This window comes from Pleurodeles waltl, chromosome 5 (genome assembly GCF_031143425.1).
Source record: "Pleurodeles waltl isolate 20211129_DDA chromosome 5, aPleWal1.hap1.20221129, whole genome shotgun sequence".
NCBI classification, from domain to species: Eukaryota; Metazoa; Chordata; class Amphibia; order Caudata; family Salamandridae; genus Pleurodeles; species Pleurodeles waltl.
The window spans coordinates 740064317-740136405 of NC_090444.1; positions in this window are offsets into that span (position 1 = coordinate 740064317).

The window sequence follows — 72089 nt, forward strand, 5'->3', positions numbered from 1 at the left end:
AGTAGGCATTGTATGGGTGCCGCTTGGGCATTCCCAGGCATCCACCTATGTATTTTGACACAAACCCACATTTACGAAGACTTGTAAGCATAGATGTGTGCCAGAATGCTGGCCTACCTGCGGCTGGTGTAGCAAGGAGAATTATCTATATTCCTCCTTGTTATTTCCTCTTTGCATGTATGCAGGCCATATACAGAGAGGAACTAGCCTCAACGGATAGGATATCTTGACCATAAGTAAGGCAACCATGCGCCATGACACAAGTGTGCCTGTGTTGGAGCTAGGCAGTCACAAGTGCGCCAACGCTAGGAGAGAGCAGAACCGCGCCATATCTTTGTAAATATGGTGCTATTCTGCTTTCGCTGTCTTTTACTCAACACAGCGAACCAACTTCACTTGCTGCGCCTCATTGTGTGAAATGTTCGTAAATATGCCTCTTTGTTTTGTGTGTTGTGTCATCTTTCATTGTGTTTACAACATTTGAGTTATTCAACAGTTTGATATCTTCAATAAAGTCTGTGATGTTTTGGAAGTTGATGGAACTCTCCAGCCATGGAAAGTCCCATGCACTGATCTGAAGTGCTTTTTGCTTTTCTGCACTTGGGAATTACATTCTTCCAATTGATTCTTTGTGCTCAGTGGTCATGTGAGGAACTGTAACCGCATCATTTCAGATCAACTGAATGTTGCACTTGAAGTATTATTGTTTAAAGTTGTTCTCTTTTATTTCTCTATACATTTCCTATAGTGCATTCTACATTGCTTCTGGGTGCTAGCAGGAGATCGAGAGGTTAAGGCATACTATTGGAGGGGAGGCTAATTAATTAGAACAGAATGGGTTTCAGTTGATTTCTAAATACAAGGAGGTTGTTGAAGTTGTGTACATGTTGAGACAGGTTATTCTGCAGGCTATGTCCAGCCACATAAAACCACCTGTCTTTATGGGACATGCAGTTCATTTTTTTGCAATGCAAGGAAGTTATGGTTGCTGAGAAGAGGAGCCTGATCCATGAAGTTCATTGTATTCAGAACCATGATTGGAAGTTTGAAGATACCGTACATTATACACGTCATATTGTATGTTGCACTCACAGCAGTGCAGTAAAGCAAACTAGTCCAGTCCCTTGCAGAATGTGGTGCGAGATTCTTTAGACACCAGAGTCGCAAAAATATATACACTGTCTCTACTGAGAGAGCAAGCCGCCATGAAACGGTGGAGGTGCCTAACACCTCAGGGACTGCAGGGACCCATGTTGCTCCTCTGAGGGAGTGTGTCATTGTGTAGCCTCATATTGCTGACGTTAGTAAGATTTACAAAAAACAACCACTGTATAGAGGGAGCCTGAGCCTCAAGGCTGTGTTGTCTTTTACATGAAATGTACATTAATCTTATTATGGAAACTACATATTACGTTTCACATAAAAAATACAACAATTGCATCCTCTAGGATGGCTTGCCTCTTGCGAGTTACAAATGTTGGACAAAAATGTCTTGAATTGCTTATGTTGGTTCGATAGAAAGTACCGTAGATGGATCATTGCGAATGTGAATGATGTGTCCCCGATAAAGTGTCTACGGGTAAATTTTTGAGGAAATCCATTTTGATGACTGAATATTGTTGAAAAATTAAATTCTTTTTGAATTGATGGCTAGACACCCTGCAAGTTCTATAATGTCCATAGCAGCTGGTCTTATCTCTTTTTGCCTCTCTTTCTCTTCAACCTTTTAAGGAAACACCAAATGCCCCTTTTTGACAGTCTCCAACATCAGTGGTTTTTTTTTACTGAGTGATCTGTGCAATAAGCCCCTTTTCTCTTTTCTTTTTGTTATGTTAGGAAAACGTATAGAGATTAAGTACACTCAAGTGTTTCTTGGCGCTGTGCCAACCAGGAGTGAGAGAAGAGAGGGCTCGGGCTAATCAAAAGCTTGCTTAAACAGCTAAGCTTTCAAAAGTTTCCTGAACGCCAGGAAGTTAGTGTCCAGCCTGATCGAGGAGGGAGAGAGTGCCAAAAGATGCGGGCCAGGACTGAGAAGTTCCTGCCCCCCTGGTTTTTGTTGCTTGATATTTAAATGCAAGTTACTGTTTATTGTGCAGCGTGAAAGACATTGGTTTTGGCGGATGCAGTTCTGTGTTTCTAGTGTCTGTAGCTTGTTCTGCTTTTTCTTACTTTTAGTGTGTGTTTCCATACCGCTTGTTATAGGTCTTAGCATGACTCTCTTTGTTCAGTATTGCATTCCTCTTACATTATTTTGTCTAGGAAGGAAGTCTTTGCTTACACTGGATTTTCTTCATAAAGAAACACAAAGTAAAACAAGACCAAGAGAATTGGCACTAAAATATACTATTCTTAACTCCACATCCATGTGGCTTGGAGATATAGCTATCTTCGAGCTACCTAGACGTAGAGGTAGGTATAGAAAATCTATTCATAGTTAACTATTGATATTTTGTCCTTTGTTATTTTATTCACAATATTAGTGTCCCACATTATCCTAGACTCGAAATTCAGGAGACACGCCAGTGGGAGAGCACGAGGAATTGGGAGAAAAGGTGATGAGATATATTGTGTGTATCCGGATACAGTCACTCTAAGAACAAGTTAACTTATGCTGTATTAAACATATTAATACAGTTACAAATATGAATTCCAAATTACATTACACTTGTGTAGAAAAGTGCCCCTTTTGGATATTGTCACCCCCCACTTTTTGCTTCCTGGTACTGAGTTTTTTTTTACTAGGTGCAATGGGTCCCTGGTAACCAGGTCCCCAGTGCCAGTGTTCTTTCCCTAAAACAGGTTAAATGTGTACAATTGGCACACACTCCGTCACCTCTGTAAGTCCCTAGTAAATGTTACCCCTCGTACCTAGGGCCTGGGTACTGGAGAGGGTCCCTAAGGGCTGAAGCATGTATTGTGCCACCCACAAGGACCCACTTAAAAAAAATTGCACACAGCTGTCAATGCAGTCTGCATGTCCTGGTACAAGCCAGGCAAAAACATAACATGGCACAACCATTGTGTGCCATGTTCCACTCACTGCATCTACCTATATGTAATTAACCCATACAGAAGGCCTTGGAACCCTAAGGCAGGGTGCACTATACTTGATGTGAGACATACCTGCATAAGCAGAAATGTCCCTGTGATGTCTAGTTAGATTGCTGGTCAATATAAGTGAACAAAGAAGCCATCTTAAGGTATGTACTGGACACTTGTCATTACGAGTTCCCATGCTACATAATGGCTTCATTGAAACCTATGATGTTTGGTAACAAACACCTTATCTTAATGAAATCCAGGCTGATGCCAGCCTTAGATTTATTATATTGTGACATCACCCAGAGGGCACCTTAGAGGTGCCCCTGAAGCCTACAAATCTCTTAGGACCATATTTATACGGCCCTAGCGCCACAGGAGCGTCACAAAAAGTGTGGCACTAAGCACAGCGCCGTATTTACAAGGTGGTGTTAAGCTACTTTTGTGGCTTAACGCCACCCTGTAAATCCGGCTCCTTCCCATGCAGCACTGTGCGTGGAAGGGGCGTGCAATGGGTGTTGCTGTGGGCGTGATTGCATTTTGACACTGCGTCAGATTTATGAAATCACGTAAACCTTGAGGCAGCTCTAAAATGTGGCATTAGCAGGGTGCAACAAATACTTTTATTCCTCCTTGTTTTTTGCTTTTTCTATGCATGCTGCATTCTGCTGCACGCATAGAAAAAGCAAAATGCCAGAAATGATTGCTTATGAGTGGGAAGATGTCCCTTCCTACACATAAACGATGATTTGGACATGACGCTTTGGCACTTCTGTGTGTGCTGCATTGTGCAGCACACACAGAAGTTCCAAAGCGCCATTGGTGATTGTTTATGTGCAAGAAGGGACACCTTCTCACACATAAACAATCACACCCCTCAACACAGACATCCTTGCACGATGGTGCAAGGATGCCTGCGTTGGCGATGGCAGCTAAATTTAGCGCCAGCGGAATGGGAAACGTAGGGGTGCGCCACATTCACTTAAATACAGTGCATCCCTGCATTTCTTAAGTGACGCAGCGCTGCCAATTTTGGCGAAGCACCGCGCTGCGCCACTTTTCAATAAATCTGGCACTTAGTGTGCTGGCTGACTAGTTCTGACCATCCTACTGCCACATTAGCAACACAAAAGGATGATGGACTGGGTGCTGAACAATGGAAACACACCCCCAGTCACACATCTGGGTTTAATCCATCGTTCTTTTGCTCACCATGCCACCCCAGTTTGAACCTCGCCATTTGCAAATCAGTCTTGACCCTATACCTCATGGGAACAGTCTAGCCCGAACTGCCAGGCCAGGTCCTCCCTGGACCAGAAACAAGCATCCCGGGACCGGTTTCAGGGTATCACCCTTCATCAGCCTGGCTAGCTTGAATCCAGTGGCACGGTGAGCAAGGGACCCACGTCTGGGCATACCCTTCCCACTTAGGGCAACTTTAGCAACACAAAAGAATGATGGAGGGAGTGCTGAACAATGCAAACACTCACCCCCAGTCACAGATCTGGGTTTAATCAATCGTTCTTTTGCTCACCATGCCACCCCTGTTTGGACCTCGCCATTTGCAAATCAGTCTTGACCCTATTCCTCATGGGAACAGTCTAGCCCGATCTGCCAGGCCAGGTCCTCCCTGGACCGGAAACAAGCATCCTGGGACCGGTTTCAGGGTATCACCCTTCATCAGCCAGGCTAGCTTGAATCCAGTGGCACAGTGAGCAAGGGACCCACGTCTGGGCATACCCTTCCCACTTAGGGCAACTTTAGCAACACAAAAGGATGATGGACGGAGTGCTGAACAATGCAAACACTCACCCCCAGTCACAGATCTGGGTTTAATCCATCGTTCTTTTGCTCACCATGCCACCCCAGTTTGGACCTAGCCATTTGCAAATCAGTCTTGACCCTATTCCTCATGGGAACAGTCTAGCCCGAACTGCCAGGCCTGGCTAGTCACACCCCTATGGTGGGTTACCTGAAGTGGACACTTGAAGTAGGGTTCCACCATCTTGATTTTGGTGGAACTAGGAACCCTGGGAGAGGGTTATGCCCACTCCCCACAGGAAATGGTCATGTAAGGGGTGTAGTCACCCCAAGGGTAACTAGCCCATTTGCTACTATTCTACACTCCCTAAACACCCCTAAATTGAGCTTTTAGTGGTCTCCTGACACCAGATGAACAGATTTGACTGACCCAAAAAGAAGAGGACAAAGAAGAGCCAAAGCAGCGAGAACTGTGGACAACTGGTGGTCACTTGGCTCCAGACCCTGCCTGCCTAGCTGCTTCTGTTGTGACAAACACAACATCCTGACTCGCCCTGCAGAAATGGGGACTCCAAAAGCCTCATAGTTTCTCCAGGACTTCACCAGCCCATCAGCATCTCCCTTGGAGTGGAGGAGCCACTTTGCTGCTCCCTGCAGGCACCAACCACAATGTCCTGCTCATCGTTCTGCTGACCACCTGGTCCACTGACACAGCAACCACTCAGAAGGTGCTCACCACTATCCAAGAGGCCAGTCCCATCACCCCTCCAAGTGAGTAGATGTCAGGATCAACCAGAGCTGAGCTGCATCAATACCTGGAGTCCCGGAACCCTTGCAACTACCAAGGCTTGTTGAAGTCCAACACGGATTCCAATGACGTATCGGAAGACCAGCTATTTAGGGGCATCAACATTGCAGAGAACATCTTCCAGAGCCGTCCAGCTGCAATGTTTTCTCTTCTTACAGGTCCACCAAAGACCATCGGGCGCTTTGACGCAGGAGCACCAATAACAAAGACCTGGTGTACCCGAGCTCCCAGGCCTGGATCCAAAGATGCTCTACTGCTCATAGACCTGTTCTCAAGTCCCCCCTTGCATTCTCTTTGTAGGTAGCCCCCCTCACCGCCAACTGTGCAGTGCGCAAGACACCCAACTTGACTTGCACCACTGCACCCTCACGCCACAGGGCAGGTAAAGCTGTATCACTGGTCTTGTTTGTGACTCTTCACCCCTAAGATCCTGCAATCCACAGGGGATCCTCGAGAACTGTTCGCAAGGACCCCTTTGCAGTAAAAGTACTTTGGTCCCTTTACCGCATAAAAGCGCATTTGAGTACAGGTGTTACTTACTTGCTAACACAATACAAATTGCGACAGTACTAATCTTTTTGAACATGTATTCTGGTGTTGAAACATAATATAAGCGAAGTAACTATTTTCTAAACATTAGTCTCGGCTTTCTTCTTGAGTGTGTGTCTCACTCATTGACTCGCTGGGTTGAATAAATGCTTAGCACTACCCTCTGATAAGCCTAACTGCTCGTCTACACTACCACAAAAGAGAGTTTTGGGGATTATTACTTTTACCCCTGAAAACTAAGAAGGGTCACCTGTACGTTCTGCAGCCAGCTTCCTACAACATGACCCCCTATATCTCAACAAGGATTTCTCTAAACAAACTAGCTTAAGTTTTAGATCTAATCTTTGACATACATGCAGTACTAATTCCCTATTCTTAACATCTCTCTTTGAGCTACCAGCATACTCTTGTCAATATTCTATGAGTTACCCTGTAATTCTAATGGGGTTAATAACAAGAATTAATCACACTGTCGGAAAAATGTGCTTGTTGAATTTTATTTTGAATGGTAAATTTTACCTGGGGATTACGGCTGCAGAGGGGAAATGAAGATAAGAAAGGGGGAAATGACAAGTTACCAGGGAAGTCGGACTGGGTTTTACTAAATTCCCCCGTAAGTCATTATTTCTCAGGGGGACCTCAAGGTTCAGCCTGTAAACCCTCGTAATTCTTCACCACAGAAGGCACCGTTACCCTAAGTTTTGTTAACTCTATCCACAACCCACTCTGATATACTTGTAATAGGGACCTTGGTATTTCCGTGAAATTGGATTAATTAACTTTTCAACCTGCAGCAGGGTAACTATGTTTTTATTTTCAATTGTTTGGTCAGTTATCAACTAAATTATGTTGAAAACCTCAGATCAAACTGATGATACTCACAGTTCAAAAACAAACTTCACCAAAATATGTATTTTTAAGTTGTGAGTTCTGAGACCCTAAACTTCATTTCTCTATCTGCTCCCAATTGGAAATTGCAGATAAAAGATATTTCAATTCAATCCCAATGTTACCTTAAAGGAGAGATAGGTCTTGCAATAGTGAAAACTGAGTTTAGCAGTATTTTACTATCAGAATGTGTAAAGCACACAGTACATGTCCTACCTTTTAAATACACTGTACCCTGCCCATGGGGCTGTCTTGGGCCTTCTTTAGGGGTGACCTACATGTAGTAAAAGGGAAGGTTTGGGCATGGCAATTGGGTTCACTTCCCAGGTCGAAATGGCAGTTTACAACTGCACACACAGACAATGCAGTGGCAGGTCTGAGACATGTTTAGATGGCTACTCATGTGGGTGGCACAATCAGAGCTGCAGGTCTAATAGTAGCATTTGATTTACAGGCCCTGTACACACATAGTGCACTTTACTGGGCACTTACTAGTAAATCAGATATGCCAATCCTGGATAAACCAATCACCAATACAATTTTGACAAGGAGCACTTGCACTTCGGCACTGGTCAGCAGAGGTAAGGTGCAAGTGCTCCCTGTCCCAGAGTCCTAAAGCCAACAAAACAGATCTGAAAAAAATAGGAGGAAGAAGGTAAATAGTTTGGAGATCACCATGCAAAAGGGGCATTCCCAACAATAAGACAATAATAAAACAACAAAACATAGTAGATATTAAAAACAACAATTGAAAAGTATAAAACCTCCAGTCTGATACATACATCATTACAGAACAACATTAACGCTGTCCTTTATAAAGTGGCACTATACATAGCACCAAATAGAATGCAATTCTAAGTGTGCAGCCTCTTTGAGGATATCATCAAGCATAGTGCTTTAAAAATGTAAAAGCATCACATAACTATTTACAAATCCCCCAAAAGCACTCTAAATACCAGGCCACCTTAAGCAACTCACTTATTCCCATCTTCACAAAAAGAGGTAATAAACACCAAGGGAAATATGGAAAACGAAAATTACATATAAAGAGCTTATTCAATATCTTCCTTTTCAGGTCTATAAAAAGTGCAAGGTGTTTGGTGCAAAATGTAAAATGCAAATAATGGATAATACAATCTTCTGGATATAACCTTAAATAATAAAAATCTATAAATAATGCCTAACACATTCCTATAAGTGCAACCTTAAAGAATAGCAGCATATATACATACATGAAGTTGGAATATATCAGTACTACATGTCCAAAAACACATAACCAAAGAATGCACCCTCCAGCACATTCCAAAAAAGCATTCTAAATGATCAATGACATTAATTATATTGATCGTGTTGCTAATCATCATTTGGGGGAGACATTACATTGATTTTACACACCCACCAATGATACACCAGGGCCCTAATAGATGCTCTATGAGGATATGAATAAACATATAATATGCCCACCAGTCTTACCCCATAGCCCTAATATATAATCAGAAAGGATCTAAAAAATTGGTAAACCTTATTATATATCATTTAATTCATGGGAGATAATATTAATTGATGGCCCTCCATGGCAGAATGAATATTACATTTCATAAACAGTGGCCTTAAAAAGCTGTAAAGAACATTCTGTATCACAGGATATACAAATAATTCATGGTTAAAGTCCTGAATGTATAGCTGGCACAACTCACATCTTCTATCCTTTTTTGGGATTTTGTCCCAAACGCCAGTAATCACACGTAAAGGGAGCAAATCCAATTTCAGCAATAGGGCCAGCCTTCTGATCCCATGGGGCAAATTATAAATTAACTGAGGCTGATTCCCCCTAAGGTTTATTCCCCAGATTGCTCTCCTGCACCACCCGATTAAATGGATTTGACTGGCATTGGGCAATATGTCTGGCCAAACTCATTTGGGAATCAGAGTCCTTAATTAAGCTCTTCAGAGCAGACGTGGGCATAAAACAACCTAGGTTCAGATCAAGCCCAAAAACGTTATTAGCCCACTTGAATTACTTATAAAACATGCTCCATTCTTTCAAAAGGGAAAATATTTCAACCTTCAAGGCTGCCCGTAATGTTCTATCCTCTCCTCTGAGGAGTGAGTTTCCCCGCCTCAAAACAGCAGCCAACGAGAGCGAAAAGAAAGATACTAAAATAAACTCCAGACGCAATTTGTGGGGGGGCTGCAAGAGTGTTCAAATTGCACACCGAATCAGAACTTCACCCTTCTATCAAATCCAAAAAGTGTCAATAGCCCAAATCTAACACTTCACAGCATAACACAGGGAAGTGAAGATTTTGGCCCTATAAACAGACAAAAAAAGCCCAAAATGATGGCTCCCACAGGTTTTGTAAAATCTTTGCGAAGCGTTGGTCTGAGATAGGGCCCTGCTCACATAAAGCTTGATATGATCAATGTGCCGTTCATTTTTGGAGAAGATCTTCCCAAAATAAAGATACAAGTCTACAATTTCAAGTGTATCAGTAATCAAGTAAGAGTTGAAATTCCTCTTTAGTCTTGACTCATTTTTACAAAAGATCAGGACTTTGTTCTTGGAAATATTAATCTTCAGAAAGTGGACTTCTGCATACTTTGACAGTGATACAAGACGGTGCTCCAAGCCCAATGGAGTTAGGTCCATAATGGCTACATCGTCAGCATATAGTAAGGAGCCAATGGACATTGACCCAATTCTGGGAGGATCACCCCTTACTTGATTTAAGGTGCCTGGAATATGAAAAGTATATAATGGAAGCAGTGGGGGAGCCAACAAGAAGCCTTGTTTGAGACCATTATGCATTTGAACCTTGCAGATAAACCCTGCATCCCTCCCATCAAAATGTCGCACCAGGTATCTGTGTGTAGCTCCATAATAAGACCCAAGAGATGGTGCAGAACACCCTAGCGAAGACGCTTCCTCCACAGTGTTTGACGATCAACTATATCGAATGTTGTGGAGAAATAAATAAATGCCGTATTTACTGGCATACCACTAGAAAAGGTGTATTTTTCCACTACTGTTTGGAGGACCGCAATATTATCCAGTGTACTGTGATTCCTCCTAAAACCGGCTTGTTCTGAGGAAATAATATTCTGATCTTGAGCCCACTGCTGTAAATAGCAAAGTACACTTTTAGCCAATAGTTTACCAGAGGAATCCAGCAATGCTATCTGTCTGAAGCTTGCCAGGGAGGATTTGGGGCCCTTCTTATACAGTGGTACAATAACCCTACCCTTCCATGATTGTAGGATTTTCCCAGAACGGAAGCAGTAACTAAATAACAGGGCAAGAAAAGATCGTGGAGACTGAGGGCCACATATCTGCCAAATAAACTGTGGTCACTCATAGTAGTTGGAAAAACAGTGAGTTTCTCGCAAACCCCAAACATTTGAAAAGTGACAACCACATAATCAAGGAGACTCTGAGTAAAAGGACTGTGAAAGGTACACAAAGCGGTTTTACCCCCAGGAGATTGACCATTTAAAATAATCAAGTTGAATTTCCTAAGAGTCTTGAGTAGTAAAATCCCATGCTTATCGTTCTAATTTTATCGGGGAACAGAATCTCTGGAATAGACTTTATTATAGCCTTAGAATCTGCCGTAGCTGGCTCTACCGGCCATTAAAGGCCCGCTCCCGCGTTAAAGGCCCGAGCCGAAGGCGAGGGCCTTTAACAAGGGAGAGGGCCTTTAATGGCCAGTAGAGCCCGCTACAGCAGGCTCTATGGCTATTAGAACATTCTGCCACTCAGGGCAGAATGTTCTATTAAATAAAACAAATTCCTCACGTAGCCCGAGGGGACTAAAATCCCCTCGGGCTCCGTGAGGCTTTGTTCACTGCTCTTGCTGTGAACAAAGAGAACATTGGAATGTTGGCGCTCCGGGCTTTTACCGGCCAGTAAAAGCATGGAGCACTCCATTGTTTTCAATGGAGCTGCCAACATTCCAATGTTCTAAATCTTCTTGGTCAACGTTGGCAAAGAATGCAGACGCAGAATAGACACCTTAGCATTTAGGTCTCCCATGATTGTAACCCAGGGGTAATCTTCCATGATACAAATATCGTGAATGAAAGAAAAGAAAGAACTCACCAGAAAGTCAAATTATTTCCTAGAAGGAATTAAAAGATGAGCCACTATTGTCACTAGGAGAGCCACATTCAAGCATAAACACAAGTTTGAGGCGTGTATTTACACTACATGGTTCCAATTATCTGTGTTGTTAAGCAAAATTGCCACCTCTACGCTAGCATTACCCTTTACGAAATGCCTTGCATTACAGGAGAATACAACGAAACCACTACAGTCTAACTCAGTACAAGACAATATTTCTTGTAGACAAATTATTAAATGATTAAAAGATTTCACCAAATGTAATTGTCCCTCATCTAGCCCCAAGCCAGACACATTCCATGGCAGAAGTAGTCCACCCAGGCTACCTCCATGGCTCATTAGTCCTGGGTAAGTACCCAGTTGTATTCAGTTCACCTGCCACCAAACTCCACTGGACTAGATCATCTTTCAAATTCATAACCTAGGGAAGAATTACAGGACCCTCCACCACATTAATTTCCCTTGCTCTAATGAGGTAACTCTATCTTTTGGATTCCTGTGTATGAAATCAGAATCAGGCTCCACTGAATTGATCATCATTGACTTCAATACATTTGGACTATTCGATTGTTGAATAGAGGGTTCCCAATACTTGGTGACAGGGATAACATCAATCCCCCACTTTAGGAAGTACTCACAATTCTGAACAACAAAATTTGCAATAACCAGGGAGCCAAAAGTGACTCTGGAATAAGGAGACGGACCAGGCAAATGAATAAACACATTTGTTTTATCACCACTTTTCACCAGCTTTAAGGTATCAGTCTCCATGAATGAATATAAGATAGAGCTTCTATTTACTGTGGAAAACTTGTTGTCAAATAATAAAATAAAGTCCAAAATCGATGGCATAGCTCTCTGCTCCACATATGTCCTTCATGAAGGGCCTATCGGAAGATTCCCTAACCCTCAGACAAAAAGATTTTGCCCCATAGTTAAACGTGGTATGAGGTTGCGAGTTAGATGCTAATGAGGTGCCATAACCTGCCATAATCTGCATTTCTCATACTAGATGGAATAGATGTCTGATATCCTTCATTTGTCCCTCCTTCATGGGGAGTCCATCCAATCGGGTTACTAACATCCATAGAACCTGACACCGGTGTGGGAGAGGAGCCTCATGTTCCATTCGCCCTCCTACACCTGGAGGCACAAACATAACACTAGTAATGGGAAGCAGGGCCCCCTGAGGGGCGAGCGAAGGCGGAGCGGAGCGGAAATAGCCAACACCACTATGGTTCTCACTACTATCTCAATGAGATCATCATATGGGAAATTCTAAATAGTAAGTACATCAGAAGCACTGTCTTCTAAAATTAGATCGTCAAGCCCCCACACCCAAAATATATGTATCAATAACTGTAGGGAAATTACGTTTTTTACTTTTCCGTTTAGGAAATCTTAATTTTTTCTTTTTGTTTTTATTAGTCATACATTCTGACTCCTCGTAGATATCTCCATCTTACCCTACATCAGAGCCCTGCTTGGCCTAACACTTGACTTGGGCACAGTGTGAAACAATGCAATCAATATGCTAGCAGATGCTGGCACCCATTCCAGCCCCACATCCAAATGCAATGCTGATCCATTTACTTGCTATGCGTTTTTAGAGCCCTTTTTTAACCCTTTGTAAACAATGGGAAGATCTCAATCTTAGGTTTACCCAAAGGAGAACACTGCTTCTGGTCCCCAAATAACATATTTAAACATAGCTCTTTGTTTTCAAGATTACAATCATTTTTAGGGAACAGCATATAATGCAAAGGTACACCAGCTGGCACAGAAGCATCTCTTAACCGTGCTAAGGGTGCAACCATTTTAGACTTTTGTTTCATTTTATTATCCTTAGAGTAATTTACTGCTGACTTTGACTTGGAAAAAAACAAGCTTAGTTACTTTCTGCACTTCAAACAGAATTGCAGACATCATTTCCAGTACATGATTGAAACTTAACACAGTTTTTTTCAATAAAGACCAGATAGAACATAAGATCTTTTCAATGCAAAACAAAATATCAGATGGGGTGCCTCCCTACCATAATCAGTGTGTCAATTGAGTATTCGGGAGGAAGACATCATGATCTAACTCAGAAAATGAACCCTGAAAAGGAGAGGAACTACGGTATAGTGAAGGTAAGGATGGTTGCAGACATGGACGTCATTTAGGGGTCACCAGGGGTCGCAGCTGCGACCTCCAGCTTGTCCCTTGCAACCCCTGGCACTGTCTTTGTGACCCCTGGCCCTAGAGGTGCACAGGGACAGCTCCTCCTAATGGACGTTGCTTGGGGCTACATTATCCTGTTTTCAATCAGTTTTTTTATTACACTAATAGTGTGCAGCATTTATTCACTATGAGTGTAATAAAAAATTAAGTACAGTTAGTTGGAATGTGACCATCCTTGGTAGCTGAGATAAGTGAAAAATACTTTTAAATGTATGTTCTGTGCATGCTTGTGGGTGAGCGTGTGCTTATGTAAAAGAGAGTGTATGTATGAGTGAATGTGTGTTTGTGTAAGCATGTGCATGTGAGTAAAAATAAAGATGAAATGGCGGGTGATGTCACTTCCACTACCTGTGGCATTTTGGTGAATTGACATCCCTAGGCACAGAGAACAAGAGGAGGCAATTGAGTGTGACAGGCCCACTTCATCCAACGTTTTCGAGGAGGGACTCCAAACGGCTGAACCCCCCCCCCCCCAACCCTCCATATGCAGATCAATGGCAATGTCTGGGAGAGAAAATTCTTCACCAATCACCTCCTCTTTGCTGGCAACCATAGCTGCTCTATCACCAGTTTCACTTTTCAAGGATACTTCTGGGGCTGCCCAAAGCCAGGACGTTAACTGGGCAGCTGCGGGCAACCCCTTAGGACTCTAAAGGGCCAGCTGGAGGCAGCTGGACCTGACTCTCCTGTGCACCAACCGTCATTGAAGACCCACAGTCAACACTAACCCTGTTATGACAGCCATGTGCCAGCAAAGAGAACATAATAGAAAGAGGAGGAACAGCAGGACGACAACTAGAGTCTTCCGGCACTGCCTCAAAAGCAACTTAGGACATTTTCTGGATGAAACCTTTAATAGTAGGATGGGATTTGAGGAAATGTTGCTGGTAGATTTCCTTACTTTTCGATTTTGGCTTGGGGAGGAAGAAATTACTCAGCCAGAGTGCAATTTCTTCAAAGTCATCGTATTCTCATAAATATTCGAAGCCCACACCTACATGCGCATTGACTGCTAAACAGGCCAAAAAGGTTGGCTCAACCATACTGGTCCAAGACACAGGAAACATTCAGCAATAGCAATACCAATAAACCTGCACCAGCTATACCACTGTGAAAAAGCATCAACGACCATGCTGAGCAGCTTTTGTAGATGTGTGGCCACTTACAGATAGAACAATACTAAAACAAGCGAACAGTGGTGTGAGTGATAGTGTGCGGACAAAATAGCAAGCAGCAGATAGAAGTCAGGACCAGATGTTCGATGGCAAAATATGGAAATGTGTGCAGAAGGCAGGCCCCCTCCAGGAAGCACAAGCTGCACCGGCCTATTGGCAGCCACCTCCGCGTAAGCAGGGGAATATCATGGCCTAGGCTTCTCCCTGCACGCAGGGATGACCACTAAAGCATAAAGTTGCAGTGCTCAACTTACCTCACTGTTGTCTGCTGGCTCACTTCTGCCTCCTTCCTCTCACTTCCTAGAAAAACAACCAGCATTCAAAGACCCTCAGAAGCCCAAGAGCCCAAGCTGGACCAAATGGCTCACAGGCCTGTGTCGATTGAACAATGTGCAGCAATGGACACGGGTGATGGGCACCCCGCTACTATATTCTGTTGATGCCTTCTGGCATTGATGCTCTCATGCCTTCCAGACCAGATGTGTAAATGCCCTTTCTGGCACCTAACAACACAAGCATGGGCAACAGGACGAATCCCACAAATTGCCTGGTCGCAAGTCACATCCCAAGCCTGGTCCCAAACTGCCTGATCCTCACCTGACTCTCGGAGCAGCTGAGGGCAGTAGTGAGTGGGTATCCACGTCTTGGGAGCAGCAGGCGGGTATCCGTGCCCGTGACCAATTGCCTAAATATGGCCCCAGAGGGAGCAAGCAGAATGTCCTAAACTGCTGGCCACCAAGCAGGTGCCAAACGGCTACGGCAGCAGCCGACGGGGCAGACGCCAGACCACATCACCCTCAAGCGGTCCCAGTCGATGGTCTACAGTGGGCTACAGCGGTCTATGGCAGAAAAGGTGACTTTCTTAATCTTTCCGCGATCGCTCCTCCTCCACCTCACACCCTATGCATGACTTGCAGACGTAGCCAAGTGTGCCAAAGGCTGAAACCATAAGCACATATGATAAAGGCTCAATTGTGACTAAAATAATAGAGTGAAAAGATGAGTACTTCATTAGATGAACCTTTTCCCTTTACAAAAACTCCCCATGTAGCAAATACGATCTATCGCTTGCACATTGTAGGTAGGGCGGGCCATAGCACGGCATAGCTGCTGGGTTGATGTTCTTGATGTAACTGACTTTTCATTAAGAAACAATTGTAGAATGGAGGTGGAAGAATAGTGTAATGGATATTAAACAAGCTATTGACTGCACTTGAGTGTCCCTCTGGACACCTAGATTGCAACTGCTGGGTGGTGGGGAGGAAACGACTCGTTAGCCACACTCGTTGGAGGCTCCATCTATTGAACTTATGCATCCTTTGTATTAAAGAAAAAATTTTAAAAAGTTAGGCGTGATTTTTCATTTTCTTTGAAGCAAGCCTGACTCTATAATCTGTGTAGGTGATTTTAATGCATGGGTATGGCCAGCACCTAAATATAAAGATCCACTCAGATTGTTGTACAGATCTGGGTTGTATTGTGTTTGAAAGTATATTACAGACAATAAAAAATACAATTTTTACAAGCACCTGAATTAAGTATGTGTGCTTGTTAAAATAGTAAGTAATCAACTCATTTGTGGCTGATGTGGGACATGTTCATGTATGTTTATTCGTGGTTTCAGCCTCGGTGGTACTGGATAGGCCAGACGCTTGATTTATCTTATTCTGTTTTCAAATTTTGTGATCTCACCTACGCAAGGCTTTTATTCAACAAATCACTGCATTCTGGGAGTTGGCATCATTGAGCAGGAGTGAACCAATTCAACTAATATTAGTTTGCAAAAGGAAACTAGAGGACTGAAAAGGCTGTTTCGTTGTGGCGTTTGGCTATTCTGTGTATGTGCCTTATTACACTTTTTGAGTTTAAGATCGTTGTAACTTTTTCAAATTAATTCAATATCCACGAAAAGTTTCAGACTGAGAGCATTTGAAAACGCGTGTGCGTACTGGTTAGGCACAGCACTTGTAACTGCAGTGCAATATGTACCATCCCGACAGGGAGTGTGGGTGGGTCACCTGGCAAGGGTACTAACGTTTTAAGGAAAGGGCAAAGTGGGCAGTTGACAAGGAATCAGCTTCTAAGGCACGACCTGAAAAAGTTTTTTTCTCTCTCTTTTTCTCTTCTGTTTCTTTCTCCATCCCAGTCTCTCCTGCTCTTTTGACAACCTCTGACTCTGTCACTGTCTCTTTCTTCCTGCCCCGCCACTTCTCTCGGCCTATCTATTTCTTTTTTTCTTCTCTTCTATCTCTTGCTGTCTCATCTCTCTCACCCTAACTGACCTCAATCCCCTTTACCTGCCTCGTTACTTCATCTATCTCTTTCTACCTTACTCTTCACCTCATCTTCTTCCATCAAGCCTGCATCTCTCTCTCTCTCTCTCTTTCTCTTCTTTCTCTTTCTCTAGCTTCTTTTTGTACCTCACCCTTCTCTGCTTCAACTCTCTACTTTTCTACCCAGTTGTAGCACATTTCTCTTTATGTCACTATTCCCTCAATCTCGTCTTTCTACCTTAAATCATAATCTTTCTCTGGACAACGTATGTCACCTCTTTCTAACAGCCTTTCCCTCTTTCTCTGCCTCAACTGTCTTTCTTTATCGTGCTTTTTCTCCTTCTTACTTCTCATCGCTTCTACCTCACTGCTCTCTTTTTCCCTCTGCACCTATCGTTTCATCTCTATGCCTACATTCCCTCTTGGCCTCAGCTCTCTCTATCTCATCTCTGACTTCCCCACCTTTCTCTCAAATACTATTCTCTCTAGCTATCGCTCATGGCCCCATCGCTCTCTCTCTCTCTAACACTCTCTTTAGCTGCCTCACAACCTTTACCGCTCTATGCCATCTCACTCCCTCACCTCTCTCTCTCGCTACATGTTAGACTGATATTTCATCTCATCTTTCGGTCTCGTTCCTTCGTCTATTGCACCTCCCTCTCAACCTCTCACTATTTACCTCACCCCAATATATTGATCTCTTTTTCTATAACTCAGCACTCTTTGTGTGTCCCACTGATCTCTGGGTCTCATCAATCTCTTCCATGCCTCATCCTCCACCTTAATTCCCTCTGCTCCAAATTTCAAACCTCGTCTTTTTCTCCTGTGTCTCGCTTTCATTTCCTAATTTTTTTATTTACTTCAACCTTCATGTTCCACCTTACCACTTCACCTCCCCTTTCTTGCTAATGCTGTTTGTTCTACCTCACCTCTTTCACTACACAACCTTATTCCTTTTTGTTACCTCTTTTTCTCTTTCATTTTTTTTCAATTTGTCATTTCCTCCTCTCTCTCTTTGTTCTCTCTCTGTCTTTGTACATTCTTTTTTGTCAAGGCACTTTCTTCCTCACTCCTTTCTCTAAACTCTCTCTCTTGTTGTGCATCTCTCTATCTCATTTATATGTCTCTAACTCAACGCTGTCTCTCTACCTCACACTTTCTACCATTGTATTAGCCACACCTCTCTCTACGTCTCTATACTTTACCGCTTTTTCTCTCTGTTCTACTTTTCAAATCTCTCAGGAGACCCTTTTCTCTGCCTCGCTATTCTTTTTCCCTGATCTGTCTTTCTAAACCTTGTTTCTCATTTTGCTCCTTTCCTCTCCTTACCTCACCACCCTCTCTCTACTTTGCATTTCTCTATACTTCCATGACCTCCCCAGTTCTCTATCTGTCTATATCTCTCTTTGCCCCTTGCTCCCTCTAACTGACCTGTTTCTACATGTAATTATTTATCCCTTTCCCTAGCTCTTTCTGCTTCTCTACTTCACTCTACAACCTTACCTATCCCTCTACATTACACTCTCCATGTACCGTTACCTCTTTCTACCTCTTATCTTTGTGTCAGGCTGTGCTACCTTTGTCTTACGTCACTTCCTACCTTAGCTATCTCACTACCTCATTTCTAACTCTACCCCTTCTCCCTCTTCCCAGGGTGGACAGGCCTTTGAATCCCCCAGGCATTTCGTTGGTGTGCTGGAGCCCAGGGAGGCTGGTTTGTAGGGAAGGGCCTGCTCCTGGTGCCTCTGTCACCTTCCCCAGCCCTCCGAGGTTACTGCAGGCACAGGGGTGCTTCAAGAGAGAGGGAGGGAGGAGAAAGGTAAAGAGAAGGTGATCAAGGAGGGGGGTGGGAGAGAGGGAGAGATAACAGACGGATGGAAAGAGAGAGACTGTGCGAGGAGATGAAGAGAGCGTGGCTGGTTTGAACATGTTTGCTAGGGCTGCTTTGGTTCCCCAGTCTGGCACTGCCTGAATTTCAAAACTCTCGCTGTGCCACCCTCAATACTCCTTACACTGTCCAGAAAGAGAAGTATACAGATGGGCAGAGGAGAGAAGAGACAATGGAGAGAAAGAGAATTAATGAGAACATAATCAGATTTCACACAATGGAGTGGTGAATTTTTTCAAAGCACTGGTGCAAGCTGAAGAGCTATGTGTATATGTTTAATTTTAATAGCATCCTAGTCCATTAGACATCCATCAAGTCACCCTTTCTTTGCCTTTCCGACTATGGTACGAAGAGGTTGGCTGGACACTGAATTCCACATAGCATATTGTTCTCCCAGGACCAAAAACATGGATCAACACGTTAAGCTTTCCTTTAGCACTATCTGGTTGATGGGCGCTGCGCCACTTAAAAACGTAACATATATTTCAATATTGTTCAACATCATAAGGGCTTGACTGGGCTGAATATGGGTGCAAGGGGGTGGGGAGGGGCAAAATATTGTCTTGCCTGTAGCACAAAAAAACCTTAATCTGGCATTGCTTCCATTATGTATGGGCTGGCAACTGCTTACTCGAGTTGGACTAGGGTGGTAACGTGGAGATGAAAGACTTCTAAGACTTCCAACTCCTTCACCATACTTTTACACACGCAGAGCAAGGAAGGAATATGTACTCTACCCCAAATCCCTCTTTTCCGGTACAGCATGACATAATTATGCTGGTTTAGACACTCATCAGTAAAAACAAAACCATTGAATTACTATTTTTTTTGCTTTTCCCTTGGCAATACAATCACATCCTTTTTCATAAAGGGTCGCCTGGATATGATTCATGCCATTATTTTTGTACAATAACCATCAAAACAATGACACGTCCCCTTACTGTAATAATACCGCTGGCGAGATAATTGCTGGAAATGTAATTGGGGGAAGTAAGCATGTTGTTGTATTGCAATGAATAGAGCCAGGAATATAAGAGTTTGTGTTTGGTACGAGATTACAAATTGCAAAACTTGTCCAGGACAATTTTGAATCAACGTGTGCAATGAGCGGCCGCTGCAAAGAAATACATTTGTACCCACTAACAGGTGCAAAAATGACAGGTCTCCAGTCCTTTCTGGCAATCTGCTGCTTGGTCCCAAAACCTATGCGAAGCATGTGAATTGTTTAACCCAGTGGTTCCCAAACTTTTGACTTTTGTGGACCCCCACTTTATCATTTCTGGAGCCCGAGGACACTGACTGAATCATTATTGGAATCCGGGACCCCGCCCACTGAGTAATTACTGAAAGCTAGGGACCTAATCTGTTAATAATATTTCATTTTCTAAACAGTCGCGGACCCCCTCAGGATGCTTTGCGGTCCTCAAGGGGTCCCCGGACTCCAGGTTGGGGACCACGATTCTTTTCACAAAATGTTAGCGACAATTTGCTAAAGACAAAAAAAGAAGACAAGGTACTGATTGTGGCAGTGTGTACACATCACCTATTACACTGACATACACTTGAGAAGATGTAATTCTAGGTATTTCACATAATTTGCATAAAGACTGGACCTATAATTACCAAACTGATCCATCAGTTCTTGCTGTTGATACCGATTTTTCATTATTAAACATTTTGCTCAATATCGACATTAACATGTCCACATGCAAACTGTTGTATAGCAAGGGTGCCCGGGGCCAGGGTGCAAGCAAGGCAAGTGGCCCTGTGATTACCGGTTGACTAGTGAACACAATACACAGGGTTCAGAAGGCCCCCAATGCCTTGGGCCCTGGTGCCACTGCACCTGCTGCACCAGAGATAGATACGTCCCTGCATGCAAATGTATCTACTGTGTGTTATACACGTTTGAATGAACCACATTCAATGTAGGTCTAATTTTAGAGTGACGAGAGTATGGTTGCCATTTTCTATGTCTTGTATCTCTCCTCATTTCACGAGAAGCTGAACCAGCAATTTCGACTATTTCTCATGTGAAAATGTTACCCCATTTTTGCTATTTTTTTGTGTTTTAAACCCCCTTTCAGTTAGCGACAGAAATGGGTACAAAAGCAATGATGGAGCCCAGAAAGCCATACATTTCAGGAAACACACCAAAGCACAATGTGGACACATAACATTCTTCAACTGAAAACGGGCACATGTTTTCCATGGCGCCTGGCTATGGATTTTGGGCCCTAGCTCAACCGCCACTTAGGGAAACCTAGCAAACCTGTACATTTTTTAAAACTAGACAGCTAGGGGAATCCAGGATGGGGTGTCTTGCCACATTTTTCTACCCAGAGTTGTCTGCAAATCTCAAAATTTGTCTAAAAACACATTTTCCTCACATTTCGGTGATGCAAAGTTCGGGTATCTGAGGGGAGCCACAAACTACCTTTCACCCAGCATTCCTCAAAGTCTCCTGATAAGAATGCCACCTCATTTGTGTGGATAGACCTGGGGGCATATTTATACTTGTTTTGTGCCGAATTCACATCCTGTTTTTTTACGCAAATTTGGTGCAAAACTAACTCCATATTTATACCTTGGTGCTAGACCCGTCTAGCGCCAAATTTATGGAGTTAAAGTCTTTTTTTGGACGTGGAAACCTACTTTGCGTCAATGACATACAAAGTAGGCATTCCCGTGCAAAAAAAGGCTCTGGCCTTAGTGCCATATTTATCCCCCCTGCTAGAATCACGCACGGGGAGGAGAGGTCAAATAATGGTGCAAAGCTTGCTTTGCACATTATTTAAAGCTTGGGTTAGGGCAGGCGTTAGAGGACCTGTGGGCCTATTTCCATGGGGAACACCATGGAATAAGCCCACAGGTGCCCTCCCCAGGCCCCAGGGACACCCCCACCCACACCAGAGGGACAGCGGAGGATGGGGGACCCCATCCCAGGTAAGTACAGGTAAGTATTTTTTGTAAAGTGCTATTGGGGGCCCTGAAGTGGGCTCCCATACGTGGCACTGGGTGCACTGGCCATGCCCAGGGGATCCTGGCCCCTGTGCTGGCCATTGGGGTGGGGGCATGACTCCAGACTTTTCTAAGACAGGAGTAATGTGGTATGGATGGTTTTGCATCAAACCTGCCTAATGTCATTTTTTGGGTGCAAAACCCCCTTCTTCCATACCGTCAGCCCCACCCGGCTAATGTCATTTTTTTTTTACGTTCGCCTACCCTTTGCACCGGCTTGCACCATTCCAGAAATATGGTGCCTGGGTGGTGCTCAGAAACGGTGCAAGCCGGTGCAAAACGTTTTGGTGCAAAACTGCATTAGTGCAGTTTTGCACCAAAAAGTATAAATGAGGGCCCTAGTGCCTGCGACAGGAAACTGCCCAGAATGCAACGCGGACACATCACATTTTAGCCTTTGAAAACGGGTGCATTTTTTGCAAAGTGCCTAGCAGTGGATTTTGGGCTCTAGCTCAGCCGTCACTTAGGAAAACCTAGCATACATGTGCATTTTTCAAAACTAGACACCTAGGGGGATCCAGGATGGGGTGACTTGTGGGGGAAAAAAACAAATTTTCCTCATATTTCGGTGATGCAAAGTTCTGTAATCTGAAGGGAGCCAAAAACTTCCTTCCACCCAGTATTCCCCCAAATCTCCCAATTAAAATTGTTCCTCACTTGTGTGGGTAAACCTAGTGCACACCACAGGAAAGCACCAAAACACAAAAAGGACACATCATATTTTTCCACTGAAAACTGACATGTTTTTTGCAAAGTGCTGTTGGAGTGTGTCTTTTAAAATTAATATTAACATGAAAGGCTTGCAATATATTGTGTATTGAAGCTGCATAGAAAATGTGTTAACGTAGAAAAATAATGTACATGTTTGAAATGTGCCCACTGGGAGTGGCCACCAATGTATACTGAGACTAATGAAACTTATTAATGATGAGTCAATTGTGTACTAATGTTATGAATTTGTATCAGCATGTTATAATTAGAATCATATATTAGGGGTTTATTAACTAAATTACTAGGCCTTAGTTAGCGAGGGTCTGGGCCTAGCTACCTGGTCTCATATTAAACTGTGTTTTTCCTAACGTGCAATGTGCTGTCTTCCTGAAGGACACGAAACTGTACTTTTCCAGAAGCTAGAGATGTGTGTGTAGCCGTAGTAAATTATTTTGGAGGGGTAACTATCTGATTAAATTTGTAATTGTCTGTTTGCCTTTTCTTTCTAGGTACCAACTGCTCTTTTGATAGAGGCCATAGTTAGATGTTTTCCAAATTTTTGTTTGCTAAATTGTTTTGCATGAAGTCCAACGTGCTGAAGGTGTTCACAAATACCGGATGCAAATAGACAAATGACTGAGTTCTTGCTTTGTTGAACCTTGCACTCTGAGACTCTGCTAAGCTGCTTCTTATTAATGATGTGTTAATGCTTAATGAATATTCTTTGTGCTTTGATTAACTGTGTTCAAATTATGTATCTGAAGAGTTACTAATGAGATTGATTGCTAATGAGATTAACAGAGATGACTATTAGATTGTAACCAATAGGGAATAAATATCCTAGCTCTTAACTAGATTTGTGTGGTTATTCATGGTCGAAAGGTCATGGTGTTTTCATTTATTGCTTCTTATTGAATGTTATTGATTATCTTGTTGATTAGTTACTAAGAATATTGATTAGGTTATTGATGTATTGATTTTGTGATGCCAGAAAGATACCTCGTACTGCGAAGTCTCCAAACGTGGTCAAAAGGTTTATCGGCCTGGGCATGTCTCCTTGTAAGTTTACTTATCAAGGTTCTGACGCGCTATCAGTGCCTAGCTGTGAATTTTAGGCTCTAGCTCAACAGGCACCGAGGAAACCTAGCAAACCTGTACACTTTTGAAAATTAGACACATGGGGAAATCCAGGATGGTTGACTTGTGTGGCTGTTACCACATTTTTCTACCCAGAATCCTTTGCAAATCTCAACATTTGTCTAAAAAAAAAAATTCCCTCGCATTTTGATGATGCAAAGTTCTGGTATCTGAGGGACAGCTCCAAGGGGGATGTTTGGGGTGTGACAGCCACCTAATAGATGTATTTTGTTGGGAATGGTGAAGTGTGTGTCAGATTTCACAGGAATTTTTACACACAGACAAAAATGCACACACACTCCCTCTTGTTTGGACATACTTTAAAAAAAAAAAAACGTTGGTTATTTCACAAAATTATGTGCTTTTTCTCACCTATCACCCCTACCAATATACATTCCACTCCCTTTCCGCTGCCCCTAATGCCCTAATTATGTGCCAGCATGATTGTTGGGAAATCTGAAGACCACCTCCCCCGAAACATACTGGCCAAGCTACGCCGCTGCTGAGGGGAGCCATAAACTTTCTTCCACCCATCATTCCCACAATTCTCCTGATAAAAATGGGACCTGTCTAGTGAGGTTAGGCCTAGTGCCCGCGACAGGAAATGGCCCAAATGCAATGTGGACACATCACATTTTTCTGATGAAACTGGACGCAGTTTTTGCAAAGTGTCTATCTTTGGATTTTGATCTCTAGCTCAGCCGATACTTAGGAAAATGTAGCAAACCTGTACATTTCTGAAAACAAGACATCTAGGGGAATCTAGGATGGGGTGACTTGTATGGCTTTTACCACATTTTTCTACCTAGAATTCTTTGCAAAACTCAAACTTTGTCTAAAAAACACACTGTCCTCACATTTCGGTGATGCAAAGTTCTGGAATCTGAGGGGAACCACACTCTTCCTTCCACCCAGCTTTCCCCAAGCCTCTCAATAAAAATTATACCTCATTTGTGTGGGTAGGCTTAGTGCCAGCAACAGGAAACGCCCCAAAATGCAATATGGACACATCACATTTTTCCACTGAAAATGGACACGATTTTTGCAAAGTGCCTGGCTGTGGATTTTGGGGTCTAGCTCAGCAGGCACCTTGGGAAACCTAGCAAAGCTGTACATTTTTGAAAAATAGACTCCTAGGGAAATCCTGGATGGGGTGACTTATGGGGCTCTTATCACATTTTTCTACACAGAATCCTTTGCAGACCTCAAAATGTGTCTAAAAACACATTTTCCTTACATTTCTGAGATGCAAAGTTTCTGAATTTGAGGGGAGCCACAAACTTTCTACAAACCAGCATTCCTCCAAGTCTCCTGATAAAAACGCTATCCCACATGTGTGAGTGGGACAAGTGCCCCAGACAGGGAAGGGAGCAAAACACAACATGGACACATCAAAATTATCTATTACAAAACTATCTGTTTTTGCAAGGGGGTACCTGCGTTTTTTACCCCGGGCTCGGCAGCCATCTAGGGAAACCAACAAAACTCAAAGATTTCTGAAAACTGCACACCCAGGGGAGTCCAGAGAGGTGTGGCTTGCATGGATCCCCCAACGTTTCTTACCTATAATCAGCTGCAAACCTCAAATTTAGCTAAAAAATCACATTTTCCTCACATTTCTGGGAGCCTAACATAAAAAGGCCATTCTGCCCCCAATGGGAGAAATGGTAAAAATGAATGCCCCCCAAATGGGAGTGACCCTTGCCCAAGAGGCAGCCCCCAAACAGACAACAAACATACAAGAAATAATCCCTGGTGCCTAATGGTTTCTGCCCCCCTTCGGGGCAGATGAGCCTAACATAAAAAGGCCAATCTGCTCCAAAGGGGGGGAGGGGGGGCAGAAACGGCCAAAATGAATGCCGCCCCAAAGGGGAGCGACCCTTGTCCAAGTGGCTGCCCCCAAACAAAAAACAAACATACAGAAAATAATCCCTGATGCCTAATGATTTTTGGCTCTCAAGGGAGAGATGGGCCTAACAGAAATAGGTCAGCCTGCCCCAAGGGGGACTGAAACACCAACAATTAATGTCCCCCAACCCTTGCACAAGGGGCGGTCCCCAAACAAAACAACAAATATACACAAAATAATCCCTGGTGCCTAGTGTTTCCGGCCCCATTAGGGCAGATGGGCATAACATAAATAGACCCATCTGACCCCAAAGGGGGAGATATGGCCAAAATGAATGTCTCCCTAATGGGGAGCAACCCTTCACCAAGAGTCCGCGCCGCTCACAGAAAATGAAAAACAAAAACAAAATCCCTGGTGTCTAGTGGGCATTCCTGCTGCACGATCGTGAATGCACAAAGAGACATCGGAGGAAAGGAGAACCCTTTCCTTTCTCCTGATGCCTCTTTGTAAAAAGTAACACCCCTCCCCCGAGGACAAACGTACCTGTTTCTCCTACACGGGCTAGAACAAATGGCTTCCACTGCATTGGGAAGCAACCTCTAATGATGTCGGCATGCAGTGCGTACTGACGCCATTAGATGCTGTGGGGGTGGGACCGGGGGTGGCAGTGGAAATGCTTCCACTGCCATCCCTGTTGGGGGTATTCAAGCGGGTGTCCCACGGAAGTAGCGCCAGTGCTTCCTTCGTGGTTGGGTGCTAGGACAGCTGGGGACAATCTGAAGCACACGCCAACTGAGGTGCTGGACGGCCCCCGGCTGTCAATAGCACCAACGGGGTTAATAAACCATCATTGTTTTTAAACTTAACCCTTCTCTGTCTCCCTTGTGGAGCCAAATGTGTTTCATGTTATTGAAATGTACTGATTTGAATGTCTTGTCTCAGTCTGAATCAAAGATTCTTCGGAGGGCACTCATTGAACCTGAATTTGTACCAGAATTCGCACAGAGAAAAGAGCCCCATTACTGTAAAACTACATCTCATAACGTAATCTGTGTCGACCATACTCTATCCATCCTTGATTCATGCATCTTTAACATTGGCCTTGTAGCTGGTCTGCCTTGCCCTCCCCAAACATTTGGAAGAGGTGGTGGTCAATCAGTTTCAAAATGTTTTGAAGTAACATGATTGGTATCCTACACTAATGATTCTAGGACCAATGCCAACCAAGAGAGTCTTCATGGCTAACACCTATGACGGCCTGGCTCAGGCAGGTGATTGTGATATGTCACTACTGACTCTGCAGATTATGTCATCCTTTAGGATCACCTCACCTCAGTCACCCAGGTGACTTTACCAGCCTTAAAATGGTTCCACTCTTTTTTGAATGGGCGGGCATGGTAGACATAAATGAAGGGCCTCTGTGTTCTCCTCTTTGCACAAGCTTATCAAAGTTCCCTATGGACTGTTTATTTATCAACATCTATATGAGACCACAGAAGAGGCTGCTCAAGACCCAAACATTACAGGCGCTGCAGTTCTACACATATGCTAAACACATACCAGTTCATCTATTTGATGTTGAACTTCAGCAGCAACTTTTTCATGGTCTTTCATGCTTTTGAATAGGTAACCAGACGAAAAGGCAAAAGTGGCTTTCAACGAGCCAAAAACTGAGATGTCACATTAGAATTGTGAACTTCCTAGCCCAGAGGCTATTCACCCTAGTTTTGCCTTTTCCGGTACCGTCTTTGATAAGTGATCGAAAGCATTGGAGCCACATGGAGCAATGAAAAGAGCATGTCATTGCATGCAGCAGCCACTGTGAAGAATGCAGTTTTTCAGATACTACAATTGTGGCATATTCTTTAATACAGCTCTGCAGATCAGCAAAAATTAGACAAAGGTACATGAGCTGGCTTAATGCTGGTCTACGAAAATGTTGCCTGCCTTGGTCTCCTGGCCTATGGATAGCAAAGACTAGTGCCATATAACATAGGTGCCTGCGGTGTAACAGTGTTTATGTCTGTTTTTTGTTCCCCATTCCGCTTCTCCAAAAGGAGCCACAGCCCTCTTTCTTATTATGGACCATGCAAGACCATATTTTGGATCTGCATGATCACAAGCGGAATTCTTTATTTTGCATGGGGGTATAATCTCACCCACGAAGGAAAACAATTGCTCCTAGGACCTCACAGTATTGCAGACGCAGGTGCTGGGGCAATAAAGCCATCGCATCAGGAGGCACACTGATATTGTGCCACGATTGAAGTGTTAAAGCTGAAATCAAGGCCTTATTTTAGTCACAGGAGACTAGATAGCGGATTTCATACCTATAGGTCGATGAACCGAACCAAATCTGCTTTAAAGAAAACATCATAGACATTCAAATCAAATAAATAGCAATACACTATACATTGTTATAAGAAATGCAAAATGTAATGTATCAAAACTGTGAGTCAGTAATAGCGATTTCTTAAAATGCACAAACGCAATTTGCGAGTTGCAAATACCGAATCGCAAAAAAATTCGCGATTCGGAAATGGGAAAATTGTAAATTGCGAAAACGGCAAACCGGAATAGGCTGATGACACCACGACCATGTTGTTTCCAGGAGCCACACCCACAGGAGCAGGCAGAGAGACACAGCCCAGCACCAGGGCGGCAGTTGTGTAATCCAGCCAGGACCAAACAGGAACATGGCCAATGTTGGGAATGTGAAGGAGAAAGGAGACAGGAAGCGCAAGATCAAATTCAGTGAGCAGGATTTGGAGATGCTCACTGAGGAGGTGGTCAGGAACCATGACAAACTTTTTGGAAAGAAATCACTCCAGATACCCGAAAGTGAGAAGAGGAAACTGTGGACAGAAATCCAGACAAAAATATGTGCAGTGGTTGTTGCGCAATGCTCTGTTGAGGAGATACGCAAGCGATGATATGACTTGCGTTCCCGTGCCAAGGAGAGGGTGGCCAGCAGGCTAAAGGAGGCTAGGAGCACCGGAGGACGGCCACCCACCCAGACCCCATCTACACCATTGGAAGACATGGTGGAGTCCACACTGCTTCCTGAAGCTGTCAGTGGTGTCACTGACATTGACACGTCAGGGACACCCAAAATAGCTATTAGCTCGATGCATTGTGATATGTAGTCCATGCCACATAACATACAACACAACAATGCCTTATGGGAGTGGGAGTCCACACCCCTAAAGTGCTAATCTCACATATATAGCAAGTTAGTGTACAGCCACACAGAGGAACAACACAAACAACTCACAGTGATACGATGTTAGTGTACAGTCATTATTATTGTGCAACATTTAGTGAAATATTCATAAATGACATGCTGCACATTCTCGTTATAGATGTCCCGGGCCCTGACGCAGGAGAAGGTGGAAATGTGGGGGATGGCGAAACACAGCCACAGTCCGACTCAAACACCAGTGAGTCCTTCAATATTGCACCAACTACACCCAGGGCAAGGGTGTTACTTCTTCCAGAGTATAACCTGGACTCAGATGAAATGCCAGATGAAGTACCCACACCACCCCCAGAGGCTAGATCCACAGGAAGACAGTAGTCCCTGCCCCAGCGTCAGTCAACTCCCCTCAGGAGGAATCACAATGCAGGCAGTCAGTGCACAGATGAAGAAGAGGGCCCATCAATTTTTGGCAGCCTTGAAGCTTCCATGCTGAAAGTGCAGTGCCTGCAATGCAAACACATGAGGTTAATGCACAGGCACTTTGTGTCTCACAATGACAATATGGGAGTACTGCACAAGCAGTTGAATGCACTCAATGAAAACATGGGATCCATGCACAAGCAGTTGGAGTCTCTGAATGAGGGACAGCAAACAGCAGCCGAAAACACGAAGGAGTTGACAAACGCCATTATTGAACGCTGCACTGAGATTTAGCAGGAGCATGTCAGCCACCGTAGGTGCCATCACCAATTTATAGGAAGGTTTGACGGGTCCTGCAGATTGGTCAATCGGCTTGCTAGCTCAACTGCCTTGATTTCACAGTGTGCTGTGGGAATACAGGTGGAGATGGCACATTGTAGTCAGGACGTTGCACAGGGATTGGTGCAAATAACCAATGTTCTGGATGCAATGCAGACAGCACGCAGTGCTACAAATAGCGAACTTGGTGGTGGGGATAGTGAGGAGCTCTCCAGCCTCAGCAGGCTTACAACCCCTGTGATGGATTCTAGGTGTTGCAGTACCAGAGACAGTACTGTCTTGGAACCCCCTACAAGAGGTGCCAGCGAGGCCACTGAACACTCAAGTGGAGTGCGTGGATGTAGGAAGTAATGTAGAGGGCTACAGGGCTACCTTAAGAAGTAGCACTACAGTTATACTATGATGCTAATAGTGTGACACTGTTACTCGCACATGTTTGCCTATAGTGCATAGCTATGTCCTAGTAACACATATGTTACTTGAAGTCAAGGTAATAAAGATGGTAACTACAGAAATACATAAAAATGAAGTGGTGTTGTCATTACTTACATCAGAAATGGTTGTGTGTGATGTCAGCACGTTTTTGCCTGCCCTCTGTTGCACTGCTCCTGTCTACTGGGTGAAGGGGTGGTAAGTGATCACCATCCTCATCTGAGTCCCGCTCCGTGGGTTCCATAGGTATACCCCTCGTCGTTGCAATGTTGTGCATCATAGCACATGTAGCCACAATTTTGCAGGTCGTCTTTGGGCTCTACTGTAGTGCACCTCCACTCTCATGGATGCACCTGAAGCAGCTCTTCAGCAGTCCGAACGTCCTCTCCACTACATTGCGGGTTGCCCTGTGTGCAGCATTGTACCGCCTCTCAGCTGGCGTTGCAGGGCTCAGGTAGGGCGTCAGTATATAGGTCCACACTGCATAGGCACTGTCTCTTGGAATGAAAAGAGAGTAAAATTAGTACTTGGGATATCTGACATCACACTTACATCAATGCAACATTGTCAACTATTACATTACCCAGTAGATATCCTTCGCTAAAATCCCCAGCTAGTAGTCTTGTGTGAATTCCGCTGTAGTGAAAGCTGTAGGAGTCATGTGTGCTACCTCGGTATCTGGCCACAAGATCGGTTATGATGTTGGAGGCATTGCTAATCACTTGTATGTTCATGGAATGATGGTTCTTACGGTTCCGATAAACATGCTCGGTGGCTGATGGTAGACAGATTGCTACATGTGTCCCATCAATGGCACCTATGACATGTGGGAATTGTGAAATCTGGTAGAAATCATATTTTGTCTGAATTAATTCCTGTGGGGTGTTGGGGAAACTTATGTGCTGTTGAATTTTTCTCAGCATTGCATTGAGTAATGCATTGAAAAATTGTGAGAGGGCGCTCTGTGAGACCCCTCCTGCTGCTGCTATGACCCCTTGATAGCTCCCTGACGCTAATAGGTGCCGGGAGCAGAATACCTGTACATGGGTAGGTATACTATTGGTCCTATCTGCGGTGCGCTGCAGTAGGGGTTGTAGATCAGCTATCAGGTCAAGTATCATGGCTGAGCTTAACCTGTACTTCTCATAAATTTCCTCCTCTGTCTGGTCAAAAAGGGTTATGCGCACTCTGAAAATGCGCTCCTGCCTCCTCCTCCCTCTCCTCAAACCTGCTGGGATCCTCATCCTCCTCGCCATCACGTAGAGTGCAGCCATTGTGGAAAAGAGGCTGAGTCATTCTGGGCCAGTTTACATAGGTTGCACTTGGTTACCACCTGATTTCAATTCGTGGTAAATTGCATGTGCAAAAGGCCATTCTGCAAATATTCGTTATTTGCGAATTTTTTATGCATCGCATTGCGAAATGGAATTTGCGTGTCGCAATCTGCGAATCGCAAATAGCGTCATGATTTTGCAGATCGCTATCTGCGATTCGCAATTCTACTTCGCAATTTACGTAACGCAAATAGCGATTCGCTAAATCATGTCACTATTTGCGATATGCAGATTGCGAAATGCAAAATCCTGTTGCAGTGGCAAGGAATCGCTATTTTTGCGATTCCTTATTTTCACACTGCGGATGTCTTTCATACATCAAATTTACTATTTTTGCCTTCTCAAACATCCGATTTTTGCGATTCGCACCGCTTGTGAATGCAAAAAAGTTTGATACATATGGCCCCTTGTGTTTTTATGCACTATTGAACACTCTCTCTGAGCCGGGCACACACAAAGTATGGAGCGCCTATAACAAGAGTATTAAATAAATGTGTACAAATTACTATTTAGCAAGTATTAAGGTGTTAGCATTCTAATGCTTGTTTATCTGTAAAATGCCTTGTGTTTTCCATTGTTTGCCGTTGAATGGATGAGCCGCCCAATAAGCATTTCGAGGATGATTATATTTTCCCATTTGTGTCCCTATAAGGTTTTGGGGATGGCAATCAAGAAGTCCTTTTGTTAGACTGCAGGCTCCATTTTATACAATACAGCTCTGGGGTGCTCAGAATGTGGCTGCCTACTCATTGGGAAAAAGAAAGTGAAACCCAGCATACTGCTTGCTAAAAGCCCAGTGTTGGTTGGCAGTAAGGAACAGGACATTTTAAATACCTCTTGTCTGCCCTTGTGCAAGCGTCATCGAAGAACCCCTCACTCATTCCTACGATCCACCTGTTTCTGAAGATGGTTAAGGCTGGATACTTTTGGACTGTGATCCAAATCAATAGAGACAAAATATGAGCATGAGGAAGATTTTCAGAGCGTGCGATCCCAGTGAAGTCCATGGGAACCATTTTCTTGTTTGCATGGAGAAGATGATCCCAGGCAGGTGCCACCCTACAAACGAAGGCGAGTTGTAAGGTTTGAACTTAGTACTTGGTTTGATTTAATAGTTAATTCACGCACTGATACCCCGAGGGTTCCTGGTACTATGATTCCTGAAGCGAATGGAGCTCAATCTTGCCTTCAGATGCAAGGGAAGTTGACTTTCGAGGAGTCGTTAGCAGTGTTTTACTCCATGAAATGTAAAGAACCACCCCCCAGGCCCCCCACTCACCTCTTTTGGCACTTATGTTTGTAGCGAATACAATGATCTGACAGGAATGTAAGCTTCAATACAACTGAAATGCATCACTGGTGTTTACTACTACGTTTCATGTATAAGGCCTAAGCACTTCAATTGAATCATCTGCTCTTTCTGCAGCCAATGAAGCTTTCCCTGTGCTTTTCAACTACCGAAGACAAATCTAAATGCTTCCTTTGCATCTTTAGCGTTAGCGCTGTTGGAATACCCAATAATAAGCCATTACAATAATCCAGTTCCGATGATACACAAAGAGACGCAACTGTGGCATGGAATTTTTCTGCCAAGAACGGGAGAGCCTGTTCCGGCAGACGCAAGGTGCTTTAGCTGGAACTACTGCTCGCATTGACATGTGGCTTCAAGGAGAGTTCATTCTGCAGGCCCACACCCACAGCCTTAGCCTTTATGGTTGGTAAAGATGGTTTCCCATACTAATTGGCCCCTTAATGCTGTTCCTTAATCATTGCTCAGCAACAATAGCTATGTTTCGCAGACATTCAATTTTAGGAAATTTTGAGCCACTCAACTTTGTATTGCCTCACAACCGCCAAAGAGAGGCTGCTGGGAGAATGGCTGGTTCTTCAACCTTCGGATAATGATCTCTGTATCATTAGCATTAAAAACTGTAGTTAGCCAAATGACAGATCAAGTTCATCCGAAGTTGCACATACACGTAGTACTTGAAAGTGAAAGTCATTTCATATAACCATTGCACATCTTTTTTTATCAGCAGTGAAAGGCACCAAATTCTACTGTTCATCCTAAAATCTCACTTCAAAGAGGGAGACAACTGCTCATATTCCCTGTAATTGCAATTTTTCAAGTCCTACTCCTGCTCTTTAATTCATTACAGGTGAGGCGGTCCCGCCTCATGAGACCCAATACCCAGTTTCTCATATAAAATTCCCCGACACTCCTCCTGTGATTATCAAGCATGGGCACGTAAAGCAACACAGTTGCTATTTTCCTGGAGGATGGGAAGGTGTATGATTCAAAGGACAAGGGTAGGATTTGGAGTAAGGCAATTACCGGTAAGTAATATGAGCATTATCGCCACATTCTTCTCTCGCTTTACTTCATTACAGGTGAGATGTAACAAGCAAAGACATGATGGACAATTATAGTTGTTTGCAGCAAACAATACTCTTCAATGGCATCACATACTTCTCCGTATTGCTTCATAGCTGAGAGTACTTTATAACCTAATACATCATCTAACTGAGTTTCCTCCAATATTCTGTAATGTTCCACAAAAGTTGAAGGGGTCGGCCAAGTAAAAGCCCTACATTTCTCGGAAATTGATGTCCCTTGCACTTCAGCCATCATGAGGGACAGGCTCCTAGTAGACTGACCCTAAATTCCTACTGGTGCTATCTGTCCACTTCATCATAAACTATGGAAATAAGGGCTCTGACCCAGCTAATTAAGAAGTGATCAATGGCTTATCCCCTTTTCTTGCTGGTGCAAAATCCACAAACAATGATTCTGTCTTCGCCAGCCTTTTAAAAATCCTAGCCACCAAGTGAATTTCATTCCTAAAATTCCTCCATTAGCCACTGAATGGTCTAATAGCCACCCACTGCATTCTAAGTGTAGGAACCATCAAACCCAATCTGGATCCATCTTGTAAGAAGTCCATCACATGGATCAAACCAACTTTTGTGGGATCACGATCTTTACTGATACACCAATTAAAAACAGTACACTAGTGTCTAATATACGATTTGAAAGTAGAAGATCTTCTAGAGGCATGAATGGTAATTTCCAAAAGATCTGGAACCCCTTGAAGATTTAATCCCCTCATCTCAACCTTCAGGTCATTAATTTTTGCTTCTCTAAACCGTCTCTTTCCAGGACAGGAAATAGGGTAGATTTGGACATTTCCACTTTTGAGCAAAACACATTTCTGTTAGGAGTGGGAACCAATTGGCTCATTGCCATGATGGAGCAATCAATATCACCTCAGGATATTCTGACCTCAACCTCACCAGGAAGGTCCTGATTAGCTGCAATGGAGGGAAGACATACTGTAAATCCGGTGGACATACGCATAACAGAGCATCTATCACCCATGAAGTCTTGTCTCTCCCCCTTCTCAAAACCTCAACACTTCAGCATTCACTGGGGATGCAAAAATATCTAGGACTGGCTGACTCTACTCCTGAGTCAGAAGACTGAAAATGTGTGGAAGGAGAGAGAAATTCTGGCACAAGAGAATCTGCCTGCTGAAACTGTCTACCTTCTGGTTGGATGTTCCCTGAATATGAATTGATGTAACTGAAATCAAAAACCTCTGAGCCCAAAGAAAAATTATTTAAGCAATCCTCATCCAGGATAGAGACTTTGCCTCCCCTTGACGTTTTATATATGCCTTGATTGTCCTATTGTCTGTGCAAATTAATACTACCTTGCCCCAGATCCAATCCAAGAAGACCATGAGTGCTAGTCTTGCAATTTCCTGCTCCCTCCAGTCTGATGATTTGTGAGCCTCTCTGATTTTCTTAAGGCCCTAAATCTGATGGTCTGCAAATCAAGCCCCCAACCTTTCAGGCTGGCGTCCATTGTGATGACAATCGGAGCTGGAGGAGCCAGCAATACTCCTTTACCACCCCCCTCAACCACCAAACCAGACACTCCTGCACTTGGGATGAGAATGGAACTCATGTTCTCTAGTCTGGAGATTCTGGAGACCAAGTTTGGAGGATCCATGTAACCCACATGTTGAAACCTTACCCTTGGGACCACAAATACTGTAGAGGATACATCTTTTTGTACCTTCAATCAAGAGGGAACTGGAGACTCCTCCTGAGAAAGAAGATTGTTGATGTGATCTTGAAAGATTTGGACCCTTCCTTGCAATAAGGTAGCCAACCCTAGGTCTGTATGGAACCTTGCTCCTATAAAATTCAGATCCTGAGATGGTACCAATTTTGACTTGACATAATTTATTAGGAAACCATGGTCTTGAAGAGCCAATAACACTCTGGTCACCCTGGAGAGCAAAAGTTATTTTGACAGAGCTTGAACCAGCCAATCGTCAAGGTACGAAAGTAGGAAAATCCCTTCTGAATGTACTGAGGCAGCAAGCAAAGCCAGAACCTTTGTAAGAACCCTCAGTGAAGATTTTAAACCTAAGAGAAGGACCCTGAACTGGTAGTGGTTGTGGTCTACAGCAAACCTCCGAAACCTCTGGAAAGAATCATGAATTGGCAGTTGAAGATACACATCTTGCAAGTTTATTGGTGCTAAATAATCTCCTGGCTTTACCAGAGGACAGTTTGCCTGGATGATCACCTTGCGAAAATTAATTGCTTTTACCCATAAATTCAACCATTTCAGGTCTAACAGAGAACAAAATGCACCTGATACTTTTTGTACCAAGAACAGAATGGAGTAAACTCCTTCTCCTCTCTCCTCCTTTGGAGCTTGTATTATAGCTTTTTTTGCATAGAAGAATGTCCATGCCCTTTAAGAGGGCTCGGCATTTGATTTGTTTTGATATCTGGTTCTTAATGACACCTGTACCTGGAGGGAGACTTGACCATTCTTTGTCAAAGCTGTCTCTGACTATGCTCAGTACCCATTTGACTCTGGCACGTTTCTCACAGATTTGAGTAAACTATTGTATCCTCCTTCCATTCGGTGACATCCCCTCTTTGATTGTCAGAACATCTTGGCTTCTCCAGCATCTTTGAAAAAATCTTGATTTGGGGAATACCAGTTGGACGGGTACATTCATCTCCTGTAGGTTGTTCATATGGATTTTTTCTTGAGAGAAGACTTGTCTAAAATTTCCAAAGTGTATGAAAGCCAGATTTCACCTTGTAAGGTGTAGAACACTTTTCATCCTTAAATGCTTTGAAAATCATTGCATCCAATTCCTCTCCAAACAGCATGCACTCATCAAATGGTATCTTTAGCAGTGGGGGGTTTTCTATTGCCTCAGTCTTCAAATATCTCATCCACACACTCCATCTTGCCGGTATTAGAGAACCAGAAGATATTGATGTACTATGTACCACACCTGATGAAATGTCCGCTAAAATCTGAGATTGTTGCTCCAATGCAACCAAAAGCTCTGAACATTCTTGACCCTCCTGAATTGCTATGGCCAGTTTGTCAAAGTCTTTCACAAAAGACTGAGCTGTAGAATCTGAATAGGTTCTAGCTTGAATAGCCAAATTCAAACAGCAAAGATTCTTTTCATTGCTGAAACTACCTTTTTATTCAAAGCATCAGAAGGAGTTGAATTTTCCTGATTAATAGATGTAATGCCAATTAACGTTGACAAGATTGCATCCACCTTTATGCAGAAGAAAATCTGTCCCTTCCAATATATACACCTTCTGTAAAAATCTTGGTATAGAGAACTTAGCAACTTAATTCCACTCCCTCTTCGCCATGTCCTAAATTTGGCCCAGAAATAGCATTGCCATTTATTTATCTGTTATGTATTTACAGTACTTATAAAGCACAAACCCTCATCCCCAAAGGGAAATCACAAAACTAGACTGCTGTAGGCCTTAGGAGCTAGTGCTCTAGTCTTACTCTGGGAAGAGCCAGGCTTTTCAGTTATTTCTAAACCTGACATGATCAGATGACGAGTGAATGAGCAGCCACCCATTATTCCTCTTTTAATGCATTTGGCTTTGGCCAGTGCTAAGATTGAAGATCTCTAGTTTGGCATAGGTTTATAAAATTCAACCTTTGAGAGTAGAATTGCAGGGCCAATGTCAAAGAGTGCTTTGTGGGTGTGGCATATGAGTTTAAATTTGGCTTTTGTACACTTTGGTAGCCAGTGGAGAGTTGTTGGACATGCTGATGCCAAACTGGGCCTATTTTGTTTGCAAATGAGCTTGGCAGCCACATTTTAAATCACCTGAAGTCGTGTGAATAGAAAGTCAGCCAGGCCCATATAAAGGCTGTTTCCATATTCTAATCTACTAGAAATTAGTGCTTGAAGTACAGTTCTGTAACAATCAACAGGGATCCAGGGGAAACGTTTCTGTAGGAGCTGGAGTAGGCCAAAATATTTGCCACAAGTGGCGCTGACCTGCTCCTTCATAGAGAGGGAGTCGTTGAATAAGACGCCAAGATAATTTGTCACTTTCCTAGGTTCTGGTGTAGAGCCTGAAGAAGGTGGCCACCAGGAATTATCTCAGATCTTATGTGCACCACCAAAGAGTAGGATCTTCATTTTATTGGCATTCTGCTTTAAGCAATGTACCATCATTCAATTTCCTACCTTAGAAAGACAACAAGTGAATGTTTTCTGGTTCGTGATGTCTCTTGCCGAAGGAGATAACCTGCTGGATATAATCGGCATACGAACAAATATCAAAGCCCCATGTGCTGACAATATTTGCCAGGGAAGAAAAATACACATTAAAAAGAGTTGGGCTCAGTGAAGAGCTTTGAGGGAACATCACATTTGGATACATGGCAGAGCGATCTGTAAGTATTTAACTGAACTGACTGGGTTCTTTTGCTGAGGAAAGAGCCAAGCCATTATAATGCTTTAGAGTGTAGTCCAATCTCGTGGATATTTTTTAATTGATAAACTATGAGAGGCCATATCAAATGCTGTGGAGAGGTCAAGTAGAACCAGGACTGCAGCCATGCCCTGATCTGCTTCCAATCTCATATTATCCAAAGCAGCAAGAAGAGTCGATTCTGTGCTGGTTTTTGGCTCTAAAGCAAGTTGGTGAAGCATCTAGCAAGTTGTTGTCCCCAAGAAAAGAAGTTAGCTGGCTATTTTACTAATCTTTCCAAAACTTTGGACATGTAAGGGAGCCAGGATATAGGGCAATAATTAGACAATATGTAATCATTCTTGGCCAAAGGAAGTATTAAGGCTAGTTTCCAGATATTGGGGTACTCTGCATTAATTAGGAAGAGATACAAATGTGAGTCATACAAGGTCTGAGTACAGGGGCTAAGGGGGAAAAACATTAAGTTAGGACAAGGATCATGTGAAGAACCAGACGACCTCTGTCATTACCTTTTCCACATGATCCACTGAATGACTCTCAAAGTTACCTAAAAGAGTGCTTGCTTTGTTTTGGGGGGCTAACTGCTTCCATTGAAGAATGTTTTACTTACTGGAGGAATAAAAAATCATCTCCATCATCCAACTGAAACAGAGGAAAGCCCAAATTGTTCTGCACATGTGACAAAATCTCTCCCATCTTCTCTCTTGTTACATATTTCGACAAGAGAGAAGATGTGGGTGGCTTATCCATGTCAGAGGAATTATCATGATGCGTGAAACCAGAACAACTAAGCCTTGTGCTTCCCTTAGGTCTGCTTGCTATGGGTCTTGTGATTGTCTCCTCAATCATTATTCTAGATCTCACTCTGTGTCATGAGGAGGACCCACATTAGCAGGAGGAAAGCCATCTGCTTGTGACCATCTTGAAGGAATAGGGGCTCCATCATCAGAAGAAGAGAGCATATGTTGCCATCTAGCTGCTCTCTTCTCATCCATTGTCCAAGAACAAATGAGAAATGAGAGCTACCGGCAAGGTATATATATGAACAAAATAAGTAGAAAACCTCCAATGACTTGCCTTGCCTAAAGTAAGCTCCAATCTTAAGTACATTTCATTAAACCAATAACATTCAAGAAAATGAAGCTTCAAGATTCATATAAATATAGAGTATCATGGCTGCACCCAAAGGGCCACTAACTCTATTGTTACTACTTCAGAGCACTGCCAAATCTCCATACAGTTTGAAGCAGCGCAATCCCTGTTATTTCCTAACCCCAGAAGTACAGCCACAGCTGCTTGTGAGCCGAGCCGACATCGTCACTCACATCCCAAGTGTATTGCAGCTACCAGCCCTGTTAACGAGTAAAGCAGAGAGTGGACACCAACCACTTGGCCAAATCATGTTGCGTCCTGCCATGCTACCATAATGAACTGGCACCACATCCAGGTGCCTTGTAAGCATCGCAGAAAAGTGCAGGAGGAGAAGTGGGAAAGGTTTTTTTAAATGGGAATCGTGGTACTGGGCCTCATGAGGTGGGACCGCCTCGCTTTTAATGAATTAACGTGAGGGAGGTGGTAATTAAGATTTTCGGTCCAACCCTCCCCCTCATCCGCTGAACAATATTATCAGTAACCATTACCATTCAAAATGTCCTAGGTCCAATTCTATTTCTAAACACTATAAATATTTACCTTTTCAATTGATCTTTCAGCCCTTATGTTTAAGGGAACTCACCCACTTGGTTTTTCATGTTTTGAAATATAAGTCTCCTTAGAGTCTGGGGCGATTGTGGGTCCACAGTGCACACCATACAAAGAAGTAAGTTCAATAGAAATAGATAAGGGACAGAAGGCCATTGCCCATCCACGGCCAGTTGAATCTGTATTACTGAGGATGAAGTGGCCATAAAGAGAGCCTGACCTCATGATCATTGAGGTCGTTTTAACCTTGACTTTCATGAAAGTCCATGAACTCCCAGTTAGGGAAGGCAGCATCTGTGTCAGATTTAACATGACATCAGCTGCACTGAAGAAACAGAGATATGTCCACTTGAATCTTACAATTATTAATTTAGACCAGTCCCTACTGTTCTTCGTCCTTCAGCAGACATGCACACACCATGGCAGGCTAAGCCAAAAGAAGCAATTGAAACACATTGAGACCTGATGCCCAGGAAATGCACCAACATTATGTTGTCCGCCTCTCCTGATCATACTGGACTCAATCACAGGAATAATAAGTATACTCAGAGATTTATTACCTACTGGAGAGAATTTTCAAGCATATTGTTGAACAATTGTACTGTATTATGGCATTTCTATAATGTTTTCCTGCCTCCTGTTGAGACCACAAATCGTTCTTCAAAAGGTCGAGTACACAGTTACCCGATCTTCCAGTTCATGGATGAGGAAACATGTCAGTTGCAGTGACATATTAATGTTGGTTGTGCATGAGGCATAGGAAGTTTGCTTGAAAATTTGTGCAGTGTACAGCAGTACAGGTAACATGAAGCAGAATGTGAAGGCAGCATAATAGACAAGTTCACTAGCAGTATCTACAAACAAGTAGGACTTGAGGTCTGTTCTGCCATATTTTGGGGGCATCCACAACTTTTCTTTGTTATTCGGAATTCCGTCATAGATGACTTTCCATTAATTGTATGCAAGGTGCTCTAGATAATCTTTATTCGCTAAGGTCTTATCACCAATATGAATTTCTTACTTTCATTCAGAGGCTTCAGCTGGAGAAAATATCTGAAACTTCCATCTGGTAGCCGAGGGAAGAAGGAGGAATAGTCAGGGGAATCTGTAAATCCAGTTTTCATTCCCTATTTAATTCCTAATTTCTTGGTGGACCATCAGGGTCCAACTCATAATGGGTGAGCTTTTTCCCATCCCTTGAGTAACCATTACTCCTGTATTAGTAACTCTAGCAGCGGAGAAAAGGTGGCCTATTTTTGGGATACTCGTAATGAATACGTTAGTATACAAAAAGTAATATCAAAATTGTAATAACAACTGAGGACCAATGTATACAAGGGAAACCAGTCATAAACAACAACACTTTAGGGAAAAAGAGGGTCAAGCCATGGAGTATTCCTTCTAAAATAATTAATTAACACATAGATAATCCTTTCCAAAGTATACTGCGAGTGTGACTTCGTCATTAGAAGCGTCAGTCCTTTTTCAAGGCAGAAGTCTTAATCCACCCAGAGGTAGCCTGCTTCATCATTGGGCTCTCATCAAGCTGGCAACAAGAAAAGATGCCAGTGTGGGTTACAGCTCTACACTGAGGAAAGCTCCTGAAAGGATGTAATAGAAAGGCATCCTTTTCATGGCCCCTGATTACCATCTGTGATGTCATTTCAGATGTTGCTGTCAGATTTTTAATGATGTCATAGATCATGTCACGAGGTCATAAGTGATGTAATATGTGGGATAATTAGAAGTACATGAGTTCTAGTTACTTTGGGGCACAAGTTATAGTTAATAGAGATAACTATAACCGGTAAATGTCAATGTTTTGTTTGTTTATTAGCACTTAATGAGAGACCATCGACAGGGTGATCATTCCAAAAAAGGGGGAAGGTAGAATGGGAAAAAGGGAGAGAGAAGACATTCGTTACATATCAGTTGTTGGTTGGATTTCTGTGACTGTCCTGTTCAAACAGACATGCACTCCGTAGGTATCGCAAAGAGCTGCGATTCCATCTGCAACTGCGTAGAGGCCAAGAAACCTAGCAAGGCGGGCACCAGAGCAGCTGGGGGGAATAGTCTCACCATCCAAATGGGTCCTCCTGATGTCCAAAGCAGTATCACGTTCCCTGACTCTCAGATGCAACATGAATGGTTCCCAAATGTCTTTAGTGCATGAGGTTGAGGGCATGAGGTCCTAATACTTTGAGAGCTGCTCCTGACAGTACGCAGCATCCTGCAGCCAGTCATCAACCCTAGGCGTCGGCTGTCACCCCAGTGGATGGACACCTGCCTTTATGCCAGGAGTTGCAGCATTGCAGTTAGACATTGAGCAGTAGGAAGGGTATCCTTGACATATCCAAAAAGTCCTACCAGTGGGATCCGAGGTGGCAAGTGACCTGTTATCTGGGCCACAACACCATAAATGTCCATCAAATAGCTGGCCACTCGCGGGTCCTTCGAGGCAAGGTGTAGGAATGTAGCCTGGCCGATGGTGCATCTCAGGTGGCACTCCCCCTCCAACAGGTCAATGCGATGCAAGTACACCGGGGTGCGGTATAACCTGTTCAGGAACTTGAAGTGAAGGAGCCGGAGCCTGTAATTGGGTGAGAGCGCCACAATCTGACTGCAGCAAAAAAAAAACACTGTGCGTCTGTGATGGGGGACACCAGGTCCAGCTGCCACGCTGCTCAGGCCGCAGGGACACACACAGGAGCGGCATCTTGCAGAGTAACACGGATGAGGTTGGCCGTTCCACAGCTGTAGCTGCAATATAGGTACACATGGGTTTCAGCAATCCACCCAGCGCGGAGTCAGGGAGTAGTGGCTGGGTTAAGTGAAGTTCTTGCAAAAAGCAGATATCTCTGTGGTGTCTAGTGATGTACATGTGGACCAATTTAGCTTTCTGCTTCTTATTTATGCTGCAGGTGTTCCAAGTGAGGGATTGTTTGTCAGTCATCTCATGTCTGATAGAGGGGTATACACCATGGTAAGGATGTCAGGAGCACTGTGTGCATGCCCGTGGGGACAGTGTAACAGTGTAGTGGCTCACAATGTATGGGATGGGGAGTGAGCAACAGGAGAAAACAAACAAACCAGCACAACCACCCATCTTCCACTTCAAACTCAAACTTGGTTGAAAGACCTCAACCCTCCCACCCACAACAACCCCCAAAAACAACATTGTACTTTGGTAATCATCCCATGGGGCATTACAGAGCCAGCAGGCTGTGGAAAGACAGCTAGTGGAGGCCAGTGTGGGCACTGCACCACAGCACGTTCAGCACAGGCTGAATTCTACTAGGTCATAAGAAACATTGGCCCATATTTAAGAAAAGTTAGAGCTGTCTTTGCTCCATTGTTTCTGATGCAAATGTGGCGCTAACCTAGTGTCATATTTATATTTTGTCGCTAGACCTGCATAGCGAAAAACTTCAGAGTTAGCGTAATTTTTTGGGAGCATCACCCCACCTGGCGTCATCTTGCGACAATGATATGCACGGTAGGCGTTCGCTTCCAAAAATATGACGCTAGCTCTCTAGCGCCATATTTACTGCCTGATGCAAAAACGACGCACGTTAGGGAACCAGTCCAAAAAAATGATGCAAAATGATGGTCAGACCAGGCTTTAAAATGAGGCCCACACACTACTACATAAGGAAAACACACAGAATGAGCATTGGCAACCCCCTGGACAACATGGATCTGTTATTGCTCCAGCTCGGCACACACCGTAGAAAACAGCGACAACAACATGTCCTACCAGCACCACCACAGCAACCCCAAACACCACCACAGCAGCCACAAAGGCAGCGCAGAACTTTGACAGCGCACAACGATCTTTGCGCTCAGGGAACAAGATGTAATCAGACTCTACCGTCTGAAGTGGGAATCGGTTGTATGCCTGCTGCACCACATTGCGCCAGGCACCACTGCAAGGGTGGAAACTCCAACAGCTATTCCATCCATGACCAAACTCCTGGTTGTCTTCCATATGCTGGTGTCGGATGACCTTTCATGGCTAGTGATGTTGTATACAATGTACTCGGAGAGGCCAGAGATGCATGTGAATGAGGAGACATGGGACTTAGCAGGACTGGTCGTGCATTGCAGGGCATTGCAGAAAACCACACCATTCCCTCTCCTGTCACACAGGTATCTGCAAACTCATGCATACATCACAAATCATACCATACAACTGTGCCAGACTGTGCTCATGATCCACATGCATATATGTATGCCAACCAGTAATTGGCAACAACAACACTTTATGCAAGTGAGCTTTTCCAAGGGACAAGGGGTGGGATTCACATGCTACACACAGGGCACAACTGGTGTCATGGCACACAACATACAAAATAGGTTCAAAGTCCAAGAATATCACTCTTCTGCAGGTCTTAACTTAAGGGACTAAGGGCCACATGTCGGGAAAGTGGCACAGTGTCAACAGCAGCACCACTGTAATTGTACCCCTTTGTCGAACCCTACTGCCACCATGTGGTCACCATATACAGTATACGTCGCACCATGGTGCAGAGTAGGTACAATAGTGTCAAGATAATGGATGTCACTGATGGATTCTGTAGGAGTACTGACAACATACCTGACCATTTCATGTACAGTACATAGGGACCCAGTCAAATAAATGGTGTGACTCCTCCTAACATTTGCTCTGTGCAGGTGTGGGAAGTATCTACAAAGTAACCATGCCTAGGAACCTTGGAGAATCCTTTGCACCAATTTTGCTAGTCCTATTGTGTGAATCTCCCCCTTGTACACATGATGCCTGGCACAGTCATAATCTGTCACACATGGTCAATACGTGTCACACTGTATGCGTAGTGCCACATGGAAACATGGCAGCCTGAGTTTGGCCTGGTAGGGCTACCATAGTATCAATACAAATGACCCTATTCAAATGACCCTATTCAATTCAAACAATGTATAACCATTTCTGTTAAACCATTACAAATGATGAGACATGTCCTACATGAACAAGCAGCCAGTCCTTTGTACATGATAGGGCAAGCCTGACATCAAGTACCCCATGGGAAACAAAACATGCTAGGCCATGAGTTCACATTTGTGCAGGTGTCTGTCTGCAGGGGACTGCACAATGTGCTGCTGAAGAGCAATCAAGAAGTTAGATCCCCGCCCTACACCCCTTAACTCCCCTGCTGAGGCTACATAGACTCTTGCTACAGTCAGGGGCCTGCTGTTTGTGCACAGTGGACTGAGGTGAGTGAAGCACCGTCACCATGCATCAATACATGCAACCATGGTCCAGTGTAGGCACACAAAGGGGGTCATTCCAACCCTGGCGGTCGGTGTTAAAGCGGCGGCCAACCCGCAAACAGGCAGGAGGCCAAAAAAATGGAATTCCGACCCTGGCGGGAACCGGCAACACAGCCCGCCACTTTACCACTCCGACCGCCACGGCGGTACAGACAAGCAGCGCGGCGGTCACCGCCAACAGACAGGCGGCAGACAATGTACCGCCCACCCTATCACAACTCACCAATCCGCCTTCTTTTCCGGGGCGGGAGCCCCGCCGATAAAAACACGGCGGAAACAGACTTCGAACGGGAAAACGCTCACCTCCATACACCCCACGAGGAATCTGGACAGCATGGAACCCGAACTACACATCCTACCAGCTATTGTCTACCTGCTCCTCTACCAGGAGCACGAACGCCGGCGCAGAAGACAACAGTGAGTACTGCACCTACGACACAGGGGAGGGGGGAGGCAAAATATTACGGGGACACACATACGCCACACACCCACCCCCACCCTCACCCACTACAACACACACACCAATGCAGAGCAACAAGTCAGAGTGACACCCCCCAACCCCCCCGGAAGAATGCAAAGACAAAATAAAATGATCATTAAAAATGAAGTATAATATAGCATAATTGAAGTTAAGTGAAATATGAAAATATAAATAAAATATATTACATCATGAACAATATATACATAGGTCAAAAGTCCGGCCCATATTGGCTTTCATCCATTGTTCGTGGGCCAATGGGCCTAAACACATGGGCAAAGCCCACACACGAGACCCGATTCCATTGGAGAGAACACTGCAGGGGCATCAGATATTAAACGACAGGCACCTCAGGGGGAAGGCAAGGGGGAACCTCAGCCAGTTCAGTCCACGACGCCAGATCCACGAGGGGCCTCCATGCCCACTGTACCATCCTGGGGAGTGCAAAGCCACAGTCCATCAAGTGGATTACAGACTCCACTGGTTCTGGAGGAGGCATGGTGCCCAGAGTGCTTCGTGAAGCCCTGGCCGACACAGATCCGGCCCTGCCAATGGGCCAGCGGTGCTTGAGATGAAGGGCCCAGCGGAGCGGTGCTTGAGATGAAGGGCCCAGCGGAGCGGTGCTTGACAGGAAGGGCCCAGCGGAGCGGTGCCTGACAGGAAGGGCCCAGCGGAGCAGTGCTTGACAGGAAGGGCCCAGCGGAGCGGTGCCTGACAGGAAGGGCCCAGCGGAGCGGTGCTTGACAGGAAGGGCCCAGCGAAGCAGTGCTTGAGATGAAGGGCCCAGCGGAGCGGTGCTTGAGATGAAGGGCCCAGCGGAGCGGTGCTTGAGATGAAGGGCCCAGCGGAGCGGTGCTTGAGATGAAGGGCCCAGCGGAGCGGTGCTTGACAGGAAGGGCCCAGCGGAGCGGTGCTTGAGATGAAGGGCCCAGCGGAGCGGTGCTTGACAGGAAGGGCCCAGCGGAGCGGTGCTTGACAGGAAGGGCCCAGCGGAGCGGTGCTTGAGATGAAGGGCCCAGCAGAGCGGTGCTTGAGATGAAGGGCCCAGCGGAGCGGGGCTTGAGATGAAGGGCCCAGCGGAGTGGTGCTTGACAGGAAGGGCCCAGCGGAGCGGTGCTTGACAGGAAGGGCCCAGCGGAGCGGTGCCTGACAGGAAGGGCCCAGCGGAGCGGTGCTTGAGATGAAGGGCCCAGCGGAGCGGGGCTTGAGATGAAGGGCCCAGCGGAGCGGTGCTTGACAGGAAGGGCCCAGCGGAGCGGTGCCTGACAGGAAGGGCCCAGCGGAGCGGTGCTTGAGATGAAGGGCCCAGCAGAGCGGTGCTTGAGATGAAGGGCCCAGCGGAGCGGTGCTTGAGATGAAGGGCCCAGCGGAGCGGGGCTTGAGATGAAGGGCCCAGCGGAGCGGTGCTTGACAGGAAGGGCCCAGCGGAGTGGTGCCTGACAGGAAGGGCCCAGCGGAGCGGTGCTTGACAGGAAGGGCCCAGCGAAGCGGTGCTTGAGATGAAGGGCCCAGCGGAGCGGTGCTTGTCACGGCAGGGCCCAGTTCGGCGGTGCTTGCCACGGCGGGGCCCTGTTCAGCGGTGCTTGTCACGGCGGGGCCCTGTTCAGCGGTGCTTGCCACGGCGGGGCCCTGTTCAGCGGTGCTTGTCACGGCGGGGCCCTGTTCAGCGGTGCTTGTCACGGCGGGGCCCTGTTCAGCGGTGCTTGTCACGGCGGGGCCCTGTTCAGCGGTGCTTGCCACGGCGGGGCCCTGTTCAGTGGTGCTTGCCACGGCGGGGCCCTGTTCAGCGGTGCTTGCCACGGCGGGGCCCTGTTCAGCGGTGCTTGACATGTGTTCCCAGGGAACCAGATCGGGCCAATATTTTCCGCTCAGTCGCCATCCGACCTTTCGCTTGCGGGGCCCTCCTGTGCTGGAGTCCTGGGCCCGTGGGGGTCCTCCTTCACACCCGAAATGGGGCTGGTGGGGCCCTCCTGGGCAGCTCGCCTGCTGCCGGAAATGTCCGCCCTGCTGCCCTTGCCCTCCTTCGCCAATTCTCTGGGGCCCTTGCCTCCCTTTGTGGATGTGCCAGGTGACGGTGCCAGGGTATTGCCTTTGGGGGCTGCCGTCTCTGGCCTCTCGCGCCGGCCCTTCCCTTTTTTAGTTTTCTTCCCAGGGTGTGGGCTGGCTGTCCCCTTGCTGCTGGCCGATGTTGCTGCCCTAGAAGCTGGTGGACTCCAGTAGCCCTGGACTATGGTCCTTGTAGGTGCAGGGCTTGTGGTGGCTGAGGTGCTGGTTGGACTCTTACGAGATGGAGGGGGAGGGTCAGGTGATGCAAAGAGGTTCAGTTTGGAGAGGAAAAACTTTTTAGGAGCAGTGGGAAGGGTAGGTGCAGTGGGTATGGGAGTGGAGGAAGAGGATGTGGTTGTAGGAGAGTCAAGTGTGCTGTCTTTGGGTGCAGGTGCTTGTGACGGAGGCTGTCGTGAGGTGGATGGCTGTTGGGTGGGTGGCTGCCTGCGTTTGTGTGGTTTGGAAGAGGGGGTGACAGACACACTGGGAGAGGACACAGGGGACGTGTAAACGGCAGTGGGGGTGGTGACTGCACGTGTGCGGAGTGTTCTGGTGGGTGTGCTGGTGATGGACGTACTGGCTGATGGTGGTGTGCATGCAGGTGTGAGTGGAGACGTCACAGAGAGGGAGGAGGGAGACGAGGAGGAGGGGGACACAGAGGAGGCAGTGGCTGTTGGCATGTCTGCATGTGGATGTTGCATGTGTGAATGCTTGTGTGATCTGTGGTGCTTATGTCTGGATGAGCTGCCCTTGGGTGTTGATGTGTGTGCAGGCTGGTCTGTAGGTGTGGCTGGGATAGGCAGAGGAACAGGGGAGTGGGACTGGGATGAGGAAATTGGAGGGGGGAGGCAGGAGACAGGGACAATGGCTGCCGTCAGTGCTGAGGCCAGAGCGTTGAACGATCGCTGATGGGCAGCCTGACCCGAATGAATGCCCTCCAGGTATGCATTGCTCCGGTGCACCTCCCTTTCTACACCCTGGATGGCATTCAAAAGGGTAGACTGCCCAACAATGAGCGTCTGGAGGAGGTCAATGATCTCCTCACTGAGGGCAGCAGGGGTAACTGGGGCAGGGCCTGAGGTGCCTGGGGCGAAGGAGATGCCCGCCTTCCTGGCCGAGCGGGCACGGGGTGAACGCTGAGGGGCTGCTTGGAGGGCGGAGCTGGTGCGCGGGGTGGCGGCTGTACCTGTTGTAGCGGTGGGCACGGATGTTGCCGCCACCACAAGGGAGCTCCCTTCCGAGGAAGTGTCTGTGTCGCTGACGTCTCCACGGGTCCCTGTTGTGGAGCTCCCCTCGCCCTCCATCTCACTGGTGTACTCGGAGTCAGTTACATGGCCCTCCGGGCCCATGTGAGATGCAGCTCCCTCGTGCTCCGATGCCACTTCTCCTCCGCCTGATGATGCTAATGCACACATGAACAGGAAGACCACAAAAAGGGGGGGGGGGGAGAAAAAATGACATGTTGAGTGCATGCATTGGCGACACCGTTGGCGGAGAGGACAGACACAGAAGCCCTCTGCACTACGCCGCGCACTCCGTGTACACTACTCAATTATTGTGACTTGGCCTACAAGCCTATGGACGACAACTGCACACATAGGTGACCCAGGGCCATGGATAGCTGTACTTAGCACCCTACAGAGGTGGGGGGCGGGGGCACAGGGCCATGCCTTACGGAGGGGACCAGCCTACAGAAGTCGCCCTGGCCTGAGATACCCACAGCCCTCCTCCCCACCCAGACACCTCCACTGTGCGCTAACATAGCAGAATATGCTGGTACTCACCCCCTTGTGTCTGCTGTGATGTCCTTACGCGCCCATCCAAATTGGGGTAGGCCACCGCCAGGATCCGGGACATCAGGGTGGTCAATTGACGGGAGCCACCCCTCCTACGTTGGGAGGCCATCCCCAGCAGAGCCTCCGTGGTCTTCCTGCTCCCGCGGCGGATGTCCTCCCACCTCTTGCGGCAGTGGGTGCCCCGTCTGTTGTGGACCCCCAGGGTCCGGACGTCCTTGGCGATGGCACGCCAAATGTCGATCTTCTGATGGGTGCTGACCTATGTGACATGGACAGGGTGGGAAAAACAAAAAACATCATTTTCTGCATGGTCGATGTGAGTGGCCCCCCCTCCCCAACCTTGCCATATGGCACATGCTCTCATCTGTCGTGCGATGCATGCCTCATTCGCTCCCCTCCCCACCATCTTTCATCCACCCCACTCAACACAGGCATTGCCCACAAAGCATGGTCCCAGTGTACTTACCTGTTGGTCTGGAGGACCGTAGAGTAGCGCATACTGGGGGAGGACCCCATCCACATGTTTCTCCAATTCCTCAGATGTGAAGGCAGGGGCCCTTTCCCCAGTCGCAGCAGCCATTGTATCTTCCAGACCGAGGTCACAGCAGCACTTGCAGTATAGGTCCTCTCCTGTGGATGATCAGGTCTTGAGTGATTAAGCAGATAGAAGATGGCGGTCACGCCCGCGGCGGTGCGTACCGCGGCGGTGCGTACCGCCGGCGCACATCGTCATTGGCTCCTGAGACCCATAGGGTTCAATGTTAACCACTGCTGCTTTGCGCCGCGGTATTCGACCGCCTACCGCCACGGTGTGCCACGCCAGCGCATTGACCTCACATCCCATTGTCACACTTCACAGGTCAGGCAGCCGCCATTTCAAGGGCCCACATGGCTTAATTTGTACTGCGTCACACAGGCCTAGGCCTGGCATTGCCACTCATACAAGCCATTCAATGCATAGCGATTCGTGTTCTGTGCCAGCTGTGGTTACGTACCTGTGGGTTGCTTGACTCTGTGCTCCATGTTGTCCTTCCTAGGCACCGTCCCCTGGGACTTGCGAGGAGATGGAGGAATGTTCCTGTGTACAGACCGCTGGTGGACCTGTCGACAATGGAAGAAAGACATGTCATACTGACATACAGACTTGACCGAGCCACTATACAGGAACTGTGTGCCCAGCTGGAGCCAGACCTGATGTCCCCCATTCGCCAACCCACAGTGATTCCCCCTCTGGTGCAGGTTCTGTCAGTACTCCATTTTTTGGCAAGTGGATCATTCCGAACAACAGTGGCCATATCATCAGGGATGTCTCAGCCTATGTTTTCTAAGGTTTTGTCCAGAGTGTTGTCTGCCCTGATGAAATACATGCGGAGATACATTGTTTTCCCTGAGGTGGGCGAATTGGCTACAGTGAAGGGTGATTTCTATGCCCTTGGCCATATCCCCAACATCATTGGTGCCATTGATGGGACCCATGTGGCTTTGGTTCCCCCCAGTGAAAGTGAGCAGGTGTACAGGAACAGAAAAAGTTATCATTCGATGAATGTCCAGGAGGTCTGTTTGGCTGACCAGTACATCTCCCATGTAAATGCAAAGTTCCCTGGGTCAGTGCATGACGCGTACATCATGAGAAATAGCAGCATCCCTTACGTGATGGAACAGCTACAGAGACACCGTGGCCCATATTTATACTTTTTGACGCTAAACTGCGCTAACGCAGTTTAGCGTCAAAAAGTTTTGCGCCGGCTAACGCCATTCTGAAGCGCCATGCGGGCGCCGTATTTATTGAATGGCGTTAGCCGGCGCAAGCAGACCGGCGCTGCCTGGTGTGCGCGAGAAAAACCATGTACACCAGGCAGCGCCGGCGTAGGGGGAAAATGGCGCATGGGCGTCTTAAAATGGGGCAAGTCAGGTTACGTCGAAAAAATCGTCGTAACCCGACTTGCGCCATTTATTTTCGACGCCCATCCCCCATCAACATGACTCCTATCATTGTAAAGATAGGAGTCATGCCCCCTTGCCCAATGGCCATGCCCAGGGGACTTCTGTCCCCTGGGCATGGTCATTGGGCATAGTGGCATGTAGGGGGGCACAAATCAGGCCCCCCTATGCCAAAAAAAATTATTAAAAAAAAATAAAAAAATACTTACCTGAATGTCCCTGGGGTGGGTCCCTCCAGCCTTGGGTGTCCTCCTGGGGTGGGCAAGGGTGGCAGGGGGGGTCCCTGGGGGCAGGGGAGGGCACTCTGGGCTCATTTTGAGCCCACTTGTCCCTTAACGCCATGCCTGACCCAGGCGTTAAAAAGCGGCGCAAATGCGCCGTTTTTAGCCACGCCCACTCCCGGGCGTCTCTTTTGCCCGGGAGTATAAATACCACGTAAAGGCCTGGGAGTCATTTTTTAGACGGGAACGCCTCCCTTGCATATCATTAACGCAAGGAAGGGGTTCACGCTAAAAAATGACGCACATTCCGGGAACTTTGGCGCTATTCGCCTCTAACGCCATAGTATAAATATGGCGTTAGTTGGCGTTAGTTTAGCGTCGAATTTGCGTCGAAAAAAACGACGCAAATTCGGCGCAAACGGAGTATAAATACGGCCCCGTGTGTGGCTAATTGGTGACTCTGGTAACCCCAACCAGTCGTGGCTACTGACCCCAGTGAGGAATCCCAGGACAAGGGCAGAGGAACGGTACAATGAGGCCCATGGGCGTACTAGGAGGGTGATCGAGCGGACCTTCGGCCTCCTGAAGGCCAGGTTTCGGTGCCTGCATATAACAGGTGGATCCCTAATGTACTCACCGAAGAAGGTGTGCCATATCATCGTGGCCTGCTGTATGCTTCACAACCTGGCTTTGCGACGCCAGGTGCCTTTCCTGCAGGAGGATGGTTGAGATGGTGGTGTTGTAGCAGCTGTGGAGCCTGTGGAGAGTGAAGAGGAGGAAGACGACGGGGACGACACAGACAACAGGGACACAGTGATACAATAGTATTTTCAGTAGCACACAGGTACGAATCAACCCCGCCATTTTACATTTACTTAAAGTCTCCTGCCTCTCTACTGTCTGTGTTTCCCCCCAGTTCCTGTTAACTGAGTTGTGACTTTCCCTTCAGTTTTCAGAGCTGTGGGCCCCACTGCGTGACCTCTGCTTTGTTTGCCCATGGACTACAGCTGTGTGACAGTGGTATGTTGTCATCACAATGTAACTGAACATTTTGGCACCGTTATGTCTAATACATGTGTTCAAAATACAAGCAGACTCCAGTTTTTTTAAGTGCAATAAGTGATTTTATTAAAGTGCTAAATTTAGGGACATGATTGTAAAACGGTGATGGGTGATGGTGGAGTAATGTCCATGGCAGAGTCCAGTTTTCAGTCTCACAGGTGCATTGTCCATATGCCTGTGGAAGGATGGAGCAGGGGCAGTTTAAGTTTGGACAGAGTGACAATGTGGGACAGTGGGATGACATCAGGGGGTATCGTTTGCTGGCGGGGGTCTTGGCATCCTACTCTGTCTTCTTGTGAGATCTCAGGTACCGCTTGCGGGGTGGTTCTTCTTCTGCAGGAGGTGGGGTTCTGGTGGCCTGTCGTTGTGTGGGGGCCTCCTGTCCACTAGCGCCGGCGGAGGTGGTAGGCTGTTCCTGGTCCAGGCTAGTGACAGGGGCCCTTTGTGGTGCCACATGGTCCCGCAATGTGGTGACTATCTGGTTAAGGGCCACGACGATGGTCCCCATTGCGGAACTAATGTTTCTCAGTTCCTCTCTGAACCCCATGTACTGTTCCTCCTGCAGTACCTGGATCTCCTGGAACCTGGCCAGTACCGTAGCCATCGTCTCCTGGGAGCGGTGATATGCTCCCATGATGGAGGAGAGGGCCTCTTGGAGAGTCGGTTCCCTGGGCCTGTCCCCCCCCCTGTCGCACAGCAGCCCTCCCAGTTCCCCTGTTTCCCTGGGCCTCTGTCCCCTGGACCGTGTGCCCACTACCACTGCCCCCAGGTCCCTGTTGTTGTTGGGGTGGTGGGTCAACCTGGGTGCCCTGTAGTGGTGGACACACCGCTGATTGATGTGTCCTGGAGACAGAGGCATGGGCCCGCTGGGTGGGAGCTGTGCTGGTGTTCCCAGAGGGGGTTAGGTCTGCTGTAGCCTGTGGCTGTCTGTGGGGAACCGACTGTCCCGAGGTCCCCGATGGGCCGGGCTGGTCATCTGGGTCCAGGGAGACAGAGCTGCTGTCATCACTGGGGGCCTCTTCTGGGGGTGGGATGGACATCTCTGGACCCTCCTGGGCGGTGTGGTGACGTTCGGGTCCTGCAGGGGTATAAGAGTATGGTTATTGCTTCTGTGTGTGCCATTTCGTGTAATGGGTGGGTGGCCGTGTACCCCAGTGCTGGCATTCCCTTGTGGGGGCTTTTGTGACGGTGGCTTGTGGGGGAGATGGGTATGTGCAGTGGGCATGCTTTGGTGATGGGTGTCCATGCTTTGGGGAGGCATGCAGGGCTAGGTTTTGGGATGGGTGGGTTGTGATGGTGAGCCATTTGCAAGGAGTTGGTGTGATGGGGTGGGGGTGAGGGTGGGGGTATGATTTGGCATGCAGGTGGGGTGGGGGGAATGAAGTAGTGGAGATTTGACTTACCAGAGTCCATTCCTCCGCCTACTCCTGCGAGGCCCTCAGGATGCAGGATGTGCAAGACTTCCTCCTCCCATGCTGTGAATTCTGGGGGAGTAGGTGGGGGTCCGCCGCCAGTCCGCTGTACCGCGATGTTGTGCCTTGATACCATGGAACGCACCTTCCCCCGTAGGTCGTTCCACCGCTTCCTGATGTCGTCCCGATTGCGTGGATGCTGTCCCACAGCGTTGACCCTGTCCACTATTCTGCTCCATAGCTCCATCTTCCTGGCAATGGTGGTGTGCTGCACCTGTGCCCCGAAGAGCTGGGGCTCTATACGAACTATTTCCTCCACCATTACCCTGAGTTCGGCGTCAGAGAACCTGGGGTGTCTTTGGGGTGCCATGGGGTGGTGTGGATGAGGTGAGGGGTGGTGTATGTGTTGTAGAGTGTGGTGAGTGTGGTGGTGTATGGTGTTTTGTGCGTCGAAATTGTGTGGGTGATGTTGTGATTTGCCTCTGTGTGATGGTCTACTCTATGCTGTGCTGTCTCTCTCTGTCCTTCAGTCGCAATTGTGGTCGTAAGGGTTTGTGGGTGATGTGGGTGTGTGTTTTATATTTAATTGGGTGTGTGGGAGTGGTGTGTGTATGTGTCTCAGGTGTGTGTATTTTGAATTGTCCAATGTGGTAGTGTTTTGTAAAGGTGTGTGTATTTTGACCGCAGCGGTGTGTACCGCCAATGGAATACCGCGGTTGAAAGACCGCTGCAGGGATTTGTGGGTCGGAATGGCATGGGCGTATTTCTGTTGGCGTGACGGTGGAGGTTTGGTCATCGCCAGTTTTGCGCTGGCCGTTGCTGTGGCGGACTTTTGTTGATGTCGGGTTTTTGGCGGTTTGCCAGTTGCGGGTCAGAATGACCGTGGCGGTTTACCGCGACCGCGGCGGTGTTATGGCAGTCTTCTTACCGGCGGTAAGCGCCTTTTACCGCCGAGGTCAGAATGACCTCCAAAGTGCCACTGAAGCAATGGTGAATAGGGTGCCATCATTGCCCGATAGCAACCATGCAATACAGTTGTATGCCATTGCATGTAACAGTCAAAACAAACATGTTCTGGTCGATTGTAGGTACCAAGTGTGTGCTTTACATACATATGCCTGAATTCTCAGCACACGTACCACTTCAGTGGCTCAGGCTTTGTATCATGTATTGGAGTATGAACAAAAGTCAACGTTCCAGTAATGAAAATGTATATGTATTGTACTGTATTGTAATAGTATTTATACTATATAGTATGTATATGTATCACATAATCATACATAGACTTATATGACCTTCAGATATGCTCCCACATAGGGAAAAATAGGTGGCACAGATATGAATACCCAGTCATGAAACAATGGCCAACATATGTCCATGCTGGAAGATAGATTTGGGAGGTGTCATGCCATCGCATGCATCACACACATATACAAACATATGGTAACGCATTCCGATGTTACCGTTACATATATGAATGCACATGCACACACATGTAGCCATACCATACTGTCTATATAGACACTTATCCCATGTAACAAGGAATGTGAATCTGGGTGCACTGTCAACATTCCCAACCAAATCCACGCATATCCGTTATGCCCCTAAAATTTTGACGAAAACGGCAATTCTCCATACATCGCAAATCAATAAAATGAAGCCTCGCCCCTGTGCGTCAATCGCAAGTCAACAGGCCTTGTCAGCCTTCATTAAAAAAAACATGCATGACCATCATGCTTAAAAAAAATGACACAAATCAGAAAATGTGATGCACACACCCAGAAAGTGATGATACAGGACTTCCTGGCTGCAAAGACCGTCCAGTGATTTCACTTTCACTTTTAATTGTGAGAGGTTGTGTGGAGCTGGTGCTGGTTAAGGAGTGGTGTTTTTTCTGAGTTTTGTGCTGTGTCCTGTTGCTGTCCTGTCAATGTTGTCATTTTTGTAAGTTTTGTGCAGGGTTTTTGTCCTGTCATAGCATTTGTTTTGTCGGGTGTTTGTCTTGGGGTAGCATAGTCTGTTATGGTATTTGGGTTTGGTGGGGTAGTGTTAAATACGTTTTTGGGGGTAATATATTTGCAGTGGAGAGAAACTGCAATACGTTGGAGAAGGGGAGAGCCTAACGCATGAGTGGAGATGTACTGGGAGGGTTCATCTGATTGGTCAAGCACTACCTCCTCATGATGTTGAATATGCGTGGCCGGGTCACCCAGGGTTACCCAATGGAGGCACAGAAGCTGCGGTGGGGCAAGGTGCTCCACCACCTACGGAGGATCTTTTGTGTTGTGCGGACGGACCACCAACTCAAACACTGGTGGGCAGACCTCATTGCACGAGAGAGAGATCTCCTGAATCACCTGGTGATTCGGATTGGTGGACCAGTTGGTAAGTGCCTCTATTGCATTGCAACATCCTCATTTGCATGTGCATGACAGGAGGACATAAGGTTGACTGCAGCATGTTTTGTCAAGAGTCAGGACAGGAAGTTTAGGCCCAGATTTAAGCGTGCCTAGCGCCATTCTAGCAACACATTAGCATAATTTTGTTTTACGCTAATGTGGCGTTAGATGACCCAAAATGCTGCACCATATTTACAAAGTGGCCCAAAGCATGCATTGCACCACCTTGTAACCCTTTGCGTTAAATTATGCTTGCGCCAGGCATAATTTATGCAAAAGGGGAGTAGGCGAGGCCGAATTAATGTTGCAAATAAATCTAAGAGATTTATTTGCGTAATTTTTTTCAGCACTTTTAATGCCTACTCTGAGCAAGTGTTAAAAGGAGACTCCCATTGGTTACAATGGGCCTCTGGGTGCTTTGCAGGATTAGAATCAAAATATTTAACGCTAAGCCTGCAAAGCGCTGAACTAGCTTAAAAAATTCTGACGCTAATTCCCTAACTACTGCCAGGGGTTCCCAACATCAGTGTCCTGACATCCGCCATGGTGTGCCTTATGTTACACATGGCACACACATGATGGAGGTATGTGTTGGTGCTATGAGATTGAAAACAGGCAAGCATCTGAGTGGTTGCCTGCTTCTTCACATAGATTAACTTCAAGAGTCATAGCTTTAGCCACTGGACAGTATCATGTCCCCTTTTATTGTTAAAATTGTGTATCTGAAACATGTATATATGTCTGCCACCTAAATCTGTGCATGTTCTTGTGTGATAACCATGAGACACATATGTGAGAAACAGACTCAGCCAACATCAAGAGCACTGCGCTGAGCTGGATTTTAAACACAGGTCTGCCTCGTATTTCCCAGAGTATGGGGCAGGCCTGCGTCAGTGCCTGCAGCGGCTCATAACTCAGCAGCCAGCACCAACACAGGCATACTAGGACCACAGTGCAAGTGTGTCTGTGTTGAGGGGAGTGTCTATGTGCAGGAATGTATCCCTTCCTGGACATAAACAATCTACCATAGTAATGTGCCACTTCGGTGTGTGCTGCAGAATGCAGGTCACATAGTAGTGCTGAAACATCTGTAATGTCAGTTTATATATGTGCAGTAAGGAAAGCCTACCTGCGCATAAGCAAACATCCATGGCATTTTACCTCTTTTGTGTGCCTTCAAATGGTGCACACATATTAGAAGCACAAAACAAAGAGGTATTAAAGCATTCCTCACCTCTTTGCCATGCTAATACCGCCCCTGGGGTGTTGTTACTCTTTTTTGCACTGACAGTAAGTGCGATGTCTTGTAAATCTGGGGCAGCATCAAAAGCTATGGGTATTACAACGGGACGGTCACTGCAACAACCATTGCATGCCCCTCTGATACAGAATACTGTTTTATGCTGCCCCATATGTACTTGGAGGTGTTATGCTACAAAAAGCGGCATAACAGCTCCCTGTACATATGGTGCAGTGAAAAGCATCACTGGAGTGTCACGGAAAGTGATGCTCTGGTGGTGACCTAATGTAACTATAAATTGCACCTTCACCATGCATAGCTAATTGCATCTTTGATATGAACACTGCAACATTTGCAATAAAATTAGTGATGAGAAAACTGTGCATGGTGAGGCGCGAGCTATAGTTACCTTAGGGCGCGTGTTATAGTTACTTGAAATAACTCTAACTTTAACTGCTGGATTTCTATGTTTTCTTTGCGAGTTAATCTAGAACCTAACTATTACGTCCCTGTAACCTTTGTTTTTTTTAGTGAATATATATATATATATATATATATATAAAGCAGATCTATCAGTTTTCTCCAAAAATCACCAATAATTTTAATAAAATGTATCTTTTAGTAGTACACACAGTGCAATTCTTAATAATAATAATAATAAAAATGTTTAATAAGTTAAAACAAAAATCAACATGTATGAGAGTCTTTCTTCTAACATAGTTTTATTATTGCATTTTGTGGGCCGAAATTTTTTAAAATTAAGATTCAGAGAAATTTTTTGTTAAATAAAAACCAACATGTATTTGAGTCTTTCTTTTAACATTTTCTTGCCTACAAAAAACAGTCATAGAAACAGCCACAAGAAGACCGTATATTCTATCTGAAGAGCATAGAGCTCCATCTAGGATAGTTTTTGAAAACTATGGTAAGTTGTCCTAGCATTATGGATTTATTGACCAAGGTGACTTACTGATTTTTTAAATGTTGCTTGAGGGCTGCTGCACCCCGCAGCAATAAAAAAATGTTTGGGGGTGCCTCTACTCATTCTAGGGACATCATTGAGCACCAAAAAAAGTTTAAAGACCCTCACAAGGAATCATAGTGCGCTCCTTTAAGGAGCGGTGAATGATAATTGAAGAAGTATTTTTTTTTTTTCTTTTTCCTTTGGGTTTTCCAATGCCCACCCAGGACCTCCTATTTTGTTAATATGTATTGGGGAATGGGGTATGCAGCCACTCTCCAAGAGCCTTTACGGGCCCCGGGGACTCCATTCCTGGGGCCATACCGATGTATGAAGGGGTATGTGCAGCCTATACGGACCCCGGGGACACCATCCCCCTGGATTGTGTTCTTTTTTATGGAAATGGTGTGTGTGGCCCCTCTCCCTGGACCTCTAGAGCCCCTACAGACCTCAGGGATCCCATCCCCTGGGCATAAATTGGGTGCTTCGGTGCCCACCAGAGGCTCCCACAACAAACAATATTGGAGGCCATGGGGGAGCCCCAGGGCCTCCACATATCCCTGCCAGCTTCTTGCGTGCACTCACCCTGGCTGCATCTGGAGCCAGCATTACTACCACCTGGTAGGAGCGGTTGTTTTTTAATTTTCCCACGGGGCAGGAGCAACCCAAGTGTCCCTGCTCGCAAGAGTTCCAGCAGGGAAAGAAATGTGTGCTCCCACCTGGCAGGATCATTTTGCAACTCCCAATGGGAGGGAACAGGCAAGTTCTCCCTCCTGCGCTTTTATGGGCAGGGAAACAGTATTCAAAGGGTGGGCTTTTTGGGTCATTACAGTGGAGTCAGCCCAGACAGAACCGGTCCCAGGGTCTTGAAAGGCTTGGAGAGGGGGACTGTGTGCCCCTTCCCCTTAAAAAAAGGCAGCGGAGTTAGGGTTGTGTGCTTCCCCTCCCTTTTAAATTAATACTTGGGGATGAGGATCCAGGTGCCTTCAAAGGCTCAGGGAGGGGGGCCACGTGCACCCTTCCCCATAAAAAAGAGCCCTGGAGATATGATCCTGGTGGCCTTTCCAGGTTCAGGAAGGGTGGGCGCCCTCTTACCATTTCTTTACTGAGCTGGCTCCGGGGAAGGGGTCACCAGGGCTGAAATCGGCTGTGAGAGGGCACCCTCCACATGTGCCGCTCCCCAAATTGTGATATAAAGTGACCCCCTGGAACTAGTCCACCTAGGGGATCATTTAAAAGTTAAATAAAATGGAGACCTCCACTTTGGGAATTTTTTTGGTTGTGATTCCACTGGAGTACTACGAGACCATGGCAAAACCCCCCAATTATTTAAAAATTTTGGCCCTGGGGGGGTCTCACAAAGGATAGGGAGGCAGGTTATCCCTATCGAGCCTCCTTACATTTTTTTTACTCATTTTTTAACAGAGGACTAAGGGCCTGATTTAGAATTTGGCGGTGGGGGTTACTCTGTCACAACAGTGACGGATGCCCCAGCCGTTGAAATCTAAATTCCATTAAACCTTATGGGATTCATATTTCGTTGGATGGGATATCCATCACCGTTGTGACAGAATAACCCCTCCGCCAAACTCTAAATCAGGCCCTAAGTCCCATATTGGCTGCTACAACATTTTCTTTCTCGTTGCCAATCAGATCACTCACTCCCTCTAGATCCTAACTCCTGTGGAAGCGAGATGGCCCAAGGGAAAATAATAACCCTAGGATTATCAGAATGTTGTATTTTGTTACGTTGAGCTCGATAATCTCCTGCAAGACTCCCTAATTTTTACCCATAATAAAAATTAAAAAAATCTGAATGGAATTACAACAAATCTCCAAAGCATGCTTTTGGGACCAAGATCTAGCTTCTTGTCAAATTTGGTGTAATTCTGTTCAGTCATTTTGGCTGTAGCCATTAAAAAAAAATCCTTATGGAAATTGCAAGGGGATTTTGCACTTCTGGACCCTCCCTTTTTCTTGGTCCCAGCTTGACCGATCACCCTCAAACTTTCCATGAAGAAACTAAGCAAAAAAGAGCACTTTTTGGGAAGCTTAGTGAAGATTTGTCAAATGGGGCCAAAGTTATTTGCAAACCAAGAAGGCATTTACAAAGAAAACGTAGATCTACTTATAACTACCCAGTGGCGACCCCCAGTGGGTAATATGTGTATATACAGAGCACAGGTTATAGTTAACTTAGAACATTAGTTATAGTTACTAGAGATAACTATAACTGGTGAATTTCAGGGTTTTTTAAGTTTCAAAAGATACATTGTCAATGACATTTTTACCTTGTTTACCTGACTATAACATCACTTTAACATTTGTTTTCTGTGGGGAAAAAAGAAAATTAAAATACATATATATACCTATATACAAACATAAATATATATATTTATATATATATATATATTTATATAAGCGCAAATATTTCAACATGTAGTCGCAAAACCTGATGTACAACAGTGTGTCAGACACTGCTAGCGATTCCCAAATGGGTCACAAGGGACCTAGCTCATTAAAATACATGAGTCAGGTCGCAATTTGTGACTCATTTGGGAATGGCTACACTCAAAAGGATGGTGGCCTGCTGAGGTCAGCAGGCCACCATATCTGTGACTGCTTTTTAAATAAAGCAGTTTTTTTAAATGCAGCTTGTTCTCCTTAAAGGAAAACTGGATGCATTACAAAAAAAATAAAAAGTGGGACCACTGCCTGCTCTGAAAAATATGTTGCCGCCCCCAATAACAATTGGGTTGGGAATGGGTTACCACCAATTTAAAATTGGTGGTAACTGCAATTGTTTTGCAATAATTGCCTGGAGTGATTGTAGCACAAACTAGACACAGAAGAAGTACGAGGAGGCATGCCTTCCACTGCACTTTAGCACAAATGGACCGTAAAATAAAACAAGTAATGTGGCGGAAGGGGTGAGGGGCAGGCGGGAGCACTAGGCAGAAGAGGGAGTGGGAGAGGCATTCAGCGACATGGAAGGAGGTGGGAGGGAAAAAATAAAATATTAGAATGCAAGCACCCACGGGTGCCTAAGCGGAACACAGACAAACAGTAAGAGGAAAAGGATAACAAGGAAAGAGTAGTCCACCGAAAAATACATAACGAACCAGTGCGTAATTATACAGTACTTGGTCCCTGCTCCCTAAGAGAAGGAAAGAAAAAAAAGGAGGAACAAAGAGGCAGGACCGGTCATTAGCAAGCAAGGATTTTTAAAAGACACTGAAGCAAACAAATGAAATGGCTTTAAACCCACAAGAAGAAGTATGTTAAAGTATACAAGAGGTCGTACGCTTATGCTCGACCTAAGAAGGGCTTAGCACTGGGGAGAGCCTTAGCAGTCGAGGCCAATTCATTGTGACTGTAATACAATAGTAATGCAGATTCATGGAAAAAGAAATTCAGCTAAACACAATGAAAGATCTGTTCCCAGACACAGCAGAATATAAACAAAGTTTCATTCATCCACTTCAATTGTTACCCCTTTGTGATGTGCCTTGTGCATTCACAAAGGAATTTGTGTTTGTTGCTCCAGCGAGACAAAAAGCATCTTAACCTCAAAAAAGAGTCAGTTTAATCCTAGCTAAAAGATGACTAACAGACAGTTGTTTTGGTCATAAGATCATTTAAATGTAATAAATGTTTAGCTCAGGAAAGCAGGACTGGACAAGTACCAAAAGGCAGCTGTGGAATGTTTTTAATAGGAAACACTAATTATACTCAGTGATAAAAGCGAGCTAACAAAATTCTCTGCTGGTGATCATGAATGTCAATTCATCAAAATGCCAAGGATTGCAGAAGTGACATCACACTCTCTTTGACCTTCACTCTCATTCACACACACATGCTTTCACATACACATATTCACACTTACACACACATTCTTCTCACGCAAACACACACTCACCCTCAGGCACACTTACAACATGCATTAAAAGCATTTCTTACTTACCTCAGCTGCCAGGGAGGGCCATAGTCCAGCTAATTGTATTTTTGTTACACTAATAGAGAATAATTATACATTATTTACTATTAGTGAAATAAAAAAAATAGAGAAAACAATGAGAAAGGAGCCTCACACAATGTCCGTAAGAACGCTCTGCCATTGTGCTACTGCCACTGATGTTACCACCTCTGAAGCCAGGGGTTCCAAAGACAATGCAAGGGGTTGCAAGGGGAGACCCCTAAATAACGTCTATACAATAGCGATCGAGGCAATTGTTGCTTAATTTAGGCAAGTAAATGTATACTATGAGAAAAGGAACTTGTCTGACACAGTCGACCCGTGGTAAAAATAAGTGGAAATCGAATATTCTGTATCAAAAAATTAACAACGATTTTAAATACTGTGCCAAAAAATGAAGTTCAAAAAAGGTGTAAACTGTTAAATGTTACAATAATGTCATTGCATGTCAGGGTTTTATGGCACTTCGCAACTCTTCCCGGGTGTAGCAAACAATGTTGTGTTCTCTGTATCAGACTGCCACTGGTTGCTGCTCAAAGTGATGACCACTAATGCTCAGACAAAACGGGGCTGCTCATTAGGCAAAAGGGGCTGTTTATTGTGACGAGGCACCTCGGAGCACCAGAGCTGTTCAGGAGGTTGCATTACCAGAATATATATGTCAGAATACTGCATGACATAAATATTGTCTATAAAAAAAATTTACTCATTTACCTCTTTAGAGTAAGTAAGAGAAACTCTGCACTCACTCAGATTTTTTTGCTAAACGGCCTATTGTACACAATATTCTGACATACACATTTGTTTGGGTGCCGTGGGCTAGTGAATTATAGCTTTTGCCTTTGGATTACTGATTTTACATTCTCAGGCCTCAGACAATAGACTGATCAATCTGATGATGGAGACCGACATGATGCCAGTGTCTGGGAATGTGGAACAATATTGGCATGACAGAATTTACACGATGTCTGGGTGTTTAAAGTAGGCACTGGTGGAATATTAATTCTGCAAGCGTAATTGGAGGATTTTGGCAACTCTGCGTTTCTCTTGTACATGCCAATGCTTGCCTATGTAGAGTAAATTGGGGGGATGACTGAAGTTCACTGAATGTTTAAGGCAACCATCTAGACAAGGAGCCACCTCAGTAGTGGAGAATAGGTGTCAATTTGTGTCCTGCTGTCACTGGTGTGTTACTGCGCATATCTGTACATGTGTTGCAGAGGAACTAGCGTGGCCTCAGCACATATGTAGAGATGTGCTGCAGAGGAGAAGGCAGCACAGTTCACAGATAGCTTACCATTACAAGCTACTTGATGATTTTTGACAGTGAACCCCGGGCCTACTGATGGGTCACACCGCAGATGACCAGTATGGGCTATGGACAGCTATGTAGTCATAGGTTAAAGGCAGTGCTACCTCTACATCACTGTGGCTGCCTTTTCTTCAGCCTATCTAGTTCTGGAGGATGTCCCAGGTCTTTAACCTATAGAAGGATCACTGGCTCCATGCTCAGCTGGTCTAGCACAAAAGGGACTGCATAAACAGAAGCACATATACTGAAATTATATTGTTGCACAAACATGAGACACATTTTTTTGGAGCAGCCCATGGGAAATAAAAAATAGAAGAAAATAAATGGTGAATTCAGTTAAGCACAGTAGTAGCATTGTGTTAGCAGGGGCTGTCCATACAGACTCCAGTTGACTCGAAAACAACATCTAGACTAGGTGATAGATTAGTTTGTTCACTTGCTCATGTGCTCTCTGTTGAGAATGGCACAAGTGAAGGAATTAGTGACAATTGTAATTAAGATTTCAATGATTTAGACAGTGCTTATGGTTATCTGATTCAGACCACTAGCTAATTTGACAGTCACAAAAATACCTTTTGATGGAAATTCACTTAGACCAACTTGCACCAGAAGTTTAAGTAGCATAGCTCCTTTAATCCTGCTAAGACCACATCACCAACAATTTACAGAGAACAAGGGCATTTTTAGAGAACGGAGACAGTATATGGCCATCTCAAGAGCTAGCGAAGTCTCAGATTATGGGATGTGACCCTGTAAAACCTTGCAGAGAAAGGTGTTCTAGCAATTCCCATTCATACAGGCCTCTGCAGTGTTTGATAATGCAATCTTCATGTGCAGTTAGGCAGCCTGACCCTGCAAGGAAGGGAATGGTGCAAGGCCCAACCATGATTCAGAGACTTTATATTGTGTGTCTACAAACTGTGAAATGTGCATATTTATTCTCCCAACACAACATAGAACTTCTACAGGAGTCTTCAGTTTCCTCACCAATACTTAATCCGGACCCCAACATTGGTTCTAATCTGCTGCCTATATTTATTCTAAACATGCAACCATATTCTGACCACAAATCTTCATAAGAACAAAGGGGCAGATGTAGGAAGAACTGGCCACAATTTGTGACTAGTATGGTAATTGGAGAACCAATCTATGTGCTAATAGGTCAGTTGAGGAATTACAGATTCCTAGTGGGTTGCAAATAGTCCTACTCATGAACATCAATGAGCTAGGTTGCAAATTGCAGCATACTAGGACACGCAGCCACCACAGGGTTGGTAGCCTGTGGAGGTCCATGGGCCTTCTCTTAAAAATGCTTTTGTCAACATTCATAAAGGGGAAGGGATCCTTTGGTGAACCCTTAACATGTACTAATGGCTTACCATCTCCTTTAAGTAGGTGGTAAAAGATTAATGTTTTACGATTGGCATTCAGTCTCCAGACATTAATATATTCCAATCCAATTTGGTATTTGGAAGGGACATCCTAAACATGCCCATTCCAAATACCAAATTGGTATTGAGTCACAAACTCAAATTGCAATTTGGTAACTTGTTACCAAATTGCAACTTGTGGTTTCTACATATGAAAATACATTTTTGTGATAGCAAGCTGCCTGATTCTGCCGAAAGGGCCATTCGCAACTGCACAAATGCTTCATACATCTGGAGCAAAGTTCATATTTTTCATGGGCATGTCTTATAAATCAGTAGAAGATGAATGACAGATAACACTCTACAGCTCGGTGCCTCTAAATCTGCATTTATACTCATACCTTTGCCATTTGTATTCTGGATGACCCACTATTTATTTATTTATTTGCATGATTAATTAAAATCTTAGCAAAATAGTCAACTAATTACACGATTATTACAGCTGGATATTTAAAACCTCCCCTTATGTTGCCGGCCTAACACCATATAGGGGTAGTGATATTTAATAAATCTAAACAACATTAAGATTCAGAATCCACTATAAAATTCTTGAATTTATGCTAAAACAATAATAAGAGTAACAAAACAATTATTAAAAGCGCAAGCTTTTCAATGAGTATTTCAAGAACATAATCTACATCTTTATGGTGTACTAACAGTCACAGGCTGCAAGTTTAAGCATTTGGTCTTTGCAGACAGAAATTTAACAAGTCTATAGTTTATCTGCGTATCAGTTGAATCAAACATTTTCATCACTGCTGGCCGACAAGAGCGTATCCTATTTGTACTAAAAACCTGATTCAGCAGTTGGCGACGTGCTTCTCTTATGGCCGGGCAGACACAGATCAAATGAACCATGTCCTCCTTCGCAGCATTGCATAGCCTGGATAACGTCTCTCCTCCATTCTTCCACAGTAGTGTATCCGCTCTTGATGGAAGGGAGCGTTGCGCAAATTTGCATTTATCATCTAGCAAAGATTGCAGACCTATTTCCTTTTTTAACACATGGCACAGTAGGGAATATGACATATTAGTGTCCCATAGGTATGTCATTTGTGTCTCTTGCAGCGAGTACTGCAAGTACCTGTTGTATACTTACTTTCAATCATTGCTTACTGAATTCCATAAAGCCACAACTAAAGGGGTGGTGTTCTTCCTTCTTATTTTGTACCAGGTCTTTATCGTATGGACTTTCCTGTCCAGCTGTTGTTGTTTAAGGCCAAATTCTAGCCTAACTTGAGCAGGGGAAGCAGTGCTGGGAAGACTGAAAACTTGTTTGTAGATTTTTATTTGTTGCTGATCCATGAGCAGGCGTCTTTCCTGTATAGTGCTGCGCTTCCATATGGATGACGAAATAGCACTGGATAGACACAGCTCATAATTACTTAAGAGCTGCAAATCTCTATGATGTAATAGTCTCGCTTTCCATACAGAGAGGGGCAATTGTGGTGGGTGTATAATAAATTTGAAGACGGCCTGCTGTAACACCCTCAATGCAGGTTTCCAATTAAAGATGTGGTACATCTTGGTTATCAGGGTGATCTGGGACCTGACAAAGCAGGATCACATCTGGGAATGGTAACTGTGTCCTGGATCCTGTTGTCTTCTAGGATTCATTTTGAACCAGGGTAATTATGCTTTTAAGTAACATCACGATCTAAAGCTAAACTGCTTATGGGCATCCTTCTGCTCCCATTAGCGCTTTATGATCAGCTGACCAACTCCAGCTGGGTGTCATGCTTCATCATTGAGCTGCTCCTCATTGGGCCAGTGCTGCAATGTCCCAGGGGCCCCACAAGGGGGCTCTTTATCGGAGATTTTCTGATTTTTTTTGCCACAATGATGAGTGCAGGTGATGATGTAGTGAGTGTAAGGTCGTGCCCTGCCTTAATGATTTAAGTTTCATGAAGACTTCATAGCACCCTACAAGTAAGTGTATCACTTCATCCGTTCCCTTACCCATACATATGCATCTGAGGTCGAGATGAAACACTTACTCATTGAAGAGACTGCTTTTGAAAGTTAAGTATGCTTAAAGACACAATCAAAGAAGATGAAGAAGGAAACAAGATAAAAAAGGAGATATATAACAGTGGAGCAAAATAAATAAAGAAGGAAAAAGGAAAGAGAAAATATGAAGAAAAAGGAAAAGAAAAAGAAAGGAAAGAAAGAAAAAGAAAGAAAGAAAACATAGAGACAGGAAGGGAGGGAGCAGTATAGATAGAGAAAAGAGAGGGAGGAACAGAAAGTGAGAAAGAAAAAAAATGGAAGGTGAAGAAGGAATCAAGAAAGGAGAGTGAGAAAGAATGGAGAAAGAAAGATGAAGGGGAGACAGAAAGGACCAAAGAATGAAAGAAAGAACGGAATAAAAAAAGAAAAGAAGGAATTGAAAAAAGAAGAGAAGAAAAGGAAAGCAGGAGCAAAGATGAACACGACCAGAAAAGGAGTAAAGTAAAGAAGAAAAAGAAAAAAGGAACAAAGCAGAGAAAGAGAAATGGAATAAACACTGAAAAAAAATACGAAAAAGAAAATAAGGAACAAAGGTGAGACAGAGACAAGGAAAGAAAGTTAGAAAGAAGGAAAATAATGAAAGAAGTATATACAAAGATCAAGGCCCATATTTATACTTTTTGACGCAAAACTGCGCTAACGCAGTTTTGCGCCAAAAAAATTAGCGCCGGCTAACGCCATTCTGAAGCACCATGCGGGCGCCGTATTTATTGAATGGCGTTAGCCGGCGTTAGCCGACCGGCGCTGCCAGGTGTGCGTGAAAAAAAACGACGTACACCAAGCAGCGCCGGCGTAGGGAAAAATGGTGTTTGGGCGTCCCAAAATGGGGCAAGTCAGGCTGAGGCAAAAAAATCGTCTTAACCCGATTTGCGCCATTTTTTTGGGGCGCCCAGACGCCATTAACATGACTCCTGTCTTAGCAAAGACAGGAGTCATGCCCCCTTGCCCAATGGCCATGCCCAGGTGACTTCTGTCCCCTGGGCATGGTCATTGGGCATAGTGCATGTAGGGGGGCACAAATCAGGCCCCCCTATGCCACAATTTTTTTTAAAAAAAATACTTACCACAACTTACCTTTTCTTCCCTGGGATGGGTCCCTCCATCCTTGGGTGTCCTCCTGGGGTGGGCAAGGGTGGCAGGGGGTGTCCCTGGGGGCAGGAGAGGGCACCTTTGGGCTCATTCTGAGCCCACAGGTCCCTTAACACCTGCCCGGACCCAGGCGTTAAAAAGAGGCGCAAATGCGGGGTTTTTTGCCCCGCCCACTCCCAGGCGTGATTTTTGCCCGGGAGTATAAATACCACGCACATGCCTGGGAGTCATTTTTTAAGACGGGAACGCCTACCTTGCATATCATTAACGCAAGGAAGGTGTTCACGCAAAAAAATGACGCTAACTCCATGAACTTTGGCGCTAGACGCGTCTAACGCCAAAGTATAAATATGGAGTTAGTTTTGCGTCGAATTTGCGTCGAAAAAAACTACGCAAATTCGGCGCAAACGGAGTATAAATATGCCCCCAAGTTTGACTAAAGAAAAAAGCAAACAGAAAGAGCATACATGGGAAAGAAAGAAAAAATTAAGGAAACTGAGAAAAAGAAACAATGAAAAGAAAGAGCAGAAGAAAAAGAAAGATAGGTTGATTTAAGTGAATTGCAATTCTCCTCTAAATATGTTGCTGCCATTGACTTTTAGGGAATAAACCTCTTAGTGAGAATCATTATCTTGGGTTCTATATTTTTCAGTTAAGCAGAGGGAAGGCTATATATTGCTTCTACTAACAATCCTTTCCAGGCTTAACCTTCTTATATTCACAAACTTGAGTGATAGGTGGAGAGCTTCTCCAAGACAGGCAGCAAGATACTGCTAGCTCGCAATCGACATGTTGGAGACTAATGCCCTGCTCTATGACCTCCCAGCCCTGGTCCAGCTTGCCTGGTGCTGATCCTTCTTGTGTTGATTCTAGTGCCCTTGGCCTTTATTGTGCACATCCCTCTAGTCCTGGTCACCATGATCCTCTTTACTCCTGATTCTCTAATCCCCTGGGCCTAAACCCCCTCCACAGTCCTGCTGGTCCCCATGGTACTGGTAACCCAGGTCCAGCAACCCCTGTTCCTCATCCTTCTAATCCTTTTGGTCCTGACATTCTAAGCATGAGTTCTCTGGGATCTGATCTCCCTGGTCAACCTGACCCTGGTTCTCCTGCCATGTCTACTTCTGGTCATCTTGGATCATTTTGCCTACTTACCTAGCCCTAGTCTTCCTGGTCCTGACCCTCCTTGCCCTGGATTTTTCTATCACTTAAGGTCCTAGTCTTAGTAATCCTGGCCCCGCCCTAGCCCTCCTTTTCCCATTGGTACAGGACACCTGGTCCTCCTAGTGCTGTTCCTAGTTATTTTCTCTTAGCCCTGGTTCCCCCAGGTCCTTGTTTCAGGGTCCTGCTCCACCTATTATTCTTATCCTCATTGTCTTGATCCTTGGTCCCCTTGATTCTGGTGCCTTTTTGCTTTGCCCTCCGAGTTCTAGTCTCCTGGGTCATCATTCCCCTTGTTATGATCCTTGGGATCCAGATCACCCCTTGTCCTTGTCTAACTTGTGCAACTTGTCCTGTTCCCCCAGAAACCCTTGGCCATGGTCCTTGGCCTTGTTGTCCCGGTCTACCCAGACCTGGTCCTCTTGGTCTCCATCTTTCTGGTGTCCCTGTTCCTGGACCGCCTAGACCTGCCTCCCATATTCCTGGTTGTCCTGGTTGATGTCCTGTTAGTCCATATCCCCCTGGTCCTCATTTTGCTGATCCTGATCCTCTGGTCCTCTGGTCCTCTGGTCCTCTGGTCCTCTGGTCTTGTTTCAGATGATCCTAGACTCTAGCCCACAGCCTTTTCCTCTTGGCTATGATACATCTGATCTTTCAGCATAGGTCCTCCAGACCCTGTCTCTCTGGACCTTCTTGTTTGTCTGTTTCTGATCCTCCTTGCCCTAATCCTATTTGTTATGGTCCTCGCCTTTCTAGCCCTGATCATCACTGAGCTGGTCCTCATGGTACTAGTCCTCCTTAGTTTGGTCTCCCTGGTCCTCCAAGCCTTCTGGATGTGGTTTACATGGTCCTGGTCTTTATAGTTCTTCAAAGTCCTTCTCATCTTCTTGATGCTACTTGTCCGGACCTCTTGTCTCCCTAGTCCCAGTCCCTCCTGGTCTTCTGGTTCTTCTAATCATCCTGGTTCTGGGTCCCCTGCTACATGCCCCTGGTTTACATCCTCCTGGTCCCCCTTGATCCTGTTGATTCGTTTCACCATATTCCTAGTCACTTCCACCTTTGTCCACATTATCTAGATCTCCTTGGTAGTCCTGGCTCTGTTCCTTCTTCTGACATTTGTCCTGGTCCTCCAGGCCTTGGCCTCCCCTGGTCTGCTTCTGGTACTTCTGGTGCCCATCCTTCCAGTTAGGGTCCCCCCTGCTTTTCTTGGGTTTTCTTCTATGGCCCAAGCCCTTCTTGCCCTGTTCCCCATGATCTTATTCCCCTGCATCTGACATTCTTTAACTTGGTCCTCCTGGCTTCTTATTCATCCCAACCCTGGTTCAGGATCCAGTGGTCCTTCAGGCCCTGGTGTACATGGCTCTGATCTTTCTGGCCTAATCCTCCTTGTTTATCTGTTCCTGGTTGCTCCTGTGTTGACCTTTAGGTCGGGGTATCCTGGTCTTTTTACCTAGCATTGTTCCAAGATCCTGGATCACCTGGTACTTGTGCTCATAGGTCTTGTCCTTTTGGCCCTGGTCCTTAAAGATACACTTGGCTCTGGTTCCCCTAATTCTATTGCCAGTCCCTGGTCATAAATGTCCTTGTCCTGCCTGATCATCCGAGTACTCCTGTGATATCTGAATCTTCATAACACTGGTCCTTCTAGTTTAGCTTACCTTGGTCTTCTGGGTCCTGATCTCACCAGTCCACAACTCCTGATCCTAATCACAAGGTCCTCTGAATCCTCTTGATCCTCCTCTCCCAGGTCCTGGTCCTTTAGGTCATTTAGGGGGTCATTCCGACCCTGGCGGCTGGCGGTTTGCTGGCGGGAACACCGCTAACAGGCTGACGGTGTCCCGCCAGCAAGTATGACCGTGGCGCAAAAGCCACGGCCATACCGCCGGCCCCTCCATTTTCCCGCCAGGTTTCCGCCTGGCGGGCATAATCCCCAGGGCAGCGGTACAAGCACCGCTGCCCTGGGGATTATGAGTCCCCGACCGCCAGCCTGTCCGTGGCGGTAGACACCGCCATGGATAGGCTGGCAGTAAGGGGACGCATGGGGCCCCAGGAGGCCCCTGCACTGCCCATGCACTTAGCACTTGGCATGGGCAGTGCAGGGGCCCCCAGGCGTAGCCCCGTTGCGCATTTCACTGCCCGAATTTCGGGCAGTGAAATGTGTGACGGGTGCTACTGCACCCGCTGCACTTCAACATTGCCGCCGGCTCTATTACGAGCCGGCGGCAATGTTGATGTGCCATTTCCGCTGGCCCAGCCGAAATGTCGGAATAGGGAGGCATGAATACCGCTGGCAATGGCGGTATTCTGTCTCCCCCGGCCTCGGCGGTCTGGAAGAAAGACCGCCGAGGTCAGAATGACCACCTTAGTTGTGGTCCCACTGTACCTAGATATTGCTTGCACGTCTTTTACTAAAACACTTTTTTATTTTGCTTTCTGGATTTTTATACTAAGGGAAAGACATCAAAGATTGATGTAGCTGTTATGATAGGGACCAATCTCAACACCGGTGTTTTTTTGTGTTATGGAAGAATCAGGCCCATCTAAACAATCCTTATTGTTTTAAAAACAAACTCCCAGAATTCATTATACAGAGTTACATGT